This window comes from Aristolochia californica, unplaced genomic scaffold (genome assembly GCF_029961685.1).
Source record: "Aristolochia californica isolate CCGP_79_NKW_82.1479 unplaced genomic scaffold, dmAriCali1.0.hap1 SCAF_10, whole genome shotgun sequence".
Taxonomy (NCBI): Eukaryota; Viridiplantae; Streptophyta; class Magnoliopsida; order Piperales; family Aristolochiaceae; genus Aristolochia; species Aristolochia californica.
In genome coordinates this window covers 21915756-21987844 of record NW_027181771.1, presented here as the reverse complement: position 1 = coordinate 21987844, position 72089 = coordinate 21915756, and the positions used below count along the sequence as shown (strand labels likewise).

At 37.6% G+C, this 72089-nt stretch overlaps 1 protein-coding gene and 1 non-coding gene across 3 annotated transcripts; both read left to right on the top strand.

The window, feature by feature from the left end:
• Positions 1-14152: 14152 nt before the first annotated feature.
• On the top strand, positions 14153-25808 carry LOC137934828 (DNA topoisomerase 1 beta-like). Of its 2 annotated transcripts, XM_068779367.1 has the most exons (16): positions 14153-14242; positions 15798-16974; positions 17059-17253; positions 18351-18431; positions 22866-22925; positions 23017-23111; positions 23219-23375; positions 23465-23590; positions 23719-23799; positions 23890-23980; positions 24090-24223; positions 24650-24718; positions 24826-24915; positions 25004-25107; positions 25186-25354; positions 25443-25808. In XM_068779367.1, the coding sequence occupies exons 2-16, from the start codon at positions 15841-15843 to the stop codon at positions 25509-25511; spliced, it is 2655 nt and encodes an 884-aa protein (XP_068635468.1). In that variant the 5' UTR covers positions 14153-14242; positions 15798-15840; the 3' UTR covers positions 25512-25808. The 2 variants fall into 2 exon arrangements, with proteins under 2 accessions (XP_068635468.1, XP_068635476.1); XM_068779375.1 differs by lacking the exons at positions 14153-14242; positions 15798-16974 and having other exon boundaries at positions 17181-17257; positions 18354-18431.
• Positions 25809-43064: 17256 nt separating this feature from the next.
• Positions 43065-43171, top strand: LOC137943299 (small nucleolar RNA R71). Its single transcript, XR_011110636.1, has one exon. It is a non-coding gene; the product is annotated as a small nucleolar RNA R71 (small nucleolar RNA).
• Positions 43172-72089: the final 28918 nt, after the last annotated feature.

Below are 72089 nucleotides of genomic sequence, written 5' to 3'. Positions count from 1 at the left end.
GATTTGATGTCTAGGGTTTAGACACGGTGATGGAGGAGTTTTATTACACTTCTGAGCATTGCGTATAGACCCACTACCTATAGAAGATAGGAGTGTGCCCTACATCCAGCATAGGTTATGACTGAAGTATGGAGCAATGTCATAAGGCTTGAAGTGATTTTACTCTCACTTATCTTATGATAGTTGGGCCTCATGGAGGGGACCACCAGCGTGAGGGGGAGTGTTGAAAGATATAGAGGACTGCCATTTTATACGAGAAGATCCTATACACCTTTGCTGGGAGTTCATGATGTTCTCTCAACCCCAACTTGAGGGGGAGTGTTGGAAGATGGGCCCAAGCCCACACGACCAAGGAAGGCACACATATCCAAGAGTGTTGGAAGATGGCCCTAAGCCCATAAGATATGGACCCACCATGATCACACGAACTGGTGGGAACCCCCATGATCATATCAGGTGGCATGATGAGTCATCACACGAGCTTGAATCCTTATCATATGAGTTGGAAGATTTGGCATGAGTTGGAATCCTTATCACTTGAGTTGGAAGATTTGGGAAATCTTCCAAGATTAATGTAATAGATTTATCTTCCCTTGATTTATGTAGATTTGGATAATCATGATTGGTGTAATTAGGTAAAGTTCCAGGGGTATAATTATAATACTATAGTTTGATTAGACTATAAATTGAGCTTCAATGGAAGGGTTAGGATAATAAGTCCATAACCTCTTCTTCCTCCTGTTTTCTTCCAATGGGTGTCTCTCTCTTTTTATCCATTCTCTAAATCCATGGAGTCCTAAAAATCAACAATGAGAATTCAATATTTAAAGTATGAAAGTTGTGGTATGGCCTATAAAATTTGAAAACCACTAAGTGCTTAAAGAATTTCAAAGTAACAAGCTCAAAGAATTCATTTTTTTTGTGGAAATACTTCCTATATGATGCAATACAAAAGTGATTTGACAATTATTTGGCACAAGAATGGAATAAGAGATTTGAATCTAGTTGTAGCAGAAAGGGGAGGGCAGGGGTTGGGTTGGGGATGGGCTTTCGAAAATGCATGCCTAACCTTGAACCCGAAAAAAATCCAAATGGGATTGAGAAATTAATCCTATCCCCACCCAAATCCCCCATCCTTCAACCCCTCCCCCATCCTGACCCCGCATTCTTGATCAATTTTCAGGCATCCCAGCCCATCACTGCTTGACCCATAAGATAATGGCTATAACAAGTTTATACCCTACCCTATAAAGTATAAAAATCCTTTAGGGTTTGGCACGGGTTGGGTTGAGGGAAACCCTTCCCCTATCTGAAACCCAATAGGCTTTTTTCTTCACCCCATCCACGACATGTTAAAGACGTCCCACATGGATTAGTCAGTACAAAGATCTTAAGCTTATTACTTGGGAAAAAGGTATCCTAAGTTGGCTAGTCATTTTGGGATGGACCTTGGATAAAACTTTATATGGTATCAGAGCAGGTACTAATATGTGGGACTCCACCCAAATTATCCATGTGTAGAGCCACAAAAGAAGCCCTACACGTGAGGGGGAATGTACAAGTATAGTCCATCATGTATTAATGAGTACAAATATCTTAAGCTTATTAGTTAAGAAAGTGGCTTCCTAAGTTGGATGGCCATTGGATCCAACTTTACACGACCCACGGGATTAAATCTAAAATCCATCTTTGGGTTTTTGAATCAAGTAGGAACGGGTCGAGGACCCCCAAAACCTGACCTAGCAAGAAGGTGAATGGTGAAAAGCCCAAAATCACCTGAATAGTCTCTCTTAAATGGTAAACAACCATTTGAGTGTCATTTAACCCAAAAACGATACGTTGTCATTGTACAAACCCTGATAAAAAAGATCCAAAAATTTCTTAGAAAAATAATGTCAACCTGAAATTTCAATTGCTAAAGATTATTTGATTCTAGGTTTGCGTGCTTAGAGTTTTTAGGATTTTGTAAGAAGAAGGTGGAAGAAGAAGAGAAGAGAAGAAAAGAGAGAAAGAAGGAGAGATTGAGTAGGAGAGAGCAAGAGAGAGTTGAGTGAAAACTAGGGTAGAGGGCACATTATGTTTGCCCTCCCCCTTACTCTTTTATTTATAAATTTGAGGGCATAAAACCCGAGTACATGAATCAAGTAAGGGGACTTAAAAGTTAAACATAATTACATCTTCATGCCACTCATACTCTAAATTACAAAGTGCCATTACAACACTCCCCCTCAAGCTGGTGAGAAAACATAAAAAATTCCTAGTTAGGAACATGTCTCTAAGAGAAGCTATGCGGCAATGCCTTTTTGAAGATATCTACCAACTGATTCTTGGATGAAATGTATTGCATTGATATTACACCAACTTGCAACTTTTCACAAACAAAATGGGAGTCTATCTCGATATATTTTGTTCTTTCATGAAATACTGGATTGTTTGCAATATGAATGGCTGATTAATTATCACAATGAAGTTGCATCAATTTATTTACTTGGAACCCCAGTATAGACATGAATAATTTGAGTCACAATAGTTCACTCACCATATGTGCCATTGATATATATTATGCTCTTGCACTTTACCTAGCCACCACATATTGTTTTTTGCTTCTCCAGCTAATTATATTACCTCCAATAGTTGTACAGTAACCAGAGGTGGATTTTCTACCATCTGGTGAACCTGCCTAGTCTACATCTACAAAGCCTTCTTTATTGTATGCCCATGGCTCTTGAATAATAACCCTTGGCCAGGATTTTTCTTCAAGTATCAAAGAATCCTTTCTATTACTTCCCAATGAGTTTGTTGAGGTTGATGCATAAACTAATTGATGATACTTACTAAATAAGATATACCAGGTCTTGTAGACGATAAATAGATTAATTTCCTAACAAACCGTTAGAATCGTTCAATATCAATATTTCTACCACCTTTAGCACATAATTTAACATTGGTATCCATAGGTGTATCGGCTGGCTTGCATCCAAGCTTTCCGGTTTCTTGTAAAAGATCAAGAACATACTTCCTTTGTGACTTAACTATGCTGCATTTCGATTGTAGAACTTCTATGCCCTTGAAGTATTTGAGAAGCACCAAGTCTTCGGTTTAGAATTTTCTTTTCAAGTCTTCTTTGACTAGTTCAATTCCATAGTAGTCACTACTAGTGATAACTATAAATCTACATTTACTGCCATGAGAATATTCCCTCTAGTGGAATTTTTAAGAAATACCTAGTAATCGCTCTCACATCTCTTAAACCCAAGTTGAGCGACAACCATAGTAAACTTCTCAAACTAGGGTGGTGGGGGTTGTTGGGTCCCATAGATGGCCTTTTGTAACTGACATACCTGCTCCCCCTCAACCACATACCTAGGTGGTTGAACCATAGAAACCTCCTTTGAAAGACCACCATTTAAGAAAACATTCTTGACATCCAATTGATATAGTGTCTATTGAAAAGTAATCACAAGAGAAATAAGAACCCGAATAGAATTCGTTTTGGCAACTAGTGAGAATGACTCATCATAAGCAATGCCATATGATTGAGTATAGCCTTTAGCCACCAACTGTGCTTTATATTGGGCAACTGCCCCATCTGGATTATATTTAAGTGTAAAAACCCACTTACAACCTACTGACTTCTTACTTTTGGGATAAAGAACAAATTTCCAAGTAGAATTTTGATACATGGCATGAATCTCTTCATTAATGGCAGCTTTCCATCTTAGGTCCATTGATGCCTCTTCATAAGTACTCGGAACCTGAGAAGATAAAATAGAGGGCAAAAAAGAAACACAATAAGAGGACAAGTAATGAGTAGAAAAAAGTTAGAAGTGGGATGTGGCTCTTTTACAAAGGAAGATAGGATGAGTATCATATGGTGGGTCAAACACAACTGGAGAAGTTGGAGGGGAACTTACCTAAGGAACATCAGTTGACTACACAGGTGAGTGGTCAACATGAGGAGAGAGGAATCTCTTGTTGAATGTGATGATCAATAGGTACACACAGCATGGTCATACCTATAGAGGGTGAGAAACTAGAAGAAGAGGTAGATGAGATGTATGGCTAGTCCTCAAAAAAGGTAACATCAGCTGGAACATGTCTTCTTAAGAACATGAGCGTAACAAAAATAGTTTTTTGAGTTTTTGAGTACCCCAAAATATACACTTAATCGCTTTGGGAAAAAAATTGTTTTGATGTGGCACTATATTATGAACAAAGGTGGTGCATCCAAACATATATGAGCAACAGGATTGATGCTGCATTAGGAAATAATTTTGAAAAGGGTTTTTGCCCATGTAAAACACTAGATGACATTCGATTATTAAGAAATAAACTGTAAAAAAAACATACAAACCATAAAACTGAAGGATATTCATAGAGAGCAGGATTGCCCTGCCAACTTCAACTAGATGGCTGTTTTTTATGACACATCATTCTGTTGTGGAGTGTAGACACCAGAGGATTGATGAATAATTCCCTTTTCTTGAAAGAGAGTCTGAAATTGAGCAGAAAAGTACTCTTTGGCATTATTAGATTCGAATATCTGAATTTTGGTATGAAACTGAGTTTCTTCCATAGCACAAAAGTCATTGAATATGGATAACACCTCTGACCTTTCTGTCATCAAATATAACCATGCTACCCTAGTTTCATCATCCACAAAAATTATGAAATACTTTGAGTGAGAGATATTTGGGACATTAAGAGGTCCCCACACATTTGGATGAACTAAAGCAAATGGTCTTGAAACAGCATTATTTTCCCGAGGATTAAAAGTAGATTGATGATATTTCCCAAGTTCACAAAATTCACATGATAATATAGAAATTGAACTGAGAGAAGGAACTAAAGACTTTAACTTGGGTGAAGAGGGATGACCTAGCTTATTGTATCATTGTTGTGCCTCTTTCTTAGTGCTTGCAACAAATTCCACATTTTTAGTATGTAATAAGTAAAGACCCCCTCTCTCACGGCTTCTACAAATCATCTGATTTATCTTGATGTCCTGAAATACACAATAAGATGGAAATAAAGGTAACAAAGCAATCGAGTATTTTGGTTTTTTGACTGACAAAGATAAGACTAAGAGGAAACTATGGTGCAAATAAAACATCAGTAAGTAAGAGAGAGGATGATAAAGTTGACGAACCGGTTTGTTGAATTTTTGTTTGAGATCTATCTGCAATGGATACAAATTGATTTGTTGTACATGGTGACACAATTGACAGGTTATGTATGTGACAAGCGAGATGTTTAGAGGCACCTTAATCAATTACTCAAGGTGAAAAACCACCACTAGAATCTAAGATTAATGAGAATGCACTTGAGGTGCAACAATGGCTGTAATTGCATTTTGAGGAGCTGCCATAAAGCTCTTGAATTTCTAAAATAGTTTATAGTCTTCATCTACCAAGGTCTTTCTTAAGGGGGGGTTAGTCCACAATGAAGTGGAATGAATGAAAAATTCTCCTTGTTCGTTGTTCTCCTCTCCCTCTCCCTCGGCCTTCGTCTCCCGATGATTTTTTGTCCCATCTTCTTTCTCTCGTCTTCTCTCTCTCTGCTCCCTCTCGACCTCCATCACAGTGCACGGGAGGCCGACCCTCTGTCACAGAGCCTCTCGGCCTCCCTCTCCTCTCCCTCTCGACCTCCGGCGTAGAGCATGGGAGGCCGACCCTCTGTTGCAGAGCCTCTCGGCCTCCCAGTCTCCCCCCTCCTCGCTGTTGGCCTTCCTCCCTCTCCTCTCCCTCTTGACCTCCGTCGTAGAGCATGGAAGGCCGACCCTCTATCGTATAGCCTCTCGGCCTCCTGACTTCTCTTCTCCCTCTAGGCGTATCGTTGGATCGTCGTTGTTGCCCGTTGGCTTGCCGCTGAGGAAGATGATGCTAAGGAAGACGATGTTTAATTTTTCCTAAGTTAGGAAAAATTAAGCCATCGTCATAATTGGTTTAATTATCCAATTAATTAAACCATTAGTTTTTCATTTTTTGTTAATATATTATTAATAATAATATGTAAAATATATATTATGTTATTGATAAATTAATATATTTATTTATTTTTTATTTTTTATTTTGTTTTAAAATAGTGAGTTTTAATGTTAAACTATATCTTATGTTATTACAAAAAAGAATTATTTATTTATTATATTCACTTATGTTATTTTTAACTTTATTTATTTATTTTAAATAATTTATTCTAGTCCCATGTAATTACTGTTTTAACTTATAATAAACTATAATCATTAAGTAATATAATATAGTTTTTCATTAATTAGGATATTAATATATTCTAATACTACACGTTAAATCACTTATAAGTGTAGTAATCACGTTTATTTTGGTTAATTATATGTTTAGGTATATGTTCTATTTAAGTATATTATAAAAGGTTACTCATTCTCTTCTTTATATCATATTTTTCATTTGGGGGATCTAACACTAGAATTTGTTTTCTAGCCACTTGAACTCGTCTACACTAACACCCAAACATGAGTTGAAGTTGAATCAATTCATTTCACTTCAATTGAAGTTCATTGTGAACCAACCCCGCCCTAAGGTAGATTCATTAGGCACTTCATTGCTTGCATATGTGGCATAAGTGGATTCTTGATTGCTTGATTTGCTTTGAAATAATCTGTTTTATCATGTAAATTCCAATATTTATCAACTAGATTATTTTTAAGTCCACAAAAAGTGCACTTCCGATTTTGACCTAGATTGGAATTGGAATTAGAGTTAGAATCACTTTCACTTCTTCTTCTACCTTGGCCATATGTTTTACCACATCTTCATCAACCTCTTCCTTGATTGTTACTCCCCTTTCCTTGGGTATGGATAGCAGAATTTTCAATTTGTTCTTGTTGTGAGGAAGGTGCCTTGGCTGGTACCCTTAATAATGTTGCACATACATCAATAAAGGAGGGTTTGGTAGAGGAGCTTAATACTTGATTTTTTGAAACCTACATAGGGTTGCACATGTGCAAGACATATTGCTTTGTTGAAGATAAGATATGGAAGACTCTTACATGACTCTCACTGAGCCAGAATTAATACAGTGGAGTCTTACAAGAGTCTCACAAAAGGAGGTCTCACAGAAGAATCCCAGTTTAAAAGTGTTTTAGTTGTGTTAGTCTTCTATTTATGTTGAGTTGTTTAATTATGCTAAAGTGTTAGACATTGGGTATAATTGGGACAAGGGTACTTTAATTGTAATTGGACTCTATTACTTTCTTCTATTATAAATAGGGGCTCATGTACTCAAATTACAACAAGTCAATGAAGTGTTTCTATTTTCCAAAAATTCAACATGGTATCAGAGCAAGTTCTATGAGTTGACTCGATCAATCCACAAAGATAATGTGATCATTTTCTAATCTATCATCACTAGTAGTTTAGGTTCATATTTATCTTTTTTTTCTCTTTTTAGTTCCAATACTCGTTGTTTTCTTGGCGTTTTCACCTCCATATGGAGATTTTCATATAGTAAATTATATATTGACAAAACGATATTTGAGTCTAATTTCCAATAAAAATAAATTTTGGAAACCAAAGTTTTTAGAAAAGATAAATCGATATTTGAAGCAAAAAATTCTACTTTTGAGCCATCTTATGCCATAAAAACGAGACTTTACAAGGAAAATTATATATCCAAAGAAAGATATGTAAGTCTATTTTCTTAAAATTCAACATGGTTAAATAAAGTCTTCTCTTTTCTTAGCTTGGGTGGCAATATCGGTTGAATATGGTTGAGCTACAATCTACTCTTGAAGTAGGCCGCACATCTTGCAAAATACTTATGAAGGGAGACTTCGCGCTTTGTTTTAGATAATTCTTGAAATATTTCATAAATGTTTTGTATTCAATCGGGAGTGGAGTATAATTGTGGGCATGTGTTCCAAATATCCTTGGCCGAGTTGAGATGGATGAAATTGTTTGCTCTCACCTGTTCCATACTATTGAGCAACCTACTTACTGTCAGGGTGTCTTCTTTTAGCTACTTATGATAAGAGGCCTCATCTTCATGCATAAGTGGTTGATCTAGATGGTTAGAATGGTCTCTAGTTGTTGAATTTATGGAAAAGAGAAAAAATTCATTGACTTCATTAACTTCTCATTATAATCAGAGTACATGAACCTCTATTTATAATAGAGGAAGGTAGTAGAGTCCAATTACAATAAAACTATTGTTGTCCCAATTACACCGAAACTCTAACACTTAAAGATAAGTCCTAACATAATTAAATAACTCAATATAAATAAAAGACAAACATAACTCAAATTAAACTCTTCTAAGATGTGACCATAAGATAAAGATGCCTTTAAGAGTCCTTCTTGATCTTCTAACTTATGTGATAAGGATGCCAACTTGTGGTAATCATGGTGGGTCCTACTTCTTATGTGATTGGGCCCATCTTGAGGGTTTTCCTTGGTCGTGTGGCTCATCTTATAATAATTTTATATATGTGGGCCTTTTTTGGTTATGTGGGCTTGAGCTTATCTTCCAACACTCCCCATCAAGATGGGGGTGAGATAACAACATGAACTCCCAACTTGCTGCAAATGATGTATAGAATCTTTTTGTATAAAATGGTTCATCTTCCAACACTCCCCCTCACACCGTTGCATCCTTCCATGAGGCCCTACTGGCATAATATAAGTGAGAGTAAAAATCACTCCTAGCCGGTAAGACATTGCTCCATACTCCAGTCCAAATGCTAGATGTAGGGCACACTCTGTCTTCTGTAGCTAGTGTGTCGATCGGCATTGCTCTGAAGTGTCCACCACCGTGTCCCTCCACAGGAAAACGACTCTCAAGTGGTAGGAGTAATAAAAGCCATTACAATGGGGGTAGTGGGTTTATTTATAATGGTGTCCCAATCCGGACACCGACTCTCATGGTATCCCAACCGTGATATTTTTGAGAGTTAAATTTATCATGGTGTCCCAATCCAGGCGCCAACTCTCATGGTGTCCCAACCGTGATATTTTTTAGAGTCAAATAAATTATGGTACGAGAAAAGGTACTGAGGCCACCTATTTTTCAATAATAATATATCATCCAAAGAGACTTAATAGCAGCAACTGTAATGCAACACGACCATTTCCAACACATATAACACGAACCAAAATAATAAACCTTGTAGAAGGACCAATGAAATAATCATAATCCGATATAAATAGTTTTTTCTTAGATGCATAAGCTTCATATTTTTTGCTTCCCCTTTCTTGAATATTTTGGTCACATAAACTTATCTACAACATATGGAATAAAATATCTCTTTCTTGTACTTCTTCTACTTCTCCCCCCTCAAGCTGGGAGGTAATGGCAGTGATCTCAGCTTTAACCAAATATCATAGATGCAGCAATAAGCCCAAATAACATAGATGTAGTAATAAACCCTTAAACTAGGGAAAAGTGAGATATTTTGCTGATATAGCAACTCAAATAGTGATGCAAAACAAAGCACATACATTCGAATTTTTCAATACAACAGAATTCCAGTATGACTGTTGACTCTTCAAATATGAATATATCATTAAATATATATCAGATTGATATGAAATTTTCTCCTTATGAAACTAGACTTAAATACCTTTCATCCAAGTATAATTTATCTTCATAAAATATAGTTGCCAGAAGATAAATAATTTGATAGATTTTGGTCTCTGTTATCTACCCGAACTAAGAACTGTTTCTTTTTTTTTTTTCTAGCATGACCATTGACTCTTCCAAGATCAATATCTCATATTATAAAAATCATAACGAGAGTTTGTTGAATATTTAAGAAAATAGAATTACATATATTTATTTTTATATATAATTCTCCATATAAAGAAATTTTTAGGAAGTTGAAGTTTTCTACTGTTGCTCTAACTTCTTTTTCAATCTGACCTTTACTGCTTCCAATATTTATTTCTCTTTGTAGATAACTCAGATAAAAAAATGGTTGAATACGTAAAAGAATATACTTACAGATATTTCTTTTTATATATATTTATCCATATAAAGTCTAGTTCTTGATAGCATATAGTGAATGTTGTATGAACTAGAAATTGTTTGGGGGATGTTTACTTTCATTTCAGCATCATGTTGGGTTGTTTCCTTAAGAAGAGATTTTTTTTTGAGGGAAGAGTGTGAAATTCTGAAACTGGAATTATTGGGCTACATATGAAATCGCTTAAAAGGGTTATTTTAAGACATGTCCTATGTAATGTGTTTAATTTCATGAAAAAATAAAAAACTTCACTGACTTGATGTAATTTGAGTACATGAGCCCTGATATATAATAGAAGAAACAAATAGATTCCAATTACAATTAAACTACCCTTGTCCCAGTTACACCCAAAGTTAAATACTACAAGATAAGTCCTAGAACAATTAAACAACTAAACATAACTAGAAGATTAACATAACTAAAACACATTTAACTAAGACTCTTCAGTGAGACCTCCTCTTATGAGACACTTGTAAGACTCTACCATAATAATTATGGCTCTGTAAGACTTCTTATTGTAAGACTCATGTGAGACTATTCTATACCTGCTCTTCAACACCCCCTTCAAGCTGGAGTTAATAACTTCAACTTGCAATGAAAATGATTCTTAGTTTTAATTTTATTTTTTTTGTTAAAAAAAATTCTTCATAGATGCAAAAACTTCATCTTTTGTTCTCGAATATTTTGGTCACATAAAAATTACCACCACATGTGGAAAACATACTTCTTTCTTGTACTTCTTCTTCTACTTCTCTCCCTCAAGCTGGGGATAAAAAAGACCTAGAGACCCAGCTTGGGTAAAACACAGTATAGTAGAAGAAAATTACTCATAGCCATACGATAAAGTTCAATACACCAGCCAAAACGGTCACAGTCTGAAACACACTTCGCTCAATTTTAAAGGCAGAAAAACTGCCCAATATTAGGGCTTAACAAAGAGACTACTCACTTTTTAAGGGTAGCTCAAACACAAATCCCATCTTAGATGAAGAACAAAAGACTTGACTCAAGCTAGATGTTGGAAACACTCCTATACTTTTAGGTAGTTGGTCTAGGCATTGCTTTGAAGTGATAAAAACACAAGATGATAAACAGAAGAAATACTAGAGGAAAACAACTTTAACTAGAAGGAGGCTACTATGCAACACTCAGACTTCCAAAGTGACATTTAAAAAAATAAAATAAGGGAGACTATAATGGCAGAACTTAATAAACTTTACCAAGTATAACTTTTTTTTGGGGGTGACCACAATTTTTTGGGGTTAACTATGCGGAAGATACACGACCAAGTACCAAAAATGCAAAAGTTGAAAACAACATTGAAGCAAGATATTACATACCTTGAATGAGCACATCATGGAGTGGTTAAATCTTACCAAAGCTCAAAACTGTCTAATTAAAAGAGAATTTTTGCTAAAAATTTCGGATTTTAGGAACAAAGGAAACTAAATCTTTTCATTTCTAAATTACTCCTTTAATGATCTCTCACTTCATCCATTTCTAACCTCTTCTTTTCTTTCTTGCTTCGACCTCCATGTTTATAGACTTCCTCTTTTTCATCATCTTCTTCTTCTTCACTAATTTTATCTTTTGGTCCCTTAATTTCTCCACCCTTCTCTTCCTCTCAAGGGTCAATGGATCCATGTCTACCTCTTCTTTCTAATTATTTTATTCTTCATGTGCTCGAGTAGGCTTAGGCTCATCTTCAATTTCCTCAAGGCTTAGGTGTTAAAACTTTATTTAAGTAATCATATTTGAAAATACAATATCTAAAAAGCCATATTTAAAATTATTACTACGATGAATTGAATTATCTTTTTCTTATTTTATCTTTAACATTAATGACAAAATTGGATTTTAAAAAAAAATACTATATCTAATTGAATAATTTGAAAATATACTCAAGCTCAAAATTTGAAATTGTTAGTTTATTAGTCTTCAAAGTTACCTTTTCCTTAGTCTTATTACTAAAGGGCTCTAATTCATATTAAATAGTTAAAGAGACCAACGGTGTTTTTGTACTTTTATTGAACGATAAAGGCCTCTACCCCAGGCCTTTGTTATTGTTGCTTCATTCCAATGAAAATACCGACCATGAAACAATGAGGGGCTAGTGCACTCGAAAAGTAGAACATTTAGGGTCTTTTATGAACCCCTAGAAAAGAAAAGAAAAGAAAAGAAAAGAAAAGAAACAGAGAAAGAAAGTGATTTCTGTTGTTTGGTAGCAGAGAATCATGGAGCGAAAAGAAAATGAGAGAGAAATATAGTTTCTCTCTTAGTTATAATATTTTCCATCTTAAAATGATGGAATTCCAAGAGAAAAAAAAAGAAATAGAAAAGGGTAGAGAAAGTTTTAATCATCAAAATTTTAAAATATTACTAAAATTTGTAAATTTCCTTTCCTTTTTCATTTTCCATGTGTATCCAAACAAGAGAAACTATATTTATCTTTCATTTTCTCTCTTAGTTTCCATGGATATCTAAACAAGAGAAAATAAACTTCTTTTCTTTTCTTGTCTTTTCTTGGGGTTCCAAACAGACCACTTGGTCTATTTGGAACCCCTAGAACAGAAAAGAAAAGAAAAGAAAAGAAAAGAAAAGGAGAAAGAAAATGTTTCTCTATTGTTTGGCAGTAGAGAATCATGGAGAGAAAAGAAAATGAGAGTTATAATATTTTCCATCTTAAAATGATGGAATTCCAAGAGAAAAAAAAGAAATAAAAAAGGTATAGAAAATTTTAATCATAAAATTTTTAAAATATTACTAAATTTTTCAAGATATTACTAATTTCCATGTATATCTAAACAAGAGAAAAAAAACCCTCTTTTATTTTATTTTATTTTCTTTTCTTGGGGTTCCAAGCAGTCCACATAGTCTATTTGGAACCCCTAGAAAGGAAAAGAAAAAAAAAAGAAAAAAAAAAGGAGAAAGAAAGTATTTTTCTATTGTTTGCCAATAGATAATCATGGAGAGAAAAGAAAATGATAGAGAAATATAGTTTCTCTCTTAGTTATAATATTTTCCATCTTAAAATGATGGAATTTTAAGAGAAAAATAATAGAAACTTGAGAGAAAATTTTAATCATCAAAATTTTAAAATATTACTAAATTTTTTAAGATATAACTAATTTCCTTTTCTTTTTTTCATTTCCCATGTGTATCCAAACAAGAGAAACTATATTTCTCTTTCATTTTCCATAGATATCTAAACAAGAGAAAAAAAACCGCTTTTATTTTATTTCTAGAGTCCCAAACAGACCCTAACCTACAAAAAGAAAAAAAAAGAAAAAAAAAGGGGAGAGAAAGTTATTTTCTATTGTTTGACAGTAGAGAATCATTGAGAGAAAAGAAAATAAGAGATAAAATACTCTCTTAGTTAATAAAATTTCTCTCACAAAATGATCGAACTTGGGGAGAAAAAAAAGAAATAGATAGTTGTGAGAAGATTTTAATCATCAAAAATTTAAAATTTATTAATTTTTTTTATTTTCCACGTGTATCCAAACAAGAGAAACTATAATTCTCTTCTATGTTCTCTCTCGATTTTCATGGGCATCTAAACTAGAGAAAAAAAATCTATTTTCTTTTCTTTTCTCTTCACTTTTTGTTTTCCAAACACATCTTTAGGGAAATTGAAAATAAAAATAAATTATTGGGAGATCTACTTTCCCTAGCAAAAATACTTTTCTGTGTTATGTATGTAATAGAAAGAGTAGGAGAAATAGCGGGGAGAAGAGAGAACTCAGAACACACCGGCCGGGTGAAAGTTAAGGAGCATTGTTGGGTGGGGGTGGGGTAGGTTAATTCACATTCCTATATTTACCACATCTCCCACTTAATATCCAATCCACTTGAAAGGGTATTTTGGTCAAAGAAAAACCTGCCAAAAAAACGATCGGCCAACTGTTTCTCGATCGAACGGTCTAGGCTCCTCAATCATAGAAGTACCCTTTTTAGATAAGTATAGTGGCATATCCTCGAATTTGTACACCCGACAGAAGGAAAATATATACAAAATCTTGATGTCTCACTCTCCTCAGGCTCGCGTTTTTAGTCATCTCGGTAAATCGTAAAAAGATTGAGGGCATCTACGTAAAGTTGTCTGTGAATGATATACATTACATACCTTCCTTGGGCAGCAGACGAAAAAAACTGAGAAAGAGATCGAAGAAGACGACACAGCAGAGGCAGCTAGAAAGAGGGGCAAAGAGGTGGAGACCAATATACCAGAAGTGGAAGAAGAAATCGGTGAGGGATATGTTCAATTTCAATGGTCGGCGCCTTCAGATATTCTATCTGCAGATTAAAATGCCATAAAAAATGTAACCCTAAACAACCTTCTCACGGGAAAAGATGAGAGCAGAACAGATTGAAATGAGCTGATTCTCGTACCTATCGTTTCTATCGAACAATTGAATCGTAATATTTTTATTTGTTGAGGAAGAGTTTTAATCGTTTATATGGAAAGTTTCTGTTTCTTACAGTTTCGCTTATTAGGTCTTCACTTTGGCTACTCAAGCTGCTTTCCATCACTTTTTTGGATTTCTTCGTTGGCTTTGGCTGGCTTTGTTCTTGTTTAATGATTGGTGTAGCGATTCATGTGCTGTTGGTTTGCCGCTCTCTGAGTCTCTCTACCCTTATTTGAGGTTTTCAATTGATGCAATGTGCTAAAAATCTGAAAAATTTGCGTACCATTCTATTTCTTGCATATGCATGTCTACATGATACGTGTAGAACTTCCTTTTGTTATTTGTATTGTGGCTTAAGTAGAGCTCTTTACCTCTGTGCTTATCTGTTTCTAGCTTAGTGCTTGTAATCCTTTTTGGTGATACAATTTTGATGGTTGGTTGGTTGTTATGGGGATATTGAAAACTGTTTCTTTTGTAATGCTTTCATAAATCATAAATTATGAAAGACTTTTCCATAATTTTATCATGAACTGGTGGATCACTGGTTTCTACATGCTATTTAGGTCTGTGCTGTAGTTCGAGCTGTTTGATGGTTGTCTTCTTCAACAGCAATGGAACTCTTTGTAACTGAGCAGTAGCTGAATTCTTCCTTTGCTTGGCAGTTTGAGTTTAATTTATCATGCATCCTAAGCTGCCAGTTGCATGTAACTGTAAGTTTTTGAATTTGGAAAACATTGAAAACTAAAGGATAATTACATATGGTGCCCCTCTCCAAAAAAACAAAGGAGCCACAAAGAAAAAGACACGATGTGCAAGTTCTGCCCTCTGACATAAATATGACCTCTCTTGAGATCCGACCAGATTTGAAGTCCCTACTTGGTTTCTTTCCATAGGTGGAACTTCACATCTAAGATACAACTACTACAAGTGATTTCTTGTATATTTCTTTAAAAGTTCAAAGTCGGGAAAGGGCTGAAAACCAATAAACGGAAGAAACAATTTTCTATGTATAAAGTGATTGAATTGTAGGTAGGATATGCATTTAAAAGAGAGATGGTCTGTATATTTAAAATGTGAAAAAAATTCATACTATAAATCTATATATACATATATATTTATTGATTTTTGCACTCCTTTTGACTTCTTTTATCTGCTGGACTTGGTGATTTTTTCTAGGTTGTCTGGTTTAATCTTTTTTTTTCTAGCTGCCATCTAGTTTATCGGGGGTGCAATAGGTAGGTAACAAGTTCAATAGCGGTAGTATCAATCTGACAATTTGAGGTATCAAAAAAAATAAAATCTTGTGTATAATATATTGTTCGAGTATGTGGTGTCTAAAAGTTTTTGGAAGTACTGTATGGTGTTACTAAATGTGGTTATAATTTTACTTGCAGATTATGATTTGACATAAATGCCAACATACATAATACTATAGTAATGGCTGTTCATGGTTGTCTCAACCCAAATGTATTTGATAATGGTGATGACGATGACACACCAGTCGTCTTTAGGAGGAATAGCTCAGCAGTGAAACAGAGTCAAGTTAACTCTGCTGTAAAGAAGCCATCACCATCTCAGAGGCAAGAGGGTTCATCCCTTCAAAACTCAAACTTACAAAAGGGAAAGGCAGTATTACCTAAAAAGACTTTGGCAAATAAATCCCCTATAAGAGGTTCCTCCAACTCTATTTCTCTTGCTGACCGGTCCAGGTCATCAGAACTGAACTCTGCAAATGGTGCTTCTGAGAGTAAACCTCCGATTAGATCACTTTCAGAATCTAATGGTGATTTGGATGATCCTGACTCTGATGATGACAAGCCACTAAGTGCTCGATATCCTAATTCTGTTCAAAAAAGCAATCCTTCTCGTGCTTCTAAGGACCTTGGTTCTCCGCCTCCTAATTCAAATGTGGTAGGGAAAGCAAAGATTGCAGTGAAGAAATCTTATGATGATGATTCAGAAGATGAGGTTCCATTATCTGCCAAATTTGGGGTTAAGTCAGGTGCTGATAGTTCCGGTAGGAAGTTATCAATTTCTAATGATCAGAAACCTTTGAGTGCATCTATAAAGGTAGAGCAGAATGGATCTGCTAAAAGAGACCCACACAATACATTGTCCTCGAAGTCTTCCAAGGGCTTGAATAAGAGACCTCTGGATGATGTCAATAGTTCAGCTCGGATATCTTCAGTTAAGAAAGTGAAGCCTGTGGACTCCACAAAAGTGAAGCAGGAATTTAAGGTGAAGGAAGAGGAAGAAGATGTGGATGATGAGGATAATGTTCCACTTGTAGAAAGAAAGAAACCAGCTTCATCAGATAAGCTATCTTCTAGAAAAAAGGTGACTAAGGTCGTTTTGACTACCAAATTCAAGAAAACAACACAAAAGTCAAAGAAATTAGCTAAGAATTCCAAATACTCTAAGTCAATGAAAGTCCCACCTGGCTCGGGTGAAGGGCAGAAGTGGACTACCTTGGTTCACAGTGGTGTAATTTTCCCGCCTCCTTACAAGCCTCATGGTGTTAAAATGCTTTATAATGGGCGACCCATTGATTTAACTCCTGAACAGGAAGAGGTATTTCCTTAATATTTTTAATTGTACATGAGCCTGAAGTTGTGGTCTTTGTTTGCACCATGTCTGATTCTTATTCCATTTCAGGTTGCTACGATGTTTGCTGTAATGAAGGACACTGAGTATGCAACAAAACAGAAATTCATTGAGAATTTCATGAATGATTGGAAAGTGATACTTGGACGGAACCATGTAATCAAGAAGTTTGAGCTCTGTGATTTCACGCCAATCTACGAGTGGCATCTGAAGGAGAAGGAAAAGAAAAAACAAATGACTGCAGAAGTGAGTCGAGTGGCTTTTCATTGCTGTCAGATGATTGCTATGAATTCAATGTTTTTGATTTTGTTTTCCTATCCTTTGTTTGGGCTGACAAAAGTTTTACTCCAAAGGCTAGTTAGTTAAGATTTACCCTGATTTGTGGGTCTGTGATTAAAAGAGTTGTGGTCTTCTTGCATGGGAAAGATATTTGTCCGAAAACATGAAAAGGTTTTAGTTTAGACAAGAGCATGATACTAATAGTTCAAAAAACCACTTAATATACTGAATAAGGATGGTTTGTGGTAGAAACACTTCCTTAGAATTACAATGGTGTATATAAGTTAGAAAAGACTTCCATGATGAGGGTGACTTTCTCTACTTTATATTTTTTTGCAGAAGTAAATATTTCTAGTTTGGAAAGGGGTCTTGTTTTGATGCCCTTTTAGTGGTGTGGATAATATCTGTTGGTCTAACTACAGTGACTCTATGAATGCTTGTGTCATGTTGTGGTTGGTGCTGTTCAAATGGTCATGCAATGAGCTTCATTGATGCTTGAACCAACCAAACAAGAGTTTGCATGTGGTAGCTTGTTATATAACAAAAAGTTTCTCTTGGAGAGATGATTGGTTACTACTGGATAATGGAGTGAAAAAAGCTGCCAAAGTGTCATCCAGTCAAGTAGCATGGTATTCTATGTAGGTTACCGACATGTATATTGTATTCTTTTTAAATGTGTGTAGCAGAGCAGGAGCATTCTTGCGGCCAGAATTGTTATTGTTTGTTTGTTTATAATGTCTGGTTCTCCTGACTAGCTTTTCTGTGAAGAAGTTATCTGTAATCTTATTGTTTGATGAATGACCTATAAAATCTGTTCACGATCTATAGCAATTTCATCTACTCAATACGATCTTCTTAAGCATTGTGAATACCTCTTGCATATTTGTTTCATTGTGCCTAGTTAGTTTCGGAATTTATAGGATGGATATGACAAGAAGTGTGAATAGTGTGAATTAAGAAGTACGTTACTTTATGTTGTTTGCTTTTGTCTATTCATCAAAATTGGCCCTTGTTTGTTAATTGCTAACAAGGTAACGTTTGGTTGATGCTTGTGGTTCTTGCAGGAGAAAAAAGCATTGAAGGAAGAGAAGTTGAAGCAAGAAGAAAAATACATGTGGGCTATTGTTGATGGTGTGAAGGAGAAGGTTCTCTCTTAACTTGAAGTTTCATGACTGTAAAGCTCTATTTTGTGCATTTCTTCAAAATTATCAAGTCTCACAATGGAAACTGGGCTGGATCCAGTGTGGACATGGATCCAGATATGAAGAAGAGGATGATTACTGGATTTGACCTGTATTGTACAGAGTTCTTGTGTCTGGCTGGATTTAAACGTTTTTGTGTTATTTTTTTTATAACGGTGAGAAAATTTCATTACGATCTATTTACAAACTATTTGATATCTAAATTTATAAGTTATATGTGCTTGTGGAGTTTAAAATGTCAGGAAATTCTTTTTTTTTTTTCTGTTAAAATGAAAGACACTATTTGAACTTCTCTCTCTCTCTTTACTTTCTTTTTCTCTCTCATGTATGTCTCTCATAGCTTGTGGTTTAATAGATGCTAATATAATTTTTTGAATCTCATTTGTTCATTAAAAGTTTTTCTGTATTTAGTATGTAAACAATTTTTTCAAAAGAAAAAATTCATATGTATGCTTTATTCTCTAGCAGATTTTCTGACTTGGGTAATTAACAAAATCAGAACGTACTGTTTCCTCCCATTCGGCCATATTCTTTTTTTTTTTTTTTTTAAAGTGATGAATCCATTAATCCAAAAACAAAAATAAGATTAGGCAGACCTCCTCCTTACGAGAAGCATGGAGGGAGGCCCCGTGCTTAGCACAACCGTCTACAACAGAATTTGCAGATTGGAGAACATGGGACCAAATATAGGTAATAAAGGGGAGAATGCCCAAAATGGAGTAGTAAGTATCCCAATGACGCCATGGCGGGAGAGAGGGAAAGGAGAACCATCCGATGATCACTGCGGAGTCTCCCTCAATGTGGAGCAGCCTAGAGAAATTCTCACGAAAGATGATGAGACCTTTGAGGAGGGCCTGAAGCTTAGCAACAGTGGAGTCCACGATGCCCATAAGACCGGAATAGGACAAAAGCTGGGTACCGTCCGAGTCATGGAAGGCCCCACCATAGCCAGTCAAACCAGGGTTGCCAAGGGAGCTTCCATTTGGCTATATCCACTGTGAGAAAATCAGTTCAAGGGTATTTTGGTCATTTTACATGATCGAATATTTTATATTATGGCCCTATCTTGTTCACCATGTTTCATTTAGTCTATGTAAAAATTTTTATATTCATAGGAAGAGAATATCAGAGGTTTTTTTTTTTTGTCATTTCTGTAAATTATGACTTAAACCTAAATAAATAGCATTGGGGATCGTGCACAACCCCCAAAACAGTTCATTTAGTGCTTTGGCATCTTTTCTCTCTTCTTTCTCTCTCTTCCCCTTCTCTCTCTCTAGATTTTTCACACTTTTTTCATGGTATTAGAGCAGGATTGTTGTTGGGAGTACATCTTAGCTAGAAAACCTTCTCTTTATCTGGAATTCTTCATAAAGTCAAGGTTTTTTAGATCTCCTCGGTGACTGGTTGGTAAAAATTCAATTTTTCTTCCTTTTCTTCTGCCATAACCTCAGGGTTATTGGTTCTATCATCTTTTAAAAGATTATTCATGTTTTGATTGCCCTAAAAAGGGTTTCTTTTGAGAGATCTTGGGATGTGCATCACCTATCCGTAGACCAGTGCCTGTGTCATTAGTCTACATGCTGACATCAACCCTAATTGTGGTCTATTCTTGGAAGATCTTCTATCTATTTGATACATGGTGTTGATTTGAGCATATATTACTTGTGCACATCTTTCCTGCCCTACCCTAATTTTTACGAAGTGGGGCCCACATCTGTGGAATTTGTAGAAGTGCTTGGATATTGAAATTGAATTTTTTGGGGATTCTATACTTACTCTATGGCTGATTTGGGTGAAGTTTATGTACCATCTAGAGATATGGGTGGATTTGATGGCAAACATGTTGTGTTTAAGACATTTGAGAAATTGACAGGACCAAATTATCTCAATTGGACCAGGTCAGTGAGAATGTTCTTGATGGGTACTAGGAGGACAAAGTACATCAGAGATGATCTTCCAATCCCAGCGATTGATGATTGGGAAGTTGAGGACAACCAAGTTATGACTTGGATTGTCAACAATATTGATTCATCATTAAGGAATCAAGTGATGCATTGTGAAACAAAAAAGGTTATGTGGGTTTCTTTGGAGTATATGTATGCTAAAGAGAGCAATTTATCCAAAGTTTATGAATTATACACCAATTTCTTTGGTTTAAAAAGGGTAACAAGACGGTTACACAATATTACAATGCATTTGTGGGACTCGGACATTTATGTGAGTTACCTTTAGGTGTTGCAGTGAATGGCTGTAGGTGGGTGCATATAGTCAAGTACAAGGCTGATGGCTCGTTTGAGAGGTATAAAGCTCGTTTAGTGGCCAAAGAGTATACAGAAACTTAGGACATAGATGTATTTGAAACTTTTTCTCCAGTCGCTCGATTATCTTCGGTACACATTTTGGTGTCTATTGCTGTCACTCAAGGTTGGCCCTTATGCCAGCTAGACATAAAGAATGTGTTTCTGTATGGAGATCTAGAAGAAGAGGTCTACATGGAACAACCTCCAGGGTATGTTGCTCAGGGTGCAGATGTAGACTTAAGAAAACAATTTATGGGTTGAAACAAAGCCCTTGTGTTTGGTTTGAAAATTTTAGCCAATTAGTGATGTCTATGGGCTTTTCTACGATTCACTATTTGTCATTGAAAGGCCTTTCAGGATCATAGTTTTATTTGTATATGTGGATAATATTATATTGTCTGGCAGTGATACCTCTAGAATTGAAGAAGTTAAAGAGCTACTAGCTATTCACTTTCAGACTAAAGACTTGGGAGCATTGAAATACTCCTTGGGTGTTGAAGTTGCAAGAAGCAAAGGACTGGTGCTATCTCAAAGAAAGTATATAATCGATATGCTACATGAGTATGGATTATTGGGAGCTAAACCAGTAGATACTCCGATGGAAGTTGGACTTAATCTACACGATGATCAAAATATAAAATTGAATGGTAAAACATTGTATAGGAGACTGGTTGGGAAACTTATATATGCCACAGTTACTTGCTCAGATCTATCCTTTGCAGTAAGTGTAGTAAGGTAGTTTATGGAATGCCCATGAAAGATTTATTTTGAAGCCGAGGATATAGAGATATCTCAAGGGAGCACCAAGGAAAGGTTTTTTCCTTAAAAATAATGGCCACTTGAAAATTGAGGCCTTCTTTGATGCAAACTATGCTGGGTCAAACCTAGACAAAAAATATACTACGGGCTATTGTGTCTTTCTGGGTGGTAATTTAATCAGTTGGAATAGCAAAAAACAGAATGTTGTAGCTAGATCCAACATAGAAGCAAAATACAGGGCTATGTCACATACTGTTAGCGAACTCATGTGGGTGAGATTGGTATATAGGGAGTTAGGCTTCCTTTAGAATGAAGCCATGACTATATTTTGTGATGTCCAGGCTGCTATATTTATTGCCAGCAATCCAGTTTTTCACGAGAGAATAAAACACATAGAGGTGGATTGTCATTTTGTTAGAGATGTTGTGATGAAGAAAGATGTGATCACTCGTGTTCGTTTGACTAATCAACTTGGAGATGTTTTCACCAAGGCATTAGGTAAACATGAATTCATGAACTTTTGTGACAAGCTGGGCCTCACGGATATATATGCCCCAACTTTGAGGGGGAGTGTGAGAGAATCAGCTCAAGGGTATTTTGGTCATTTTACATAATAAAATATTTTATATTATGGTCCTATCTTGTTCAATATGTTTGATTTAGTCTATGTACAATCTTTTATATTCATAGGAATAATAGAATGGGAGTTTTAAGAGAATAAGTGTTTTCTATGTAAGAGGGGCATTTTTGTTATTTCTGTAAATTATGACGTAAATCCTAAATAAATAGCATTGGGGGTCGTGGACAACCCCCAATGCAGCTCATTCAGAGCTTTGGCATCTTTTCTCTCTTCTTTCTCTCTCTTCCTCTTCTCTCTCTAGATTTTTACTCTTTTTACATCACCATACACATACTGGAAGTGTGGGTTTATCTTTTGCATGTAACTAAGTTGCATGAAACATTCAATTCCCCTAGCATATGCGCTGTTGCAACTCTTTATCTTTAGGTTAGAATGTTATAGGCTGTCCCTTGCATGCCTGGTGTTTCCGCAGCATAGTGATGGTTGTTAAAAATAGTTGAAAAATGCAGAACATCTTATGCATTTAGGATCTTGACATCTTCCCACTGGATAGTTTTATTTTTCCACCAAAAATATTTTTTTTGAAATGATTTCTACCAAAATTTTAACTGCCCTCAGATAACAAATCTCTATATTTATTGTATTAGTTATTCAATACAGCCCACATTTTTAAAAAAAAAAAAAGAAATAAAAAAGAATCACTGATTGCTGGCTTTGTAACATCTTATTATACTGCAGGTTGGCAATTTCCGTGTTGAACCGCCAGGACTTTTCCGTGGCCGTGGAGAGCACCCTAAGGTTAATTTGCAAATACTGTCTTCTTAGATGTTAGAGCTTGTTATACCTTTGTTTCTCTGTTGATTTCTGCTGTTTCTTACTTTGCTATTAGATGGGAAAATTTAAACGGCGAATTCGTCCGAGTGATATTACAATAAACATTGGAAAGGATGCCCCAATTCCTGAATGTCCCATTCCTGGTGAAAGGTTCTATTCTTTACTGTGTAAACGAAGAGGTGTCAATTGGTTTGTAAAATATTTTTCTGTCATAGAACTTTGAGTTGGTTTATGTTTTTTTGGGGAAATCTTTGCAGGTGGAAAGAGATCAAGCATGACAATACCGTCACATGGTTGGCTTTTTGGAATGATCCAATCAATTCAAAAGAATCGAAATATGTCTTCCTGGCGGCCAGCAGTTCGTTGAAAGGACAAAGTGACAAGGAGAAATATGAGAAGGCAAGAGCGTTAAAGGTAAATATATTTTTCTATGTTTACTAATCATTTGGTCTTGATTCTCTAATTTTTTATTGATTTGTTTTAACTTATGAATTTGGATGCAGAACTACATTAAAAACATTAGAGGAACATATACAAAGGATTTTACCAGTAAGGATGTCACCAAGCGGCAAATAGCTGTGGCTACATACCTTATTGATAAGCTAGCTCTGAGGGCAGGCAATGAAAAGGTGCTCTTAACTTACCATTCATGCTGCTTTTCATTTCAGTTTCCCATTAACTGCACTCTTTGTGCGTTTTGTATCCTAACATTGACATTGTATAGTGATTTGTTAGTTCTTGTGATTACTTTTCACAGGATGATGATGAGGCTGATACTGTTGGTTGTTGTACACTGAAAGTAGAAAATGTTACTTTGGTGCCTGAAAATAAATTGAAGGTAGATTTGATTTCTAAATTACTGGAGTGACCTACTTTTTGGCTGTTTTAGAAATTGGCATTTATTCACCTGTTTTTCATGTGCCTTCAGTTTGATTTCCTTGGTAAAGATTCAATTAGATATGAAAACACTGTAGCAGTTGAGGCTGCTGTCTATAAAGCTGTTGGACAGTTCCAAACTGGTACAGTACCTTCTGTGGCTTTTATTGCCAAGTGTTTTTTTTTTTTTATGAGATAAAATATTTAAGTTAAAAAAATTGTGTGGAGGCTGATTTTTCTGCTACTCATCAGGTAAAAAAGGTGGAGATGATCTTTTTGATAAGCTGGACACAAGTAAACTGAATGCTCATCTGAAGGAACTCATGCCTGGGCTTACAGCAAAAGTCTTCCGTACATACAATGCTTCTTTCACATTAGATGATATGGTGGGTTGCATATATTGGAGTTTTATGTTTCTCTCGAGGTCCATGTTCCATAATAGCTGATCTTGTACCTTAGGGTTTGTTTTTGCTAATAGAAAACCACAGAGAAAAAGTACAAACGGAGCATTTGTACTAGTTGTAGGTGATGAGAAAATTTCACCTGATTCCTTGTCCTTGCACAAATTGAAGGGAAGTGGAAGAAGAGTTTCCTTTTGCTCCTATAGGATGTGATGGGAAAATGCATCGAGAAGGCACAAAGACAAAAAAATTGATAAAAAAAAAAGTTTGAATAAGAAAATTTTCTAATGGAAAAATTGGTCCAAGGGAAAATAGTTTTTCCATTTTGTTTTCCTGTGATGGCACAAACAGTGCCTTAATTGGATTTGAAGGAAATTCTATATTGTTTGAAGTTTTTTGTGGCTTTTGCAGTTGACTAGGGACACAAAAGATGATAATATTCAAGAGAAGATAAAAATTTATCAGACAGCAAACAGAGAAGTAAGAACTTAATTTTGGTGTTACTTTCCCTTTTCAAACATTTCCAATTTAGTTTGGCTTCTCTGCTGAACATTGATCATGGTTGCATCTCATTTTGTGCATTGCAGGTGGCTATCATTTGCAACCATCAAAGGACTGTCTCAAAGACCCATGACGCACAAATGGCTAGGTTGGATGAGAAGATTGCTGAGTTGAAGGTAGGCCTTGCATCCTACTTTCTGTATTTCCTATCGACTCTGATATTAGATCTTGCATAATTGAGATTCTTTATCTTGTGGTGATCAGCGAGGGCTGGAGGAACTGAATGTGGATTTGGGTAGAGCAAAAAAAGGAAAACCACCAGTAAGGAGTCCAGATGGAAAGACAAAAAAAAACATGGCCCCTGAAGTGTAATAAATCTCATGCTGAACTCACTATATATGTTCTTCTTTCTGGACCTATTTGAACTTTGATTACTGCATTAATAGGGTGGAGAAGAAGATTGCCCAGATCATGACGAAGATAGACAAAATGGAATTGGATAGGCAACTGAAGGACCAAAATAAAAATGTTGCATTGGGCACCTCAAAAATCAACTATCTTGATCCAAGGATAACAGTTGCATGGTGCAAGAGGCACGAAGTCCCCATTGAAAAGGTGAAAAGTTTTTCATCACTTTTGAAAAAAGAATAAAGTATGAAAAGAAGGATATTTATCAGTTATGTCTGAAAACTTCCTGTGGCAGATATTTAACAAATCCCTCCTGGCGAAGTTTGCTTGGGCAATGGATGTGGAGCCAAAGTTTAAATTCTGATTATTCCGACTATGCTGCCTTGCATTGCTGGAGGAAGAGCTGAGCGGAGAGCCAAAAGGTGCATTTGATTCATTCTTGTCCTCATGTCCCGTGGACTTTCGACAATTTATATCCTTCTAACCTGAAATCATGGAACTGATGGCTTCCATACCCTCTTTGTATTATCAAACGGCAGTGCTGAAAGCCTCCGCGGATATGTCCCTTGAGATCTTTTCATACTTGACCCAATTTTCGAATGCTAAAGGCATCGTTGAAAGTGAAATTATTTTTAAAGTGAAAAACAACAGCTTATGTTTCCATGTTTGTGTATCTAATTCATTTGTTTGTAACTTAAATTTGTTTCCAGTTTATCCAAAAATGGCTTAGTTTCCGTTCTATTCTTCTCATAGAGCAGGTAGCAATCGAAGAATAGGGTACTCCACCCTCTAAAAGTTTTTTGACAAAATTGTTTTCTGACAAGCTGCGTAATCAACTGGTCATCAAATTGAATTATTTCTCTGAAGGTCAGTTAAGTCTGCACAACCTAGATACCACTGGTCATAGTTGGGCTGCAACATCTGAAAAATAATTCTAATTCTACTACCCGTGATATGGTAGTCAGGGGTTGCCGGTTCATGTTACAAGGAAGAAATTTGACAACATCAAGGCTTAAAATGTTTCTTCCACGTTTTTAAAACAAGCTTCTCGTGAAATAATGATAAGTTGCGTTGAACGAGTTGCGTGATCGACAAATTCAACTCTCCATATGTCCTGTAAACGCTGAAATTTGCATATTCATGAGGTAACAAACACGTCAGCTTCCTTGATTATTCAATAAACAGATTGTTTTTTTGCTATTACTTATCCTGATTGAGCTAGTTTTTTATTCTTTTCTTCTTTTCATCAAAGCAAATGATGTACCCCTTGCTTCTACCTGTCATGCATTGAACCTTAAAGTTATTGTGGATCAATGTTGAAGAGTTCTTATATGACTCTTATAACAAGAAGTCTCACAAAATATGAGTTAATATGGTGGAGTCTCACAATATTCTCAGAGGAGGAAGCCTCATAGAAGAGTCTTGGTTAAATATGTTTTAGTAATGTTAGTCTTCTACTTATATTCAATTTTTCAATTGTTCTAGGATTTATCTTTTATTCTAGGACAGTGGTAGCTTAATTGTAATTGAATTCTACTACTTTCCTCTGTTATAAATAGGAACTCATTGTACTCAGTCATGAACCAGTTAGTGAAATATTTGTCTTTTCTAGAAATTCAACATAGTTTAAGAGTGGGTTTTGTGAATTGACTCGATCAACCCACATAGATCATGTGATCATTTTCTAATTTATCATATCTAATAGTTTAGGTTCGCATTTTACTTTTTTTCTTTATTTTATGTCCTAATGTCGGGTGTTTCCTTGGTATTCGTGCCTTTAAAATAAAATTTTCATAATAAAAATTATATATTAATAGAAAGATTTGTGAGTCTTACTTTCCAATGCAAAATGAAATTTACCAAGTGGAGTTCTCTACAAAGGAAAATCGATATTTGAAGTAACAAAGGTCTAACAACAAGAGAGGTTTGAGTAACAACATAAAGTTCCAATTTTTGAGACATTTTATGCAATAGAAATGAGACTTTTGTTAAGTTGTGGAGCCTAATCAACACCTAATTTATGATATATTGACTTTTATTTCATTAAGGGTAGTTTGGGGATTTCACTCTTGTATTGCGGTTACCCTAATTTTTCCTTTATATTTGGGGGTGCCGCTATTAGGGTTTTATCATTACGGAAGACTTTGAGTTATAACCTGAGAGAGGTTAAAGAAAAACACCTGTAAGTGTGTGCGATTTCTCTTTGTTAACTATTTCATCTTCATAGTAGATTACAGTAGCGGTAGAAGACAGGACGTAGTCTTACCTTGAGGTGAACCTATATAAATCTTGTTATATTTTCATGCTTGCTTTTCTTTTCTTCTGCGATTATTTTTTATTGCTTTCATTAGTTTGGAATTAGGGCGTCTAATTCCTAACAAGTGGTATCAGAGTTTTGGTTCGTGATTGAGAGTAATGGTTGGCGAAAAAGGATCGACACTAGGAATCAACAAGTTTGATGGTATAGATTTTGTATTTTAGAGGATGCAAATAGAAGATTATCTATACAATAAAAAGTTGAACTCACCACTTCTGGATATGAAACCAGAAGGTATGAAAGAAGATGGGTGAAATCTCCTTAATAGATTGGTGTTGAGAGTAGTCCGGTTAACACTGTCGAAAAATGTCGCTCACAACATGGTGTCGAAGAAAACCACATTGGGGATGATGGAGATTCTGTCAGATATGTATGAGAAACTTTTTGCAAATAATAAGGTACATTTCAGGAAAAAAATCTTCAATTTAAATATGATAGAAAATACATTAATGGCAACGCATTTGAATGAGTTTAGCACGATTGTCAATCAATTGACCTCCATTCAGATTAAATTTGATGATGATGTTCGTGCTTTAATTCTTTTGACATCTCTACTAGATTGTGGGAGCCTATGAGTGCTACGGTCAATAACTCTGTAGGCAACATGAAATTGATATTTAATAATGTTCGATATTCTATTCTTGTTGAGGAAGTTCGTAGAAAGGACTCCCTTGGTGGTTCTAACTACTATGTTATATTTATTGATGATGTAAGTAAAAAGGTATGAGTTTATATCTTGAAAAAGAAATCTGATGTTTTTGATACCTTCAAGAGATGGAGACCAATGGTTGAGAATGAGACAAATTTGAAGGTGAAGTGTTTGCAGTCAGATAATGGGGGAAAATATATAGATGATGATTTCAAGAGCTAATGTGTTGATAATGGAATCAAGATGAAGAAGACCATTCCTAAAAAATCTCAACAGAATGGTATGATTGAAAGGAAGAAAATGACTTTGAATGAGCGTGCTAGGAGTATGAGATTATGTTATGGACTCAATAGCACACCGAGTCACTCAAAGGAGGAGGCAATGACTCACCGAGTCACCTACTTTTACTTTCATTATTTATGTTGCTTTTAGTTTCAATTTTCATTGATTATGTAATAAGCTTGGATGTAGGGGTATAGTTTGGATTTATAACCCTAAACTATCATGACGTGAAATACCCTATTTAAGGGGTAAGGAAAAGGAAATAAAGCAAGTTCGAAATTAGATTAATTTAGGGTAAGTAGTCTTCCTTTTCGAGTGCCTAGTTCTGGTTCTTGGGGTGCTTAGTTTTCTTGGTGAGTTCGTGGGTGAGCTAGGCTGATTGTGAGAGAAAGAAGAAGATGATTTATCTCTCTTTAGAGCTGCAAGAGAATCCTTCCTCTTTCTCATAACAGCAGGAAGAGAAAGAGGGTTTTGTGTGAGTCTTTTTCATCAAAGTTGAAGGCTTTCGGTTGGCTGGTGTGGTGTGTTCTTTAAGAGGTATTTATCATTCCTTTTCAGAGTATAGAAGGATTATAATTTTTTTCTTTACGTACATGAACAATAGATGCATGATTTATGAAAGCCTACCTCTTGATGTGAACCATAAAGGAGGGGTTTCATAATTGGGTTCTTAAGCAGTCTTTTAAATTGTTGGTTGCATCTATAATTGAGAAAAGGAAACTCCTTTTCAATCCTAACGTGAAAAGAGAAACATAAGAGAGTTCTTTTCATAAAAATGTGATAAAAAACCCTCAAATAGTGCTGGATTCATCAGTACCTTGCTGAGTTACTAGATCCATGGCTAGGGATCATAACAACTTGGTATCAAAGCAAGGTAACACGACAGAGACCAGCACCAATGAATTGCTTGAAGCAATCCTCAAAGACCAACAAGGATTCAATGAGAGGTTCTCTAAAATTGAGCTCGATATGGAGACATTGAATGGAAGGATGGATAACATAGAGACTGGTCTAATTACTGGAAGGAACACAATTCCAGAGCAAAGAGGAGGGGACCATTCGCATAACAGAGGGGGAGATGAGTTTACTGGGCTCACGAGTTTCTCTGGCCAACAAGGACACTTCAGCCAAGGGGGAGGCATTGTTCCTAGGTATACTAAACTTGAATTCCCTACTTATAATGGGTTAGAAGACCCTTTGATATGGCTGGATCGGTGCAAAATATTTTTAGCCATCAGAGAGTCCCAACCTATGATAGAGTACAGTTGGTTGTTTTCCACTTACTGGGGGAAGCACAACTCTGGTACCAGAAGGTTGAGGTTGATAGAGTGGTGGTAGATTGGGATGAATTTAAGAATTTATGCTCTCTCCGTTTTGGTCCTCCGGCTTACAGCAACCCTTTGGGGGATTTGGTTTTGTTATACCAAACTGGTTCCGTGGAGCAATATCAAAAACTATTCCAGGAAAAATTAGCACGAGCAAGCGGTATGGTATGTGTGGATCAACCAGTTGCGCTATTTACAACAGGCCTTACTGAGTCATTATGGCTTGAGGTGGAGCTCTATGCACCTATTAACTTATCCAGCGCTATGAATATAGCCCGTGCTTTAGAAATTCAACAGAAGGTCCAGTACAGACGACCCCAATGGTCAGGGGAGAGGGGCACTTATCCTTAGGGGGTCTAGTCACCAACACCTCCTCCTAGACACACTCTGAGTAATCCATTACCAGGGGATACGAGATTGAGTAGTAATCCACCTCAATACATAAAAAAATTGACAAGTGCTGAGATGACAGAAAGGTGGTCTGAAAATCTGTTTTACAATTGTGATGAACCGTATCGGGCTGGTCATATGTGCAAAAGGTTGTTTTGGCTTGAAGTGGGTGAAGTTGATGAGATAGAGGAGATAGAGGTGTGGATAGAAGAAGAACCACCAGAAATATCCTTGCATGCCATGACTGGGCAGAAATCGCCCAAAACCATGCAAGTTGGAGCTCAGGTCTTCGATTGGGAACTCGTGGGACTAGTGGATTCGGAGAGTACCTGCAATTTTCTTAGCTTAACTGCGGCCCAGTACCTGTAATTACAGATTCTTCCACATTCGACAGCCACAGTCTCAGTGGCCAATGGGGAGAAGGTTCCTAGCTACAGAATCAACAAGGCAGTAAATTTTTCTATTGGTACTATATTTCATGCTGAGTTTTTTGTTATTCCTCTGGCTGGTTTTGATATGGTGTTGGGAATTAAATGGTTGCAAACATTAGGACCCATTCTGTGGGACTTCTCTGCATTGACTATGAGTTTTGTCTTATGCGGTAGCCAAGTACTCCTTCAAGGAAGTCAAACAGATAAACAACATCACATTCATTCTCTGACTGCCCCGGATAATTCAGAGAGCACTATTGATAGTCTTATTGATGAGTTCTCTGACCTTTTCTATGAGCCTACAGGGCGCCCCCCCCTGAGACACTGTGATCACCGGATATGTTTGAAACCAGGGTTTGATGTGGTAGTTGTTCGACCGTATTGGTATCCTCACCTCCAGAAAGATGAGATCGAGAGACAGTGCCAAGCGATGCTACAACAGGGCCTTATTCGCAGTAGCAGGTCCCCCTTCTCTTCACCCGTTCTGTTCGTGAAGAAACATGATGGGACTTGGCATTTTTGTGTTGATTATCGGAAACTGAACACGCAGAAAGTGGTGGAGGAGCTCCTCGATGAGCTACATGGGTCGTGGTCTTCACCAAATTGGACTTATGGTCTAGTTATCATTAGATTCGCATGCATCCCACAGACATTGAAAAGACGGTGTTCTGAACACATCACGACCACTTTGAATTTGTGGTCATGTCTTTCAGGTTGTCAAATGCTCCTTCCACTTTTCAGGCGCTGATGAATGAGGTATTTTGCTCTTACCTTCAGAAATTCGTACTTGTATTTTTTGATGATATATTCATATATAGCAAGTCTCGAGAGGACCATTTAGCCCATTTGAGGATTGTGTTTGACTTATTACGAGCACATCTACTGTATTTGAAGAAGTCCAAATGCTTCTTTGGGGCATCTCATGTTGCTTACCTTGGCCACATTATTTCCCATGAGGTTGTGGATTCCGAGAAGATTCGGGTCATTAGTGAGTGGCCACAGCCTCAATCTTGCTCAGCATTACGCGGATTCTTGGGGGATGTTATTAACGAAAATTTATTCGGAGTTATGGTCCTTTGGTAGCACCTCTAACAAACCTCCTCAAGAAGAATTCCTTCCATTGGAACGAGGAGGCCACACAGGCCTTTGACGCACTTAAAGGTGCTTTTGCATCTACACCTGTTCTACAACTTCTGAATTTTGATGACTTATTTGTGGTGGAATGCGATGCTTTGGGGGGGGGGGGGGGGGGCGGCAATGGGGTTGTGTTACAGCAGCACTCACACCCCATTGCATATTTCAGTCGGCAGTTGGCCTCTCGTTATCAGAAATTGGCTGCATATGAACGAGAGTTGATTGGATTGGCCAAGGCGGTCCAACACTGGCGGCCTTATTTATGGGGTCATACTTTTCTCATCCGTACTGATCATTATAGTCTCAAGTTCTTACTTGAGTAGCGCTTCACTACTTCACCACATCAGCATTGGATCAGTAAGTTGATGAGCTTTGATTTCTAGGTTGAGTATCGTGCGGGAAGATTAAACAAGACAGCGGATGCCTTGTCAAGGTGTTTTGAACAACAACAACTCATATATGCAGTCAGCTAGCCGCGTTTCCTCATCCTAGACATGGTGTACGATGCACATGTCACACTTCCAGAATTACAGGAGCCGCACAACAATATTTTAGAATGACAGATGGATTCTAGGTGGTCCGTTCAGGATTCACTCATTTGTTATAAATAGTGGATTTACCTGCCTCCCATGTCCGAGTTGATTCCAGCCATTCTCTTGGCTTATCATGATTCTACCCATGAGAGGTTACAAAAAATGTTGTTGCGTATTCGGGAAGATTTCTATTGGCAGGCTATGAAGACCTCCATTGACACATATGTCTCCGACTGTCAAGTGTGTCAACGAAACAAATCCGAGTATTTGAGTCCAACGGGTGTTCTACAGCCTCTTGCCCTCCCTACTTAGGTCTAGACCAATATTTCGATGGACTTTGTGGAGGATCTTCCACTTTCACCCGGGAAATCAGTTTTGTTCGTGGTGGTTGATCAGTTCTCCAAGTATGGTCATTTTATTCCGATGGCTCATTCCTACACAGCAACTTGAGTAGCACATACTTTCCTGGAGCATATTGTCCGATTACATGGCATCCCAAAATCTATTGTCAGTGATCGGGATGCGGTATTCACGAGTACTTTCTGGAGGGAACTTTTTCGTCTGAGTGGCACTAAATTGAAATTTTCCTCTGCATATCATCCTCAGACGGATGGCTGATGTGACGAATTTTTATTACATCGGCTTTTATACCTCGCAAGCATACGAATCGTTCTTGTAATCTAGCAGTAAGCGAGGGTCATATCCATAGGGAGGACTAAATTTTGTGTATTCTTCAGTCAACTAGCCTAACCAAATATGATGAACTAATCTGACTTAAACACTAATTATATCCTAAATTATCAAGCAATGATCTAATTAACTACTTGCACAATAGGAAACGTCAACTCTGGATTTTACCGTGATTCATGCCTTTCTCGAGCACCACGTAATCATGAATCTAATTTCTCAATCCTTGCGTCTAGCCCCTCTCGGGCTCCTAGAGTTAATGACAGAAATCAGATTAAAATACCAGAATCCAACCTAAATTACAATCCTACCCAACTAGCTAATTTAATCAAATATTCGAAAAACAAATATTCGATAAACATTAATTCTCAAATCAAATTTAATAAACATTCAAAACCTAAGTTCAAACTATAGGAAATTTAAATTACAAAATGATGGATTACTCCCCTTCTCCTTCCTCTCACTGGGGCAGCAAAAGCTCGTTCTCAAGGGTGCTACAATTTCCAGAAATTGATGGCTTCGGGTTGCAAGAGCGAGTGGCCGAAGGTCGAGACGACGCCAGTGAAGAAGGATAGAAACCCACAGATGGAGGTGGTGCGGCGGACGACGTAATGGAGCCGAAGTACTCTGACCGGTTGTTACGGTCCCGGATCTGACACGTAGATTCTTTGGGAGGATCTGTAATCTGCCATGGATTACCATACGGATAGTAAGGATTGAAGGAAGACATGGAGAACGAAAATGAAAGATCAAGCCAAAGAGAAGCTTGAAAACCCTAGAGCTCGTTGAGGGGAACTCTAAGCCTCTTTACGCTAGATTTAACCTAATTCTTAATACTTCAATGTTTCCTTTTCTCATTACTCTTACCCCTTAAATAGGGTTCACCCTGTTAGGGTTTAATAAAATATTACAAAAATATCCCTATTAATAAATAATTCCAAAAATACCCCTTGTGACCTAAAACTGAAATAAAATAAAGTAAATTAAAGAAAACACTAAAATAATAATGTTATTGCGTGCATAACATTACACCCCCCTTGGAAGACGAGCTTGTCCTCAAGATCGAAAGTAGTGTCTGTATGCCGACGTCTCCACCGGTGCTGTAGTAGCATCCGCGATAACTATGACCCCCCCTCTGTTTGCCCACACTTTTTTTTTTTTGGGCCGGTCTGAGTTAACCTGGGTTGACTTGGTTCAGGAACCCGGTCCGACGTGCGACTCAGCGGACCGGGCCGATTAAATTTTCCTAAGTTAGGAAAATTTAATCGGGACTCGTCTTCTTCCTTCGGCAGCTCCCGAACGTTGCGGCCGGCGGATTCTTCCCTCACGGCACCGACGAAGGCCGGCGACGGACGTCTCCTTCCTCTCTCCTGGCACCGATGGAGTCACCTGATTTTCCGGTGGTGAATCGCAGCCCGTTGGGGCTTCGCCGCCTGGATAGTTTACGAGACAGAGGGCTCTCAGAAACTTGTGAATCGTTGTTTCTCAGCCTCTCGGAACCAAGATCCCTTGCGGAAAAGTCGATTACAGCGCCGATGAACTATTCTGCTTCGCCGGTGACGAAGAGAAGCCCGTTGGGGCTTCGTCGCTGGGAGCATTTCCGAGACAGAGAACCTCTATTTCTCAGCCCCCCAGAACAGAGACCAGCGGAAATTCCGTCGGAAATTTTGCCTATGGCGCCGACGGAATTTCCTATTCCCCTCCGATTTCGGATTTTCGGTCACCCCCAAATCTTCCAGTGCCGACGATTTCGGAATTTCCTCTGTTAGGAAATCACCTCCCCACTGTAGCTTCGGTTTGGAGATATGCACGGCGTCCATTGGGAAAGGGTGAGCCTCTTCCTTTTTTGAAATTTTGGTGTCTCCGCCGTCGGGTTTTGGAAATTTGGAGTCCAATTTCTGATTTGTGTCCCCAATTTCGGATTTCGTCGCCGCTGGAGAGACAGGGGGCGCTCTAATTTCTTCCGTCTCCTGCCCTTCGGAGACATCTCGATCAACTTTTGCAACGACTTTCTTTCTCGCAGCAAACTCATCTCCCCCTCCGTTTTGTGCCGGCGTTGTGTTCCTTCCCCTCGTTAAACTTATTATGTTGTTCATCCTCCCATTCAACCTTTCTATATCGAGATTAAATTTAGAGCACCTTTCGAACATCTCATCAAATTTTCTATCATTCTTTGCCTGACATCTGAGGATCAATTCCAGTAATTTACTTTTGCTAATTTTCATCGGAGAACCCTGCTATGATATTAATGTGTTCGCGCTCTGATACCAGGTGTTACGGTCCCGGATCTGACACGTGGATTCTTTGGGAGGATCTGCAATCTGCCACAGATTACCGTACGAATAGTAAGGATTGAAGGAAGACATGGAGAACGAAAACAAAAGATCAAGCCAAAGGGAAACTTGAAAACCCGTGAGCTCGTTGAGGAGAACTCTAAGCCTCTTTACGCTAGATTTAACCTAATTCTTAATACTTCAATGCTTCCTTTTCTCATTACTCTTAACCCTTAAATAGGGTTCACCCTGTTAAGGTTTAATAAAATATTACAAAAATATCCCTATGAATAAAATATTCCCAAAATATCCCTATTAATAAATAATTCCAAAAATACCCCTTGTGACCTAAAACTGAAATAAAATAAAGTAAATTAAAGAAAACACTAAAATAATAATGTTATTGCGTGCATAACACAGCTCTCTCGAGTCTTGGTCGGAGTCGGAATAGCTTCGGAAATGGTCGAAAATGGGTAATCTACGCCGGAGGATGGTTGGAATGCGGAATCGGCGCCGGAGGAGCCCTCTTGGGTCACCTCTTGGCCTGGTGAGCAAAAAATGGCAGCGTCAAACTCGCCGCGATGGAGACTCTCTCGAGCTCTCCTCGGGTCTGTTCTCGGTTGCCGGATGGTGGGGGACGACGGTGACGAATGGAGTTCGGAGGTTGGAGGGAGACTCTCTCGAGCTCTCCTTTGCTTTCGATCTGCAGCTCCTCCCCTCGGTCAACGGCCCTCCTTTCGGTCGACTACTCCTCCTTTTCAATACGATTTTTCCCTAAAAAATCACATCCCCCACTAATGGCATTTCTGTGAATATCTTCTTCTCCACACAAAATTCTCTTAAAATTCCATAATTAAATCCATAAAAAATATCATTCAAGAGAGAAAAATATGCAATATAAGTAGTGATTAATGCCAAATTCAATAAATGCACTTTTCAAGTGAAAACCGATAAATAACCACCTCTAACACAATTATAAGGGTTATTCAATTATAATTAACCTAGTTCTCATGTCAGAATCTGGCATCTACCACACCCCCAAACCTAAGTCTTTGCTAATCCCTAGCAAAACAACAACAAAACCAAAATTAAGCCTAGAAAAACAAAATGCCACTTTCGTAGGGAACACGATTGCATTTAGCGCATGCAACAAGCCGTTAAACCCCTACTTTACAGTAGTGCACGAGTTGTGTCTCGTGAGGGTTTGCATGAAATTTACCCACAAAATTCATCTAAATCAACAATATAAAAAGAAAACTGAAGAAAATTTACTCCTCATTAGCATATGACTAACACTTAGTATCGTAAAATATCTGAAAATCATTTGAAACCTTGCTCATTTTGAAAACCTGTGTAAAATATAGCACATTATCAATCCAAATACACTCATTGTTACTCCACCTGAACCAATGTGACCCATAAGCAATTACTTCAACAGAACAAAGAGGCAATAAATAACAATAAAATCCTGGTCACATCACAATTAAGAGAAAATAGTAGAGTAAGCCTGTTGTCTGACAATCTCACAAAAGAAGTATACCAATTTCAATCTTGACCTGCAATTTCTTTCAACTTACAATTCATCATTAAAGTTAAGGAAACTCATTGCTTCTAGATTTAAACCCATTTTACGCTATTACCAGCGCATTTTTGCTATTACCAACGTAATTTTTGTTTCACTGAATACTTTTGGTATTACCACTATTTTGTATTCGTCTTCACTGCACATGCACTTATTTTTAAGTAACCGACTGTTCCGGTGCATGTCCCTGGGTTTGCCCAGGCTATTTCTGAGGTTATCTGTCTTTTGCAAGTAAGAGCATTTCCATTTGCATTCATACATTACAACAAGAAATTTCACTGAGATATAAAAAGAAATGAGTTCAAACAGGCATACAAGACTATTCAGACTAACATAGATCAACACTAGATTTACATGTTCTCTTTTGAAACTAAGTTCCAAGTCTAATGCAATAGTAAGTTATCCCACTAAATTCTCATGGATCACAACAAATGATATCAGATTTCTAATGGGCATATTCTACACAGTTTTACGAAAATTTTTGAAACACATTTGAGCAACTTATTTTAACTCTACTAAAGTTAACCACATACTAAGAGAAGTAATTTGAAAACCATGAACAAAAATCAAAAGAAAATCATTGCTAAGACATAAAAGAGCCGTTTCCCCCCCCAAACCTAAACCTTACATTGTCCTCAATGGGGAAAAGTTAAAACACCAGAATGACTACAAAAAGGAATAACAACTAAAGAATAATAAAACTCATGGAAACCACATGCTCCATTGGCACACAAGAAGTAAAGCAAAACAAAAACAATGCAAGGAAAAGAGATATCAGCAAACACCCCCAAACCTAGAGCATGACACATCATCAAACAAACCAACTAACAATCACTAAAATATCTAATTTACTAGACGATTTATTGCTGGCCTTAACGTCGATTCTGGTGCCAGTCTTCTCGTCTAGTAGCTACTACTCTAGTTGAATCACAACTTAGCTAGTTATACTCCAACAGAGTAAAGGTTAAGCTTCCTCAGGGCACCTAAATCCATAGGTGGGACCATATGTGTTTGGTCATAAAAAATAATACCGAAGAGTCAATCAAGACACCCAGGAATAATACATAGTCTCCCTCGAAGAAGGTTTACTCGTATCAGCTATACCCATAGGTAATCATTCATAGATGAAACCACTATCCCACATCACACTTTGAAGAAATCTCCGTGTGATTGGCCACTGAAGGCAGCAGAAATCACGCGCTGAACACAAGTCCTTGAGTTACTCACCATAAGGTTTTCATTCAATACTTCAAGATCGAACTGGTCAATCCCAGGACGGTTGTTTGAGTACAGACCTCTCAAAGTAGAGACCAAAAATCTGGTCATCGACTACCGGAACCATTTATGCTCTCAGCCGGCAAGAGAGTACCTTGAGTCCATGACGGGGCCGGCATCGCCGGGGGACCTCCAATCAATCAAGACCAGAGTACACCAAAGGTTATCCCAATAAGAATGAATAAGCCAAAAATAAAAACTGTAATGTACAAAGGGATAGAAACGTTGGGATTGCCCACAATGTGCTAAGTTTATAGTCGTAAGCACGACGCTGACACAATTAAGATGAAAGGAAAGGTGCCTCCAAGAAAATCACCATCACCTCCTCCGGTGTGGGGACATTCTCCCGATACGGTTTGAGCCTTTGACCGTTAACTTTGAAGACCGACCCGTCTCTGTGATTGCGGATCTCAACAGCGCCATGAGGAAACACCTGTGTAACCTCAAATGGACCGGACCACCTGGATCTCAGCTTCCTTGGAAACAAATGCAATCGTGAGTTATAAAGTAAAACATTCTGCCCAATAGTAAAAGACTTGCGAAAAATAGATTTATCATGTAAAAGCTTCGTTCACTCCTTATACAGTTTGGCATTCTCATAAGCATCATGACGTATCTCCTCCAACTCATTCAATTGCAATTTCCTCTCCTCACCCGCTTGAGTCAAATCAAAATTCAAAACCTTAATGGCCCAATAAGCTCTATGCTCAAGCTCAACAGGTAGATGACATGCTTTGCCGAACACTAGGTGAAATGGAGACATCCCAATAGGAGTCTTATGAGCGGTTCGATAGGCCCATAAAGCATCGTCCAATCGAGTGGACCAATCTTTCCTATCAAAGCGAACCGACTTCTTCAAAATCCGTTTGATCTCCCAATTAGAGAGTTTCACTTGACCACAAGTTTGTGTGTAATACGGAGTGGACACCCAATGAGTGATGGAGTATTTCTTCAATAAGGTCTCAAATGCTCTATTATAAAAATGAGATCCTCCTTCACTGATGATCGCTCTTGGGGTACCAAACCGATTAAAGATGTTTTCTTTTAAAAACTTTACCACCACTTTGTGATCATTTGTCTTACATGCAATAGCTTCAATCCATCTAGAGACATATTCAACAGCAACAAGGATGTATTGATAGCCGAATGAGACAAGAAAAAGGACCCATGAATTCAATACCCCACACATCAAACAATTCAACAATAAGAATGGGGTTATGAGGCATCATGTTCTTCCTAGACAAACAACCAGTCCCTTGGCATCTATCACACACACGACAAAACTCACGGGCATCTCTAAATAATGAAGGCCAATAGAAACCACATTGCAAGACTTTAGCCGCGGTCTTTCTAGCACCAAAATGTCCACCACATGCGTGGAATGACAAAATTCAAGAATGTTGGCAAAGTCTTGCTCAGGTACACAACGCCTAATGACTTGGTCAGGACACACCTTGAACAAATAAGGGTCATCCCAAAAAAAATGTTTGACTTGGGAAAAGAATTTCAACCGATCTTGTTTACTCCAATAATCAGGAATCTTACGGGTTATAAGATAGTTGACTATGTCAGCAAACCAAGGCAACTGGGATACTTGGAGAAGTTGTTCATCAGGGAAGGAATCATTTAAAGGAAGGAATCCTTCCTGAGGTGCTACACAGATCATAGATAGATGATCAGCAACAACATTCTCACAACCCTTCTTATCTCGAATCTCAGGGTCAAATTCTTGCAATTTCAAGATCCATCTAATCAAGCGAGGTTTAGTGTCCTTGATGGATAATAAGTACTTCAAAGCAGAATGATTAGTGAACACTATAAACTTTGACCCTAACAGATATGATCTGAATTTATTCAAGGCAAACACAATAGCTAGCAAGTCCTTCTCAGTGGTAGTGTAATTCAATTGAGCATCATGAAGAAAGCGGCTAGCATACTGAATGACACAGAGAATTTTATCTGTCTTTTGCCCCAAAACAGCCCCCAATGCATAATCAAAGGCATCACACATCAACTAGAAAGGCAAAGACCAAGTAGGAGGGGGTTAGACAATGGGTGCAGTGGACAAACATTTCTTCAGTGTCTCAAAAGCATGAATACAGGCATCATCAAAGGCAAAAGCAACATCTTGAGCAAGCAAATTCGTCAAAGGACGAGAAATTTTGCTAAAGTCCTTAATGAAGTGCATATAGAACCCAGCATGGCCAAGGAAAGAATGCACCCCCTTCACAGAAGTAGGTGGTGGCAAATTGGCAATTAGGTCAACCTTGGCTTTGTCCACTCCTACACCCCGCTCAGACACTACATGTCCTAAAACAATTCCTTCTTTTACCATGAAGTGGCATTTCTCCCAATTCAAGACTAAATTGGACTTAATGCAATGGGACAATATGAGTGAAAGATTGTGCAGACATGTCTCAAAGCCAGAGCCAAACATAGAAAAGTCATCCATAAAGACCTCTAAAAAGTCACCAATCATGTCAGAAAAGATACTCATCATACACAGTTGGAAAGTGGTGGGCGCATTGCACAAACCAAAAGGCATGCATCTATAAGCAAAGGTGCCAAACGGACATGTGAATGTGGTATTTTCCTGGTCTTCTGAAGCAATGGGAATTTGATTGTAACCGGAGTATCCATCTAAAAAACAATAAAAACTGTGGCCGGCCAATCGCTCTAGCATCTGATCAATGAAAGGTAGTGGGAAGTGATCCTTCCTAGTGGCGGAATTAAGTTTTCTATAGTCAATGCAAACACGCCACTTGGTGGTAGTTCTTGTGGGAATCAATTCACCACTCTCATTTTTCATTATTGTTATCCCCCCTTTCTTAGGGACAACTTGAATTGGACTCACCCAGGTGCTATCAGAAATAGGGTAAATGATGCCTGACACAAACAACCAGATGACTTCTTCTCTCACAACCTCCAGCATATAGGGATTTAACCTACGTTGCATCTCACGTAGGCTTTACTCCCCTCCTCCAAATAAATACGATGCATGAATATGGAGGGGCTAATCCCTTTTAAGGCATCAAGAGTCCACCCCAATGCATTTCTGTGTGCTTGTAAAACTTCAGTCAATTGTTCCTCCTGCTCAGTACTCAAATCAGAGGCAATAATAACTGGCAATGAGTTCATGGGCCCCAAGAACGCACACTTCAACGTGGAAGGAAGTGGCTTAATATCTAGCTTGGAAGTTTCAAGAGGTTTGTCCAAGTCAAGATGAAGATCCTGTGGATGATTAGTTGTGACAACCTCATAAGCTTCCTCCAACAGAGGTACAGAACTGAGTAAAGAGTCAACCTCTCGGAAATATGTTTCCTCATCAAAATAGTCCATGTCTAAAGATGTTATGTAAGACTCAAAAGATTCAAGAGTGGATTCGTCATCAAGCATAACAATCTCTATCTTAAATGCAGGACTCAGATCATTTGACTCAAGTGGATGGTGCCCGACATTAAACACATTCAATGAGACCTTAAAATTTCCAAAAGACAACTCCAACTCACCACTTTTAAAATGAATGACAGCATTAGATGTGGCTAAGAAGGGACATCCTAGGATGACAGGAATTTGGTTGGTCACATTGACTACTGGTTTTGTATCAAGAACAATGAAATCAACCGGGAACAGAAATTTGTCCACTTTTATCAAAACATTTTCAACTATTCTTCGTGGTATCTTGATAGAATGGTCAGCTAGTTGAAGTGTGATGGGGGTAGGCTTCAATTCCTCCAAACCTAATTGCTGGTACACAAAGAAAGGAAGCAAATTCACACTTGCCCCTAAGTCAAGAAGAGCTCTCTGGATGGTATGTTCACCAATGACACATGAAATTGTGGGGCATCCAGGATCTTTAACTTTAGGAGGAGTGTTGTGCTTCAGAATTGAGCTTACATTCTCAGTAAGAAAGACCGTTTTGTTAACATGTTATTTTCTCTTATGTGTACAAAGGTCTTTCAAAAATCGGACATAGGCAGGGACTTGCCTAATAGCATCAAGAAGTGGAATGTTAATGTGAACCTTACTAAACAGTTCCAACGTTTCATGCATGCTATATCCTTTCCTAGGTGGGCCGATAACCTCTGCGGATAAGGAGCTGGTGGGACTTGGTTAGGGATCTGCCTGACTGTTGGTGGAGAACTTGGAGGTTCTTCACTCAATGATGTGTCCCCATTGTCATCCTTAGACTCCTTAGACTTAGTGGTCCCTACCCCATTGTTCAACTCATGACCACTCCTAAGGGTGGTTATGGCTTTGGCTTGCTCATGGTGGGGATTGGAACTCAACCCACTCTCATATGTGATTTTGGGGTTAGGAGTGGTTTGACTCGGGAGTCTATTTTGTGCCTGTTCACTCATGTGGCTGGCCAACTGACTCACTTGCATTTCAAGTTTAGCAATGGAGGACTGTGAATTCTGCATGAAAAGTTGAAGTGTATCCTCAAGTGAAGGTTTTTGTGGAATCAATGGCTGTTGAGTGAAGTGTGGGCGTGAAGCTTGGGGTTCAGTAAACCCTGGAGGACCCCCAACCTGTGGGCCCTTGGACCATGAGAAATTTGGGTGTGTAGCCCAACCTGAATTATATGTTTCCGAAAAAGGATCATTCCAGTTTGGTCTATGAAAATTCTGGACTGCATTCAAGTCCTCAATGAGCTCTGGGTATGATGAACTAGATGGACACATTTGTGTGGGATGAGATGAACTAGAGCATATGGCACAGATAGTAGATGGGTTAGGAGCAGGTGAACTCTTGGACACCATAAGGGCATCAATCTTTCTAGTCAACCCCTCAATCTTGGCCATGAGCATGGTGTTTCACTAACCTCATAGTGACCCCCTCTTTTGGCTTCGTAGGATCTCCTATCAACATTAAATGATGAACCCCATTGCTGAGATTGATCACTCAACGTTTCAAAGAAGTCCCTCGCCTCACTAGCGCTCTTACCCTTCAAACTCCCATCACTCGTTGCATCTACCATGGATCTAACCTGGGGTGTAAGACCTTGATAAAAGTATTGCACTAAATGCCATTTCTCAAACCCATGATGTGGACACCTAAGGATCAAATCCTTCCATTTCTCCCAAGCCTCATAAAAGTGTTCACCCTCCTGTTGCATAAAGTTAGAGATTTCTCTCACGAGGGTTGTAGTTCTCTGAATGGGAAGTACTTGGACAAAAATTTCGTGACTAATGTGTCCCATGAAGTAATGCTACCAACCTCTAAGGAATTAAGCCAAGACTTGGCCTTATCCTTAAGTGAAAATGGAAAAAGTCTTAACCGGATAGAGTCATCTGAGAAATTTTGGAATTTGAAAGTTGCACATATATCTAAGAATTCCTTGATGTGGTAATAAGGGTCCTCCTTTTCCAACCCATAGAATGTAGGGAGGAGTTGGATCACACCCGGTTTCAACTCATAACTGGCGGAGGTAGTGGGTGGCAATATAATGCAAGAAGGTGATGTGAAGTGGGATGGGATAGAATAATCCCTCAGGGCTCTACGGTCACCTGCTGCAGGTAACTGTAATGGTTCACCCTGATTGGCCATGGTAGCTCCTAACTTGACTTCTAGTGTTTTCCTACAAATATGTTCTACCTCTTCAACAAAGGGAGCTAATGGTTCACCTAGGGAGCGACGCCCGTGCATAAAAACACAAAAAGAAACAAAACTAACTATCAAATTATGCTAACACACTAACTACTGAAAATACGAACTAACTAGAAGAAATAAAAATAACTCCATACAAAATCGTCAAGATAAAACAAAAACATAAAATTATGAAAGCAGAAAAATAAATTTAACCTAAGACCATGGAGAACAAAGAAATGCACTTAAAACATGCCTCCCCGGCAACAATGCCAAAAACTTGATGTGACGAATTTTTATTACATTGGCTTTTATACCTCGCAAGCGTACAAATCATTCATATAATCTAGCGGTAAGCGAGGGTCATATCTACAGGGAGGATTGAGTTTTGTGTATTCTTCAGTCAACTAGCTTAACCAAATATGATGAATTAATCTGACTTAAACACTAATTATATCCTAAATTATCAAACAATAATCTAATTAACTACTTGCACAACAGGAAATGTCAACTCTGGATTTTACCATGATTCGTGCCTCTCTCAAGCGCCACGTAATCACGAATCCGATTTTTCAATCCTTGCTTCTAGCCCCTATCGGGCTCCTAGAGGTAATGACAGAAATCGGATTAAAATACTAGAATCCAACCTAAATTACAATCCTACCCTAACTAGCTAATTTAATCAAATATTCGGAAAACAAATATTCGATAAACATTAATTCTCAAATCAAATTTAATAAACATTCAAAACATAAACTCAAACTATAGGAAAATTAAATTACAAAATGACGGATTGCTCCCCTTCTCCTTCCTCTCGCTCGGGCAGCAAAGGCTCGTTCTCACGGGTGCTGCAATTTCCAGAAATTGATGGCTTCGGGTTGCAAGAGCGAGTGGCCGGAGGTAGAGACGACGCTGGCGAAGAAGGATAGAAACCCACGGATGGAGGTGGTGCGGTGGATGACGGAATGTAGCCGAAGTACTCTGACCGGCTCTCTCGAGTCTCGGTCGGAGTCGGAATAGCTCCGAAAATGGTTAGAAATGGGTAATCAACGCTGGAGGAAGGTTGGAATGCGAAATCGGCGCCGGAGGAGCCCTCTTGGGTCATCTCTCGGCCTGGGGAGCAGAAAATGGCAGCGTTGAACTCACCGCGACGGAGACTCTCTCGAGCTCTCCTCTGGTCTACTCTCAGTTGCCGGTTGGTGGTGGACGACGGTGAAGAACGGCGTTCGGAGGCTGGAGGGAGACTCTCTTGAGCTCTCCTCTGCTTTCAATCGGTGGCTCCTCCCCTCGGTCAACGGCCCTTCTTTCGGTCGACGACTTCTCCTTTTCAATACAATTTTTCCCATTAATGGCATTTCTGTAAATATCTTCTTTTCCACACAAAATTCTCCTGAAATTCCATAATTAAATCCATAATTAAACTAGTTCTCATGTCAGAATCTGGCATCTACCAATGGCCAAACCTAGGTGGTTAATTAGACCATCGAAATGTATCTCAGGTGCTTTTTTGGAGATCGATCAAAACAATGGGTTCAGTGGCTCCCATGGGCAGAATACTGTTACAACACTACATTCCACTCAGCCTTGTAGTCCTCTTCTTTCTGGGTTCTTTATGGGAGGGATCCCCCACGACTTCTCTCTCTTATACTTGAGGCTCCACCCTCGTGGACGCCATTGATGAGACACTCATGGATCGAGATCAGGTGTTGAAGACTATTACAGACCATCTACAACGGGCTCAAGACCGGATGATGAGTGCATACAACAAGGGACACTGGGATGTCTCTTACAAGGTAGGGGACTATGTTTGGCTACGCCTCTGACAGTATCGGCAACAGTCCCTCGCGGGGCCGTCACGCCATAAGCTCTCCCTAAGTACTTTGGGCCTTTCGCCATTGTTTGATGCGTAGGGCAGGTGGTGTATCAGCTACAATTGCCTGACACGGAGAAGCTGCGTGATGTGTTTCATGTCTCACTCTTGAAACCTCACAAGGGGTTGCCACCTACTTTCCCTGCCTTCCTTCCTCCAGTGGACAATGGCCACATCATTCTGACACCCTATGTGGTGTTACGGGCGCGTTTGACCGATGATCAGTGGGACATTCTCGTGCTGTGAACCGCTACAGACCTGGATGCCGCTACATGGGAGCGGTTAGAGACCTTCAAACAGGTCTATCTAGCTTACGAGCTTGAGGACAAGCTCTTTCTCTAAGGGGAGGCTGATGTTATGGACTCAATAGCACACCAAGTGACTCAGAGGAGGAGGCAATGACTCACCGAGTCACCTACTTTTACTTTCATTATTTATGTTGCTTTTAGTTTTAATTTTCATTGATTATGTAATAAGCTTGGATGTAGGGGTATAGTCGGGATTTATAACCCTAAACTATCATGATGTGAAATACCCTATTTAAGGGGTAAGGAAAGGGAAATAAAGCAAGTTCGAAATTAGATTAATTTAGGGTAAGTAGCCTTCCTTTCCGAGTGCCTAGTTCTGGTTCTTGGGGTGCTTAGTTTTCTTTGTGAGTTCATGGGTGAGCTAGGCTGTTTGTGAGAGAAAGAAGAAGAGAATTTATCTCTCTTTCAAGCTGCAAGAGAATCCTTCCTCTTTCTCATAACAACAGGAAGAGAAAGAGGGTTTTGCGTGAGTCCTTTTCATCAAAGTTGATGACTTTCGATTGGCTCGTGTGGTGTGTTATTTAGGAGGTATTTATCATTCTTTTTCAGAGTATAGAAGGATTATAATTTGTTTCTTTACATACATGAACAGTAGATGCATGATTTATGAAACCATACCTCTTGATGTGAACCATAAAAGAGCGGTTTCATACCTGGGTTCTTAAACAGTCCTTTAAATTGTTGGTTGTATCTATAATTGAGAAAAGGAAACTCCTTTTCAATCCTCATGTGAAAGGAGAAAGATAAGAGAGTTCTTTCACAAAAAACGTGATAAAAAAACCCTCAAACAATGCTGGATTCATCAGTACCTCGCTGAGTTACTAGATCCATGGCTAGGGACCACAACAGATTACATGCGGGATTGCCAAAGATATTTTGGTCTGAGGTTATTAGCATTGTTGATTATTTGATTAACTAAGGTCCCTCAACACCAGTGGATTACAAAATACCAAAAGAGGTCTAGAGCAGCAAAGAGGTAAACCTTTATTTCTTGAAAGTTTTTGGTTGTGTTTCTTATATTCATATTGATCCTATTGTTAAAAGTAAACTTGATGGTAAATCTAAGATAATGTTTCTTTATTGGCTATGGTGGTACCAAGTTTGGTTATCGCTTCTGGGATGATCAAAGTCGTAAGGTTATCAGGAGCAAGGACATGATCTTCAATGAAGGTGACATGTATAAAGACAGGTTGAGAACAGTGTTTGAGAGCTCAAGTGATGAAACCAAGAAGTCTAAAGTAATTCAGTTGAGAGATCTTCTAGTTATTGAGGTGGAGAATATTGCTCAGGAAGACTAGGAAAACATACCCCTAGAAATAAATCAGAACATTCCCCTGACTAAACTGAGGAGATTTGCTAGAACTAGCTGACCAGCATAGAGGTACTCCCCTGCATTGAATTATATTTTGTTGATTGATAAAGGTGAACCAGAGAGTTATGAGGAAGTCATGCAAGTTGATGAATCAACAGAGTGGGAGTTGGCCATGAAGGATAAGATGGATTCACTGTTATCCAGTTAGACATGGTAGTTGACTGAGCTACCAAAAGGGAAGAAGGCCTTGTAGAATAATTGGGTGTACCGAATAAAAGACGAACATGATGGCAACAAGCGGTACAATGCAAGACTAGTGATAAAGGGCTTTCAATAAAAAGAAGACATTGACTACACTGAAATTTTCTCTTCAATAGTAAAATTGACTACTATTAGAACAATGCTTGGACTAGTGGCAAATGAAGACTTGCACTTGGAGCAGTTGGATGTAAAGACAACCTTTCTTCGTGGTGATTTGGAGGAAGAAATTTACATGATACAGCCACAGGGTTTCAAAGCACAGGGAAAGGAGAAAATGATGTGCAAACTTCAAAAGAGTTTGTATGATCTTAAACAGGCTCCAAGACAATGGTATAAGAATTTTGACATCTTCATGAGTAGTAATGATTTCTTGAGGTGCCAGGCAGATCATTACTGTTATGTGAAGAAGTTTGATGACTCTTACATCATTTTACTGCTATATATGTTGATGACATGTTGATAACAGGTGCTTGCAAATAGGAAATATATAAGTTGAAAAGGGAGTTGTCTAAGAAGTTTGCAATGAAGGATTTAGGTGTTGCAAAACAAATCCTTACGATGAGGATTACTAGGGACATTGCTGTCTTGAAACTGTCACAAGAAGAATATGTGAAGAAGGTGTTGAACAAATACAAAACCAGTGAGTACTCCTTTGGCTAGTCACTTTGGTTATCTAAGAAGTAGTCGCCTTCTATAGAGTAGGAGCGAACCTACATGGCCAATGTGCCTTATGCTTCTGCTATTGGTAGTCTCACGAACGCCATGGTATGCACTAGACCAAACATAGCTCATGCAGTGGGTGTTATGAGCAGATATATGAGTAATTCGGGTAAACAATATTGGTAAGTAGTAAAGTGGATTCTCAACTATTTGAGGGACACTACAGACTCAACCTTATGTTTCGAAAAGTCAGACATGGTATTAAAGGGTTATGTAGATGCTGACTTGGCTGGAGACATTGATGGCAAAAAGAGTACCACTGGATATGTATACACACTGGGTGGTACAACAATTAGTTGGGTCTTAAAGTTGTCGAAGATAGTTGCTCTTTCCACTGCTAAGGCAGAATATGTCACCGTGACTGAAGCCAGCAAAAAGATGGTATGGCGGCAGTCTTTCATGGACGAATTAAGTGTCAAACATGGGAAGAATGTGCTTTATTGTGACAATTAGAGTGTTATTCATTTAGAAAAGAACCCTATTTATCATGCCAGAAAAAAACACATACATGTGCGTTATTACTTCATTAGATCATCTCTTGAAGATAGAGTATTAGTATTTGAGAAGATTCAAGGGAGTCAAAATCCGATTGATATGTTGACAAAGATTGTTACGATTGAGAAAGTGAAGTTGTGTGCAACTTCAGTTGGACTTCTCTCTGAGGATTGAGAAGTTGTTGCCTTTGTTGAGGAGATATTAATGGTGGATCAATCTCTAGTGGGAGATTTTTAATTTGTGGAGCCTAATCAACATGATATATTGACTATTATTTCAATAAGGGTAGTTTGGGGATTTCACTCTTGAAATACGGTTGCCCTAATTTTTCCTTTATATTTGGGGGGGCGCTGTTGTTAGGTTTTTATCATCACGAAGAAGGACTTTGAGTTGCAGCCTGAGAGAGGTTAGAGAAAAACACATGTAAGTGTGTGAGATTTCTCTTTTTAAACTATTTCATCTTCATAGTGGATTATTATAGCAGTGGCAGACAGGATGTAGTCTCACCTTAAGGTGAACTTATATAAATTTTGTTGTATTTTCGTGTTTGCTTTCTTTTCTTCCATAATTATTATTATTACTCTTGTTAGTTTGAAATTAGGGTGTCTAGTTCCTAACAACTTTATATGGAGAATTATATTTTAAAAGAAATATCTATAAGTCTATTTTCTAACCTATCAAACAAATTAGATTGAGATATCAATTTTGGAAGAGTTAATGGTCATGCTGGCCAAAGAAGAAAGAGTACTGATTTGGCCGGATTGCAATTTGAAAGCTATTATATTAATACTCTCAAAAGAAGTGTATTTAATGTAATAATATTATAGCTTACTGAAAGACATCAAAGTATAGTTTTATATGAAGTAACTTTCCTGCCAATCTGTTCTATATGTAAGAATATTCTCAATGGAGTCGACAAGGGTCATGCTACAGAATGAAGCAAATCAAGCAGTCATAAAAAATTAGGTATCAAATTAAGTCTAGTTTCTTCAAAAATAATTTTTTTTGTGATTCTGATCAATATTATGGGAGATATCAATATCTGAAGTGAAAAACTCTCATTTTTCTATTTCCTCTCCTATTATCTCTCTATGCATAGAATCTTGGTTTTTTAAGAAATTTCTCTTCTAATTAGAGATTTTTTGTCAGTCTTAATCATTCCATGTGTTGAATTTTTGGAGAAGAGAAAAACTTCACCGACTTGTTGTAATTTGAGTACAATAAACCTCTATTTATAACAGAGGAAACACGAAGAATCTAATTACAATTAAACTATGCTTATCTTAGTTACATCCAAAGTTAAATACTAAAAGATAAATCCTAGAACAATTGAACAACCGAACATAAATAGAAGACTAACATAAATAAAACACCTTTAATTAAGACTCTTCTGTGAAACCTCCTATTATGGTCCTGGATCTGACACAAGGATTCTTTGGGAGGATCTGAGATCTGCCACGAGTTACGGGTGTTCCAGACATTACCGTAGGGGTAGTAGGAAGACATGGGGAAGACGAAGATAATAGGGGATGAAAGAATACGTGGGCTTTTGAGAAAAACCCTAACCTCGGATCTCACCTCTTTACGCTAGATTTAACCCTGTTAGGGTTTACAATAAAATATTCTAAAAATACCCCTATAAATACAATATTCCAAAAATAACCCTATGGCCTAAAACTGAAATAAAATAAAGTAAATTAAATAAAACAACTTAAATAATAATGTTATTACATGCATAACATTACACCCCCTTGGAATACGAGCTTGTCCTCAAGCTCGTAAGTAGTGTCGGTTTGCCGACGTCTCCACCGGTGCCGAAGTAGCATCCACGATAGCTATGACCCCCCTTTCGGACGCCAATTTTTTTTTTTTTGGCCCGGTCCGAGTTAACCTGGGTTGACTCAGTTCAGGAACCCCGGTCCGGCGCACGACCCCATTCTGGACGCCAATATTTTTTTAATTTTTAATTTTTAATTTTTTGGCCCGGTCCATGTTAATTTGGGTTGACTCTGTTCAGGAACCCCGGTCCGGCGCACAACTCAGCTTCGTGCGCTGATGAAATTTTCCTAACTTAGGAAAATTTGAATCGGACCATCTTCTTCCTTCGGCGGAAATATTGTCGATGATTCTTCGGAAATCGGAATCTGGCCTTATCTTCCTACCGATCCCGAGCATAGCGGCCGTCGGTAAGTGCCGAAACCTTGTCGATAGTTGCTCCTTCCCTCAGGGCGCCGATGAAGGCGGGCGACGGTCATCTTCCGTCCACACGGCTCCGAACAGGGCGGAAAGTTCGTGGTCGAACAACATACATGGGATCCAGAAAATTAAATCCCACAGCTGCAATTTGAAGATCCACATCCGCGCAGGTATTGTGCTCATCCACAGAAACACAAAGCCCCTCAAATTTTTTTTTCTGATACACTTACCCCCCGCCCACTCCCCCCCCCCCCCCCCCCCCCCTCCAATTTGGAACAATGGTTTGATCTGTTCTGTCGAGAGGTGGTGGCCGGAAGTCAAATCCCACCGGAGTTGTGTCCGACAGCGCCGACGGAGCCTCCTCCGTGTTCGGTGGCAAAGGGTAGCCCTTTGGGGCTTCACCTCTTGGTTATTTTCCACGACCGAGGGCTCTTGAAAACGCCTCCTTGTCGGACGAATCGCTTCTGCTGGCCGTGAGGAGGGGTTTGTTGAGGATGAACCCAAATCAACCCTTACCAATGGGTTTGCGGTCGCATACCCCTTCGATTTATGATTTCCAAGGTCCTTCTTGGCGTCTGCCTGTTCCGCAGGGACGTCTACCTCTTCTGGGACGTCGGCCGGTAAAGAAGATTAAATCTTCAAATTTTCTGGCTAGTGGCTATTCTGCCCGTCCGAGATAGTTCTTGCTACCTCTTGAGCGCATATTTCATGGTCGGATATTTGAGGTCGTGTGACCTATTTTGCTGCAGCAACGAGTTCCTCCCTTGCATAACGTTCAATGGAAGCATCTAACCATGCTCGTATTTCCTCCAATTCCTTACCCATAACAATCCATCTTTCTTGGGATATAGAATAACCTATTGTGTTCCCGCTCTGATACCAGTTGTTACAGTCCCGGATCTGACACAAGGACTCTTTGGGAAGATCTGAGATCTACCACGGGTTACGGGTCATCCAAGCATTACAGTAGGGATAGTAGGAAGACATGGGAAATACGAAGATAATGGGGGATGAAAGAATACGTGGGTTTTTGAGAAAAACCCTAACCTCGGATCTCACCTCTTTACGCTAGATTTAACCTAATTCTTAATACTTCAATGTTTGTGTTTCTCATTACTCTTACCCCTTAAATAGGGTTCACCCTGCTAGGGTTTACAATAAAATATTCTAAAAATACCCCTATAAATACAATATTCCAAAAATACCCCTATGGCCTAAAACTGAAATAAAATAAAGTAAATTAAATAAATCAACTAAAATTATAATGTTATTGCGTGCATAACACCTCCTCCTATGAGTCTCCTATAAGACTCCACCATATTTATTCTGGCTTTGTGAATCTACTTGTTGTGAGAGTCATGTAATACTCTTCCATATCTTGCAGAATTTAGGATCCCATGTAGAGGACTTAGTCCAATCAAGAAGAAGAAGAAGAAGAAGGACAAGAGAAGAAGAAGGGATTAACTAAAAAATGGAGAGAGCTTGGATTAGGAGGCAGGAGAGGTGCATCAACCAAGGGAAGGAGGGAGGTTGGACGAACTTTGGAGAAAGGAGGAGAGAGCTTCAATGCTCTACCTCTTAGCCAATGCCTTTATTTACAGCTTTTACAATACTTTTAGGGCTACAACTTTATAAAAGAAGAGACATAAAAAGGACAAATATTTACACCTCATGCCATCTTTATGAGAAGCATCCTATATTACCCATACGCCATCACATAGTCGTGTGGGCTTCCTTGCCTTGGACTTGAGCTCATCTTCTAACACTCCCCCTCAAGCTGGAGAAAAAAAACACCATAGATACCCAAATTGCTACATATAAAGGATAGGATTTTAGATGTAACTGGTTTAGTGGATATATGCTACTTGCTCTTGTGATGAAACATGTTTGAGGGAGATTATACCCATTTGAAATTTCTCCTGTATAATGTAGCAATCCACCTCAATGTATTTGGTCCTTTCATGGAAGACTGGGTTTGAAGTAGTATGAATGACTGCTTGGTTATCATAGTATAGATTCATGGGACCTCCTTTATAAAATCATAATTCGGTAAGAAGGGTCTTGATCCATAGGAGTTCACTAACTGTGTGGGCCATAGCTCTGTATTCTGCTTTAGTGCTAGATCTTGCAACCACATTTTACTTCTTACTTCTCCATGTAACCAGGTTCCCTCCAACAAGAGTGCAATATCCAGACGTAGACTTCATATCATCAAGTGATCCAACCCAATCTGTGTATGATAAACCTTCTATATTGAAGTGACCATGTTTTTTATAAAGTAATCCTTTTCCCGGAGCTCCTTTTAAGTATTGTAATATTCTCTCCAAGGCCTGCCAGTGAGTAAGTTGTGGTTTATGCATGTACTGACTCACCACGCTTGCAACATATGTTATGTCTGGTCTAGTCACCATGAGGTAAATCAGTTTGCCCACAAGTCTTTGATATTTACCAATATCAATATCTTTTCCAGTTGTTGCACATAATTTTACATTCGTATCCATAGGTGTGTCAATAGGTTGACACCCTTTCATTCATGTTTATTTGAGGAGGTCCAAAACATACTTATGTTGATACAATATTATCCTATGATTGGATTGAAGAACTTCTATGCCAAAAAAATAATTAAACACTCCCATATCCTTAGTTTTGAATTCCTGACATATCATATTTTTTACCTCTTGTATGCTATGTGTATCATCCCCGGTTAAGATAATGTCATCAACATATACAACTAATAATATTTTTTCCTTTTGAGGTATCTTTAAAGTATACCAAATGATCTACCGTGAACTGACAAAAGCCAAACCGTAGGAGTGCTAGGCTAAAATTTGCAAACCAGGCCCGAGGGGACTGTTTAAGTTCATATAAGGACTTTTGTAACTCATATAAGCTCATATAGACTCCCCTTCAACCACATAATCAGGTGGTTGAACTATATAAATTTCCTCGTGGATATCCCCATTTAAGAAGGCATTCTTTACATTGAGTTGATATACGGGCCATGATGAGTTAACAACAAGATATAATAGGATACATACCAAATTTAATTTAGCAATGGGAGAAAACGTCTCCTCATAATCCACTCCATAATACTGAGTCTATCCTTTAGCAACGAGTCTGGCTTTAAGATGAGTAACGGACCCATCCAGGTTATGTTTAACCAAAAACACCTATCCAACTGGTTTTTTCCTTTTGGGAGTGGTGCTAAGTGTCAGGTTTGATTCTCATATAAGGCATGCATTTCCTCATCCATAACGATTTTCCATCCTAGATGCTATAGGACCTCATGATAGGATTGTGAAATTGAAGTATAAGAAAGAGATGCAACGGACTAAGAGCAAGCGGAAGACAAACGATGGTGAGACAAAGTTGGATATAGGGTGAGAAGTAGTACACAAATGATGTTCCTTTCTTAAAAAAATTGGCCAAGTATCAAATTCTAGACCAAACATAGGAGGGGATGGACTTACCTCGAGTGGATCTGAAAACTCCATAGGTGAGGTGTCGACCGGTGCTTAATGGTGCAGAGTAATATCAACATTGAAGGGCACAAGTAGACAAGGAGTGATAGGAGGAAATGACAAACCTGGAGGATCATCATTCGAGGAGTAGAATGAGGTGTCCTCAAAGAAGGTCACATCCCGAGATATAAGCATCCTACGAAGGGTATGATTGTAACAGACATACCCTTTTTGAGTGCGAGAGTACCCCAAGAAAATACACTTCATTGAACGAGGAGCAAGTTTAGTCTTTTGCGAAGATGTGACATGGACAAAGCATGTACAACCAAAAACCTAAAGGGGAAGAGAAATGGGATCTTCACCAGGAAATAATACATAGTAAGGAGTTTTATGACTAAGAACAGATGAAGGTAACCTATTGATAAGAAAACAGGCCGTAAGTATAGCACGAGGCCAGTAAAAGTAAGGTACTTTCATGGAGTAGAGGAGGCTCCGAGCAACTTCAAGAAGATGATTGTTGGAAGATGGGCTCAAACCCACAAACTCAAGACAAGAAGCCCACACGTCAAAGGAGTGGCATATGTGTAAAATATGGTACTTTCCATAAATATGGCATAGAGGTGTAAATATGTGTTCCTTTTCTCATTTGTTTTATCAAGTTGTAGCCCTAAGGGCATTGTAAAACTATAAATAAAGGCAATGGCTAAGAGGTAGAGCATTGAAGCCCTCTCCTCTTCTTCCATAAATTCGTCCAACCTTCCTCTTTCTTAGTTGACACAAATCCTTCTTCCCTTAATCCAAACTCTCTCCCTCTATGTTTTTCTTCTTCTCCTCTCCTTTCTCTCTTCTTCTTATTCTTCTTCTTCTTCCTCGTTGATCTAAAGTTTTTCTCATGGGATCCTAAATTCTACATGGTATCAGAACAAAGAGTTTAGGATTCCACTTGATGAAGTAGTTATGAAATCTGTCCAAGAAGTTGGATAAAAGGAGTTCAGCTATGAAGAGATAAGTTAATTCTTTTCTTCTTTATGTTTTTTCTTCTTCTTATTCACATACTCCTTTACATTTTTCTTCTTCTTCTTGAACTTTGAATCACATCAGGTCAAGATAATCTTCATATGTTGTGAAGATTTATTTTTATGACTAAAATGATGTTATAATCTTGATCTTCTTGTAGATCAATTACAAGCTTGATCAAGATCAGTTTCTACTTATGTCTTATCAAAATTGATGTTTTGAGATTTAGTTACCTTTATGTAACTTGGATCAATTTTATTTGAGGTGGAATTCCATCACATTTTGCTGTAAATTCTCCCACTTGATGTTGCTCATGGGATTGTGGTATGTTGTTGGATGACTGTTATATGTTTGATGAAATTCCAACACTCACTTATCCCTATTATTTTTGTTGCTCTTGAACTTCAACAATTGGATTTTTTTACGTTGAAATATTCCCATTAACTGAAGATAAATTTGTTTCCAAGTGTCTTGATTTGCCTCTTAAATTTTCTGAAAATATGTTTTGCTCTCGATTTGTGTTGGGGTTTGGATTAAAGCCTAAGCGGTTGCATCTACCTTCTCCTCTTTATTTTTCCTTTAAGAATATAAGAAGAATTGAGTGATGGCTGGATCTTATTCTCACTTGCCAAAAACACAAATTTGTTGATAGTTTGGTGCTTACTCTCGTGAAGAAATTCTTTTCTCTTTTTACCTCTATTGTTGGTGACTGATTTGGTCCACGGGTTCTTCAAATTACATCGAGTAATTGTTATTTGTAGAAGGCCCCTACCCTTGACCTCCACATTTGCCTTGCCTCATCATGGAAAGTGGATACACCAATAATAAGAGTGACATACTCCGCATTACTATGATTCCACTTAGAGGTCTCTCCAATTACCTTAGCTGGTCACAATCAATACGGAGGGTTCTCATTACTCATGACTTTCTAAGTCATGTTATCAAAATTCCTCCTCTGATTGATGAAGAAGATGAAGCCTACCACAAGCGGGTTAAAAATGATAACACGGTTATCAGTTGGCTCATCAATAGCATGGAAGAGCATGTAGCTAACAATGTGGTCCACTTTGAAACAGCTAAGGACATTTGGGACACTTGTGCTAAGCTCTACTCGAGTACTGCCTCCTTATAAAAAGTAAATGATGTCTTACAAAGTATGCTACATACTAAACACATAGATAACATTCATGAGTTTTTGGCCCGGTTTCGGGGTCTTCTCCAAGAATGAAAAATAGCTCAGCCATACTCCATTGACATTACTATTCAAGAACGACAACGAGAGGCCTTGGCAACAGCTGTTTGCTTGTCAAATATTAAGCCTTACCTTGAGGTTGCAAAGATTGAACTTCTAAGTTCCTCCACTTTTCCATCCTTCGATTACATCAGTGCTACGTTACTACGGATCCATGATCCATCCCCTCCTCCTATTGATGCTCCATTGGCTACGTTCTTCGGTAATCGGGATACATCATCCTCATACCGAGGACATGGCAGAAATATGAGGGGGACAAAAAATGGAGGTGGTCGAACGGGTCCTAATTATTCCCGTACTGAGCCTCGACTTTGTTCTTACTGTAATGGTCAGAACCACCTTGTAGAAACATGTTGTAAACTTCATGGCAAGCCTGATTGGGCCACAACTAACCCAATCTGTTAATGTTGAGAAACATGAAGAAAAGGCCGACTCCCACTCCAGAAATGTGACTCTCACTGCGGAAGACTATGTTGCATTTCAGTAGATGAAGTCCTTAATGGAATCCTCCATTCCTCCATTATCTACTGCCACTACCACTATTACATCAGGTATGTTTTCTTCCTCTTCATACTCTTCCTTTTTGATCATCGATTCCGGTCCTCCGAACATCTGTCAGGTAACAAACACTTGTTTCAGTCATTATCTCATTGTCTTCCTCATAAATTCGTTACTATTGCTAATGGTACCCAAACCAAGTTCCTTGGCAAAGGTTCGTCCACTTTTACCTCGTCTATCCCTCTTCAAGATTTTTTGTTTGTCCCTAAATTTCCTTTAAATTTTCTTTTTGTTAGTCAATTAACAAAACAGTTGAATTCCTATGTCACCTTCTCACTGTCTTCTTGTATATTTCAGGATCTCACTACGAAGCAGGTGATTGGTGGCGGCCATGAAAAGGGGGGTTGTACTACTTCACTCTTCCACCATTAGTTGCCCTATCATCCACTACATCTGAGGCCCAAATTTGGCACAACCGGCTTGATCATCCGTCTGCCTCTTCAATTCGTTCTTTGCTTCAGTCTTTAAAAGTACTTTCTACTTTCAATTGTGAGGTTTGTCAATTAAGTAAACACATTAGGAGTACATATTCTCCTCGTCTTACAACTACAAGTGTTGCTCCTTTTGAGTTAATACATTCTGATGTACGGGGACCTTTATGTGTCTCAAATATTTCTCAAGTTAAATATTTTGTCACTTTTGTTGATGATTTTACCTAAGTGACTTGGTTATATTTATTTAAATAACGTTAAAATTTTTTTCCTCTGTTTAAAAATTTTCATGCTATGGTATTAACACAATTTGGGAAGAAAATTCAAATCCTTAGGTCTGATAATGCTAAGGAATATTTGTCTAAGGAATTCAAATCATTTTGTGAGGGTAATGGGCTTATCCATTAACCATCATGTGCCTATACCCCTCAACAATATGGTGTTGTTGAAAGGAATAATCGTTACCTTTTTGAAGTTACTTGGGGCCTCTTCTACTCCATGAAGGTCCACTATTTTTATTGGCCTCATGCTATACTTACGACATGGTTTCTTATTAATAGGTTACCTTCATTATAAAAATCCTTACTTTGTTTTATTTCATGGTGAAAATCCGTTTTCTCTTCCTCTTAAATTGTTTGGATGTACTTGTTTTGTTCATGTTACTTCGCCCCCCCCAAAAAAAAAAAAAACTTGATTCTCGGTTTATGAGGTGTATTTTTTTGGGACACTCTCGAACCCAGAAAGTTTATGTCTGTTACAACACTACCCTTCGAAGGATGCTTATTTCTCAAGATGTGACTTTCTCTGAGGACACCTTCTACTCCTCCCATGATGCTCCTCCAGGGTGGACATATCCTTCTACCACTATGTGTCCGCTTGTGCCTTTCAATGTTGATATTAATCCACCCCCTAACGCACCGACCGTAGCTTCACCTAAGGAGTTGTCAGATCCACCAGAGGTAAGTCATTCTCCTTCTATGTTTGGCCTGAATTTTATACTAGGCCTATTGCTTTAAGAAAGGAACATCATTCTTGTACTACTTCGCATCCTATCTCAAATTTTATGTCTTACCATCGCTTGTCTTCCGAGTGTTTCCAGTTCCTTGCTTCTCTTTCTTCTACTTCCATTCCACAGTCATATCAGGATGCTCTAAAGCATCTAGGATGGAAGGCGGCTATGGATGAAGAAATACACGCATTATATGAAAATCAAACCTGGTCGTTAGCATCACTCCCAAAAGGTAAAAGACCGGTTGGTTTTAAATGGGTGTTTTCAAGAAAGTATTTAAAATAACCCAGGTATTTGAGCTTGTGATTTTAAAACCTATTTATTAGTTGGTGTTTTCTCACTAAACTAGATTATGCTTAATTTGAAATTGATTTATTCTAGTATAATGTTCATTTGGTTGTGATTCAACCATGTTAGACATCTCATTTAAGCTCTGATTCTTGATATTTCAAATCAAATTGGGTTTTTATTTTTAAATTATTCAATTAGCTTAGTTTGAGCTACTAGTGATGTGATAGTATCACCTAGGATTGGTTGTATTTTCATTGAGGGTTGGATATTGTAATATTTGCCTAGATTAGAGGCTTTGAGCATAACTAAAAAGCAAGTGACCTTTATTCTATTGTAAACCAATCTAGACTTGGATCCACCAAACCTAAATTATTTGATGGAAACAATTATATACAATGAAAGTACTGAATGGAACCCTTCGTGTTAGACTATGATTTTGATCCATGAGAAATCACCACCCAAAAGACCTTACAACTCTCAAAAAAAGGATGGAGGAAAGGAAGTAGTTGGTGCATCTAGTGCTAAGGAAGTATGACACAAACTTCAGGTAATACATGAAGGCACTTCATCAGTCATAGAAGCTATGGTAAATATTCTTCTTAGTGAATATGAGAACTTTAGAAACCAAGTGCAACAGTTAAAAGTATGAGTGAAAGAATCAAAGGAATCCTAAGCAAATTGGCACTTCTAGACACTACCTATACTGAAAAAACAAAAGTTAAACAAAATCTTTAGATTGGATGCCCACGGTAATCGCCATTAATGAGATGAGAGTTAGGGACACCACCTTAGATGAACTAATGGGTAACCTTTTTACTCATGAAATGAATTTAGAAGAACTTAAAAAGAAGAATTTGGGACTAGAGAATTTAAAAACATTTCCAAGTTTAAAAGGGAGGAGCTCAAACACCAAAAATGAGTCAAAGCAGTCAAAGAATTGAAAAGAAGAGCAAGTGGTGCTACAAATGTGGTATAAAATATCACTTCATTGTTGAACGCCCTCCCAAGAAGAGAAGAAAAGAAGCAACTAAAGAACAATTGAGATGTGATGAAGAGCATATATGAAAGTCTTACATGACTCTCACAGCAAGAAGTCTCACAAAACCTGAATTATTATGGTGGAATCTTATAGAATTTTCGCAAGAGGTGGTCTCACAGAAGGGTCTCAATTAAATTTATTGTAGTTATATAATTTTTTTATGGGAATTTCCCTAAAATACCCATTTAAAATAAATTATTTCAAAAACACTGACGTCATCAAAATATTTCTAAAACTACCCAACTTTGACTAGTCAAATGCCTATGTGTGCAGTCAAAAGTGACACATAAGCTTTGACTGCTTATGTGTCACCACATCATCAGTGCAGTAAACATAGATCAACACGTCGTCTGCCATGTCATTATTTTACCACGTCATCTGCCGCATAAGCTGACATGTCATTAAATAAAAAATTAAGTAATTTTTTTTAAAAAATAAAAAATAAAATTCATATCGTGCCACGTAAGCCCTCACTTTTATGTTTTTTTTTCTCAAAAATCTCTCTTCCTCGATCTTTCTCCTCGCCCCCTCTCCTCTAACCGCTGTCACCGCTCGGCCTTGGCCGTGCGCTCTCCTACTGCCGCCGCTCGGCCTTGGCCACTCGCTCTCCTGCTGCCGCCGCTCGCTCTCCTACTGCCGCCGCTTGGCCTCGGCCGCTCGCTCTCCTGCTGCCGTCGCTTGGCCTCGACCGCTCCCCTGCTGCTGCTCGCTCTCCTGTTGTCGCCGCACGACCCAGCCCCCCCTTTCAACCGCTCTCTCTTCGTCTCAGCCTCATCTCTCATTATTCTTCTCCGCTCCCTTCTATTCATTCTCTCGCCGCTCCTTTCTAAAACCGAAAACTATTATTTCATCTCTTCGTCACCCTCTCTCTCAAAACCGAACCCTATAATTTCCTCTCAGGGTCCCCTCTCTTATTACCCTATTACTTCACTCTCTCGCCGCCCCTTCTCTCAAAACCGAAGCCTTACTCACCCTCCACACCTGAATTTGAATTTCAGAAATCGATTTAGCAAGGTGATTTTTTAGGGTTTTTGTTAATTGAATCTAATTACTGTGTTTAATTACTGTATTGATTTTTTTTTTGTGAATAACAGTGGATTGGGTTTTGTTTCTAAATGGAATGCATTGTTTTCAGATTCAATTAACCCAACTAGCCTAACTTGCAAATGTGATGAGATTAGTCATGGCAGTTCAAATGGATGAATAGTGTTTTATTGCATCGATGTTTTTCGATCCTTAAAAACGACGAAATCGGATCTGTTGTTCTGTTCAATTTTTTAACCTTCATAGACTTCACTAAACCCTTTTCAATCTGTAGGCTCGATTCGCTCAGGGTGGTAATTATAACTAATTATTTATTTTACTATTTTATTCTGTTATAAAAAAGAAACACAAATAAAAATATTAATATTTTTAAATATTAATTAATTTACCCTTTTATTATTTATCCAATCAATTTCAATTTATAAATATTATTTTCTCCGTATGCAAGTAAAAAAGGCCTCTCTTTATAAATAGTGATGATTTAGTTTAAAAATACTTGCTAGGAAAATAATTTAATTATATATTAATTAATATGTTAACATGATTAATCATATTATTTTCATTTCTATAGATTTTTATTAGATTTATCATGATTTTAAGTAGAATTTTAAAATTTTATTTGTCAAATAATTAATTTACAAACCAAATTACTTTTAAATAATCAAAATTATTAATAATTTTGGTTTTTTCTATTTTTGGCTTCGAGACATAAAATTTATTAATTTTCCCAAAGATAAATGTCCAATATTGTAGATATTAGGTAATAAAAAATGTATCTGATTTTTTTATTTTTTTTCAAAATTATTCAATTTTTTAATTTAATGACATGGCAGCTTATGTGGCAGATGACGTGGTAAAATAATGACATGGCAGATGACGTGGTAAAATAATGACATGGCAGACGACGTGTCGATCTATGTTTACTGCACTGATGATGTGGTGACACATAAGCAGTCAAAGCTTACGTGTTGCTTTTGGCTGCACACATAGGCATTTGACTGGTCAAAGTTGGGTAGTTTTAGAAATATTTTGATGACGTCAGTGTTTTTTAAAATAATTTATTTTAAATGGGTATTTTAGGGAAATTCCTTTTTTTTATTTATATTCAATTTTTCTAGAGTTTATATTTTGGTGTTTAACTTTGGGTGTAACTGGGATAAGTCTAGTTCAATTGTAATTGGAATCTACTTGTTTCCTCTATTATAAATAGAGGCTCATGTACTCAATTTACAACAGGTTAGTGAAATATTTCTATTTTCAGGAAATTCAATATGTATCAAAGTGGGTTCTGTGAGTTGACTCGGTCAACCCACAAAGATAATGTGATTCTATTCTGACCTATCATCTCTAGAAGTTTATGTTTGTATTCTATATTTTTTTCTTTCTTTTTTGTCCTAGTACTCATTATTTTCTTGGTGTTTGTACCTCCATTGTGAAATTTTTATATTGTAAATTATATATTTATCGGTAGATCTTCGAGTCTAATTTCTAACACAGAATTTTTGGCAATCAGAGTTTTCTACAGAGAGAAATTGATATTTGAAGCAGCAAAGGGTAGATTGGAAGAGAGATTCTGGCAACAACAAAAAACTTCAACTTTCAAAACATTTTATAATAATCAAGAATGGGACTTTATATGAAAAAATATACATAAAAGAAATATATCTAAGTCAGTTTTCTTAACTATCCAACCAATTCTCAATTTGAGTTTTCTAGAGAGAGATATCAATCTCAGAAGAGTCAATGGTCATGCTCGATGTTAAGGACCTAGCCAATTCTACTCAAAAGACCAGCCTAGTAGGTAGCGGAAAACCAAGCACTTAACCCAAGATCATAACATCACATACCTCTTGGAGAAAGATCTTGTCCTCAAGCTCTTATGATCTAATATTTAACAAGCTCCTCTGTTACGAGCCGACGTCCATGACGGCCCACTCTAGCGACACCGCTAGGTGGTCCTCTCCGGGATTCAAACTCGCAATGTAAGTAGTGGCTCTGATACCAAATGTTAAGCACCTAGCCAATTCTACCCAAAAGATTGGCCTAGTAGGTAGTGGAAAGCCAAACACTTAACCCAAGATCATAAGACTCACCAAAGAAGAAAGAGTATGTTATGATCCCGGGGTTAAGTACTTATGTCTTCCGCTCCTAATAGGCCAGTCTTTTTGGTAGTATTGGCTAGGTGCTTAACATTTGGTATTAGAGCAGGTTACCACATCGCGAGTTCGATTCCTGGGGTGCACAGAGGCTGGATTAAAATTACTGGTAGGGTCGACAAAAATCGGGACGGGCCAGTGTCGTGTGCAAAGGCTGGATTAAAATTACTGGTAGGGTCTACAAAAATTGGGTAAGGCCAATGTCGTTGCACCGCCGTGCTCGTCAGCTCGTGAAGATGGGGTGTGGTGTTATGATCCTAGGGTTAAGTACCTGTGTCCTCCACTCCTAACAGGCCGGTCTTTTGGGTAGTATTGGCTAGGTGCTTAACAGAGTACTTAGTTAGGCTAGATTAAAGAGTCCAAAATCTATAAGATTATTTCTCTCAAAATAAGTATATTTTATGAAGAGAAGTTATACTTGGATGAAATGTATTAATGTCTAGTTTCATAAGGAGATAATTTCATGTCAATTTAATATTTTTAAGGAGATATTCGCATTGGAATCGGTAAGGGTCCAACTACAAAATGAAGACAATCAAGAGATCATGAAAGATTCAAGGATGGAGATATTTATGTCAAATTAGGTATCAATTTAAATATATTTGAGTCTAGTTTATTTAAAAACAAACATTTTGTGATTGTGAGCTAGATTTTTGGAGATATCAAAATCAGAATTACCAAAGGTCAGTTATGTAAAAAATCTCTTTTTTTTCCAATTTTCTCTCCTATTATCTCTCCATGCATTGACATGAATTGAGTTTCCTTTTCACCTAAAATCTGAGTTTCAGAGTGTTTTGTTCAGACTTAATCACTCCATGATGTTCTCATTCAAGGTAAGCAATGTCTTCCTCCAATGTTGTTTTCAAGTTTTGCATTTTTGTTACTCGGTAGTGTATCTTGCGCATGGTTAACTCCAAAAAATTGTGGTCACCCCAAAAAAGTTATACGTAGTCAAGTTTATTAAGTTCTAATGTTATAGTCTCCCCTAGTTTGTTTTCTTAAAAAATATCCCTTTAGAAGTATGAGTGTTGCATAGTTGTCTCCTTTCTGTTAAAGTTGTTTTCCTTTTGTATTTCTTTAGTTTATCATCTTTTTTTTTTATCACTTCAGAGCCATGCCTTGACCCACTACCTAAAAAGTATAGGAGTGTGTCCAACATCTAGCTTGATTCAAGTATTTTGTTCTTCACCTAAGAGGTGATTTATGTTTGAGCTACCCTTAAAAAGTCAGTAGTCTCTTTCTTTTGCCCTAAAGTTGGGCAATTTTTCTGCATTTACAATTGAGTGAAGCGTGTTTTAGATTATGATTGTTTTGATTCGTGTATGGAGTTTTCTTGTATGAATAGAAGTGATTTTATTTTCCCATATTGTATTTTGTCCAAGCTGGGTCTATGTGTCCTTTTTATCCCTAGCTTGAGGGGGAGAAGTAGATGAAGAAGTACAAGAATGAGGTATTTTGTTCCTCATATTGTGGTAATTTTTGTGTGACCAAAATATTCAAGAATGGGGGAGAAAAAAAGATGAAGAAACTTTCATCTACAAAGAATTTTTTCCAGCAAAAGAAGTTTTAAACCAAGAATTTTTTTCCTTACTAGTGGAAGTTATAAACTCCAATTTGAGGGGGGTGTCGAAGTGTAGTTACAAAAAAGTCTTACATGACTCTAACAACAAGAAGTCTCACAGAGTCAAACTATTATGGTGGACTCTTATAGGAGTTTCATTGGAGAAGGTCTCACAAAAGAGTCTCGATTAAAGGTGTTTTAGTTATATTAGATTTCAATTTATGCTCAGTTGTTCAATTGTTCTAGGACTTATCATTTTGTGTTTAATTCTGGGTGTAATTTGGATAAGGGTAGTTTAATTATAACTAGATTCTACTTGTTTCCTCTATTATAAATAGAGGCTCATGTACTCAATTTACCACAAGTTACTGAAGTATTTCTCTTTTCCGTAAATTCAATAGAAGAAGAATATTATATTTTTGGATAAGAGAACATAATTCACTGACTTGATAATAACTAAGTACAATGAGCCTCTGTATATAATAGAGGCTACAGGTAGAATCAAATTACAATTAAACTACCCATGTCCCAGTTACAAGCAAAGTCTACCTCTTAGACATAAGTCCTAGAGTAATTAAATAACCGTGCATGAATAAAAAACTAAAATAACTAAAATACCTTTTAACTGAGTTAATTTTGTGAGACTCTTGTAAGATGTTGGTCTTTGAGACTTGAGAGTCATGTAAGACTTTTCTATACCTACTCTTCAATACTCTCCCTTAAGATAGAGTTTATAACTTTAACTTGCAACAAAATGGATTCTTGGTCTTCAAGAAAAAAAATTCTTCATAATTGTACTCCCCATAACTTAGATATTCTGGTCAAGTAAAATTTTATTAGCATAACATGTGGAGTTCTTCAAGATAGATTTTGTCATCTACATCATCCTTCATACTTCTCCTTCTATTCTCTCCCTTAAGTTGGGAAGTTAAGGCAGTGATCCTAGCTTGAAACAATGAAAACTATAATAATTATTGTTGGCCTAGGTGGCTTCTCAAGAAGTGTGTGTGTGTGTTGGGGGGGGGGGGGGGGAGGCCCACACGTGTATGATAGGTGGCATCATTGTAAATAATAAGACTTCGCATAAATATGGCACAAGGATGTATTTAGTCAAGGAGGAACATGTCTACTTATGTCAAGCTTGTAGCCCTAAGGGCATTATGGACATTGTAACATCCTCTCAAAAACTATAAATAGAGGCCCTTGGGTTGGGGTAAAGCATTCAAGCTCTTTCTTAGCCTAAAGGCTCTCTCTCTCTCCCTTTCTCTCTTCTCTTCTCTTATTCTTTTCTTCTCCTCTCCCTCTCTTACTTTGATCGAGGTTCTAATCATGGTATCCTAAATTCAACATGGTATCAAAGAGGGAAAAAATCTGAGATGGAAAAGGGGAAGAAGATTGAAAAGAAGGGGAAGAGGAAAAGGAAGAAGGATAAGAAGAAGAAGAAGAAAAAGAAACAAGAGGAGTTTCTCAATTTTCCTTTAGTCTTCTTTCCCAATTCATGTTTTTCTTTGGACTTTAACTCTCTTATTGTATGTTTCATTTAGAAAATTACATATAGTTCAAAATATATTTGAGTCTATTTTTCAAATAAAAAAGAATCATTGAGATCATATTTTTTTTAGTAAGAGAAATCGACATCTGAAGAAACAAAGGTCATGCTGCAAAAAGCTTGAACTTTGAGCCATTTTATACCATCAATAACGAGACTCTATATGGATAATTATGTATCAAAATAAAGATATATAAATCTATTTTCTTACCTATTCAACCAATTCTCAATCTGAGTTTTTTTATAGGGAAATTTTGATCTTGGAAGAGTCAATGGTCATGTTGGCCAAAGGAGAAAGAGTACTCAGTTTGGCTAGATTACAAAGTCCAAAATCTATCAGATTATTTATCCCAAAATAAGTATATTTCATGAAGAGAATTTATACTTGGATTACAAGTATTTAATTAGTTTCATAAAATTAAAATTTTAAGTCAACCTATCTCATATTTAAGGAGATTTTCATTATTGAGTTGTTGTTATTGATCAACAATATTAGAAAAGTATCTCATGATCTACCCTTGGAATTTTTTTTTGTTAACTAACATTATCTGGAAAGAATCTATATAAGATCATCTGATTTTGAGAAACTTTCCTTGATTTATTTGTTAAAGAGAAGTGTTCCTATTCTGAAATATAAACATTTTTGGCCAACCACGAATTTTGTGAGATTTTTTTGGTGATTTGGAAAGATTACAAGAATCTAATTTGATATCTATGAGTATTAAATTAAATAAAATTTGATTTTTTTGGTAATTTGTGCCATAATACATGGGAAAGTTTCCTTATTTATATTTGGAAGTGGTTGATTTTATGAAAGATCTTCTCGAGATCATGATCTGGTGGATAATTTGATTATCATCCTTTTGATTAAGAAATATATTATTTGTTTTCTAGTCAAGAGTTTCCTCAATTAAATGCATGATTAATTGACTAAATTCAATAATCGATTTCAAGTTGAAATTGGAAGATAGGGCTCAGATTCTTCCTTGAGCCGAGTTGGTTCAATTTGTCACTTACTTGGGCTTTTTTATTTGGTTTAGTTCTTATTAAACAAATTATGTGATGAGAATGCAAAATTTCATATTTTTCTCCGTTAATGCTTAGGCTTTTATAATTATTTGGTGCCTAAATATACTCATTAATCTTATTAATTGGGTGATTCTGGACAGTTTCAACTTTGCTTCGTAATTTGGGTATAACTCTCTCATACGAGCTCTGATTGAGATAATTCAAGATGATATGGAATGCCAAGAAAAATTTATACAACTTTTATGTTTTGAATTTTGAGAGATACTGGCTGAATCTAGGTCGAAATCTGGCTTGAATTTATAGCACGTGCACTGGGTCGAAATCTGGCTCGAATTCATAGCGTGCACTGTGGCGTCCTGGAACGGAAAAATGGGGGCTCCCCCCTCCCCCCCCCCCCCCCCCCCCCCCCCTCTTTTTCCCTTCTCTAGATTTTCCTCCTCTTTTCTCTTGTTTTTCCTTCATTTTTCTTCATGGTCCTGCATGGCTAAACTTTTAGACTTGTTCAAAGGAAACTTAAGCTATCATAATCAATAAAACTGTGAGATCTGATTTGTTTTTATCGTTCAATTTATGTTTTGAGTATTAGAAGTTCTTCTGTAATTTTTTTCATGATTGTCTCATTTAATCACTGACGCCTACTAGTTTATTACTTGTTGCAATCTACTGCAATGTTACATGTCAAATCCATAATTGTTTGATCCCTCTAACTTGTGAAACAATTGAGATTTGATGATTTACTGCGTCAGGAATTATTAGACCTTAAGAAGAACGTTGGACTAAATTAAATGCAGCCGCTTGTGCTTGTGTTGTTTAGTTTCATGGATCTCTCTAATCTTAAGGTTGTTGCTAGATTAAACCTTTAGCGCTTGTCTTGGGTTGTTTAGTAGTTAGGGTTAATTTGATTGCTTGTTTTCTAATTAACTACGAGTAAGGATAGATAGGAAGATAGTTCCCACAGTGAATACTCAAGTACGAATTTATATATGCTTGCATCGATGATTAGTTGTGAAATTCCGATGGTGGATATTGACTTAGACCAAGGTTTGTTCTTTTGATTGAACGATCCTTACTCGCACTACTACATATATTTTTAGGAGTATAGGTTTTATTTTTGTTCGCCTGCGACAGCACACCAAATTTTGGTGTCGTTGCTGGGGAGTGATTCTAGTTGATTTTTGTGCTTCTTGTGATCCTTATTTCGTTCTTGAAATTAAAAAAATTCCTGATTTGTCTTTCATGTTTTATTAGAGTTCCCTTGATTGTTTATGACTATATCTCGATCTTCTAATCAAGGTGATTTGTAGTGTGATCCAAAAATAGAGAGAACTTTGCGCAGGTTAAGGAGAGAAACTCGAAGGAATTCTGAAGAGAATGATCTAGCTATTGATTTCCCTTTTGATAGCGAATCTGATTTAGGGGAAGAGGAAGTCATGGCTGGAAATCGAACTTTGAAAGAGCTGGCAACCCCTGATTTAAATCAACAACCCTTATGCGTAACGTTCCCTACTTTAGATGCTACCACTACATTTGAATTAAAATCTAGACTAATACATCGCTTGCCCACTTTTCATGGTCTTTCAGGTGAAGATCCTTACAAGCATCTAAAGGAGTTTCGTGTGGTATGCATGAGTATGAAACCCACGGGGGTGATTGAAGAGCAAATTAAATTACGAGCCTTTCCATTTTCTTTGAAAGATTCAGCTAAGGAGTGGCTCTATTATCTACCCTCCGGTAGTATTACCACATGGGTCAAGATGAAGAGATTTTTTTTGGAGAAATATTTTCCAGCTTCAAGGGCGGCCAACATTCGGAAAGAAATTTGTGGTGTAAGGTAGCATAACGGAGAGTCCCTACACAAATACTAGGTGCGTTTCAAGAAATTATGTGCAATCTGCCCCCATCATCAAATTAGCAAGCATCTTCTTATCCACAATTTCTATGAGGCCCTTCTACCCACTAATGGGAGCATGATTGATGCTGCTAGTGGAGGAGCTTTGGTGGATAAAACTCCCAAGGTCGCGAGAAACTTGATTGCAAATATGGTGGCCAATTCTCAACAATTTGGCACTAGGCTCTACCTTCCATCTAAGAATGTTAATGAGGTAAATATTTCCTCCCTTGAAAAACAAATCACGAGTCTAACTTCTCTTGTTCGTCAAATGGTTGTAGGTAATACGCAAACGATGAAGGCTTGTGGGATTTGTTTTAGTAGTAGAGCATCCAATTGATATGTGCCCAACTCTTCAAGAGGAGCCTACTGAGCAAGTGAATGCGGTGGGTTGTTTTCCTGGACAACTGCAAAGGAAGTATGATCCCTATTTGAACACATATAACATGGGATGGAGGGATCATCCCAACCTTACGTCATAGGAGCTCCCGATTGTCTGTCCAAAGACAATGAAGATAACATCTTGAATGTTCTAAGGGAGGTCCTTGTGGAGGTCCAACGACCAATTTTCTTTGATGTATCTCATCATGCCCATGACGGTGGAGCTGAGGAGATCATTCAGAGTGGGGGTTTGTATGGAAATGGGCATTTTCTTCACATCGGAAATAAATCTTGAGACTATGAGGCCCATGCTCCTCAATCTCTAAGTTAGTGTAAAACTTCTTCACTAGAAGGGCTCCTCTCTCTCCCATAAGCCTTTATAAGGATGGGAGAGCTCAATGAAGCCTTTGATTTCTCTTTCACATAAGGGGATATTTGTTGTCATTGGTTCTATGACACTTTTAGGGGTAAAAGTTGAGAAATACCTCTCTCTTTGAGTCCAAGAACATACGTACTCCCTCCAATTAGGCATTTCTTCACAAGTATCACTCTTCTTCCTTGGACTCTTCTTCTTTACAATGACCTTGGCTCTAACCATTTCACTCGATTTGGCATTGAGAGAAAGATGAAAAATGAGGATTTTAGACTTGGATTTGATGGGAAATATCTCAAAAACGAAGATGGAATAGAGATTTGGGGTCACTATAGCTCTGGAAAATATTTTGAATGAGTTTTGAAATGATTTAGGATGAATAGATAAGTTAAAAATTCGAATTTGACTCTTCATCCTCTTTGTTCACACCGTGAATGATCGATCAATCGCTTAAGTTGATTGATGAACCAATAAGCATTGATCGATCAATGACCTTAGCAGAGTGATTGAAATGTAATCCTTTGATTTCTATTTCACTCTTTTGGCACTAATTATGGGATGTGTTCATTAAGCTCACATTTTTCATCCAAAGTGAATCAAAGTGAGTTGCTCATGCTTAGTTTTCCTCGAAGCTTAGAGAAACAGTCAAATCCTAACGGCTTTGTAAAAATATCCACTAATTTATTTTTGGTAGGGAAAAACTCATTTTTTATAACCTTGGTTTGGACCAGCTATCTGATAAAATGATGTCTAATTTCTTTGTGTTTTGACCGAGAGTGGTGAATCGGGTTCTTACTTAGACTTGTGAGGCTCATGTTGTCACAACACTAGAGTTTCTTTTTGCTTTAATCCGTAATCGTCTAGTTGTAGTTTCATCCAAAGAAGTTGAGCACGAAAACTTCCACGTGCTTTATATTCGACTTCAGTAGTAGAAAGTGAAACTGAATGTTGTTTCTTGGAAACCAAGAGACAAACATGTTTCCATGTAATTGGCAACTACTACTTGTACTCTTCCTGTCAATTTTGCAACCGAAAAAATCAGCATCCAAGTAACCGACTAGATCAATAACTGAAGAGTTTGAGTACCGAAGACCTAAGTTGGTAGTCCCAAGTAGATAATGGAAATTTTTTTTTTCCCACTAAATGAGATTCTCTAGGATCGGATTGATATCTAGCACATAGGCATATTGAGAACAAAATGTAGGTCTATGGCCCTACTGAAGTTGTCCAAGTCAAGTTTCAAGGACAAACTCATGGGTGTGCTAATTGACTTAAGATTTTTTATGTTGAATCTCTTAGGAAAACCTTTAGTGTATTTGGATTGATTTTTGTATGTTCCATTTTTGGATTGAGTCACTTGAAGTCCAAGGAAGAATGTGAGTTCACCCATTAAACTCATTTGAAATTCATTTTTGACATTGAGAGGGGTTTGTAGAACCAAATATGATATCATCCACATAAATTTGATCGATAATCAAATCTTGATCATGGTTCTTAGTAAATAGAGTCTTATCTATGCTTCTGCTCTTATAACTATTTTTTTTAAGAATTTGCTTAATCTTTCATACCACGCTCTTGGAGCTTTCTTTAACCCATACAATGCTTTATCTAATTTAAATACATGGTCAAGCTTACCAACATTTTAAAATCCTATAGGTTGTTCAACATATACCTCTTCTTGGATGTACCAAAACATCCCTATGGTACAATTTGAATTTCATGTGACAAGCATAGGCTAGGAGGATTCAAATTGCCTCTAGTCTTGCGAGGGATTGATAAGTTACATCAAAATCTATACCTTCTTCTTGGTTCTATCATTTGGCAACTAACCTAGCTTTGTTTCTTACTATTTGATTTTCTTCATTCACTTTGTTCCTAAATACCCATTTTGTTCCAATGACCTGCTGACTTTTGAGTCTATGTACTATAGTCCAAACTTTGTTTCTTTCAAATGGATTCAATTCTTCTTGCATTGAAATAATCCAAAAGTCATATTTATGGGCCTCGACAAAGATTTTGGGATCTATTTGAGAAATGAAGGCACTATTCACTATAGTTTCATGAGTTGCTCTTCTAGTTGCAATCTTGCCTTGAGGGTCACCAATGATTTGTTTTAGAGGATGATCAACCATGAACTTATAGTTCTTTAGCTCAATAGGTGACTCTTCTTGGTTATTCAGGTCAATTGGGTTAGCTTCAATATTTTCATCTTGAGATTGAGATCCAAGGGATGAATCGAAGGGGTTTCCCTCTTCATCAAATTGGAGTTGCTGG

What these genes read in the sequence shown, in the direction of transcription:
- LOC137934828 (XM_068779367.1), top strand. Translation starts at nt 15,841, where the DNA reads ATGGCTGTTCATGGTTGTCTCAACCCAAATGTATTTGATAATGGTGAT. An exon ending in TAACTCCTGAACAGGAAGAG is followed by an intron (nt 16,975 to 17,058) that starts GTATTTCCTTAA and finishes ATTCCATTTCAG; the next exon opens with GTTGCTACGATGTTTGCTGT. An exon ending in ACGAAGTCCCCATTGAAAAG is followed by an intron (nt 25,355 to 25,442) that starts GTGAAAAGTTTT and finishes TTCCTGTGGCAG; the next exon opens with ATATTTAACAAATCCCTCCT.